Below are 54,416 nucleotides of genomic sequence, written 5' to 3'. Positions count from 1 at the left end.
TGTTTCTTAAGAAAATTCACAAGAAATCAACCAAAATCCAGCGAAATTCGCTGGATTTTGGTTGATTTTTTTGTGAATGATCTTAAAGAAAATATTAGAAGTTTTACTGATATATATGTAATCACTTTAGATATTTTTAGGATTTTTTGGAAGATTTTTACTCATTTTTTGAATATATTTACAAGAATTTTCTTGCCAAATTTGTTTTTTTATTTTTATTTTTTTTTAAATAAACTTTTAAGGGAAACTTTGAAGGAATTATTGGAATTTTCTTACTGAAGGTTTTGCAAATTTTCAGAAATTTGGGGAATTTTGTTGCAGAATTTTTAGATATTTTTCAGACAAGGAAACAATATTTTTTGCTGCCCGTAAATGAGGACAACAGGAGGGTTAATAACTACATCCCTTCAGAGCCAGAAACCATTTGCACCAGATTCTGTAAAGATAAACACATTTTCTGGCCTCTTTGGCACAAGCGAGCAGCCTAGAGTGACTCAGCTGCAGAGCAACAGTTATGTAACAGAGATTCAGGGACTTTTCAGTTGAACTGCAGGCTGTGTTTACACAAAGCAGAGAGGAGATGAGCATGGGAACAAGTTAGAGCGCCTGGACATTAAACAGCGCATACTTGAACAATAAGATACGGCAAGTTGTTTGAAGACACATTGGGAGCAGTGTAAAGATTCCTACTCTGTAGAGGTTTTACAAATGTGAATAGTTAAATATACGTAGTGTGTAGAGTCACGATATTCTCTCATTATCTGGAGCACTAGTGGGCAAATGTTGCACATGTTGATTCCAGTTTTTTTTTCTATTTTTGTAGAGTAAAAACAAGACATTTCTGAGTTTCTCTACTTCTTCGTGGTTGTTCTGTTTCCAGTGAGATGCAGGATTTTATGTTGCAGTGAAAAATGAGCCCACAGTGAGTAAAACTATAAATTCAACACATGAATATAAAAGTTAAGATTGTCCTTGGGTGCTCGTCTGTACAGTTTTATGCATTTATGATGCTCACAAGAGATCAAAGTGTTTTTTCATCTGGATAAATTCACACCATGCGACTTTGAATTAAAGGGGATTTTCATTTGATATGGCTCGAAAAAGCTTAACATAGAATAACAATTGTTATTTTATTATTTAAAGTGTTTGCATTGTACAGAATTTAAGAAATTGCAAATAAATAAAAGGAAGATGATGACAAATTCATAGGAAATGATGAAAAGGAGCATTTTAGGCTTTTCGATAATTAAAATCTTCATTTCTAATGTGAATAAAGCTGAACTCCTGACCTCTGCCTCTGCAGGATGGTTGAATGAAAGCCTGAAGGCTGGAGCTAAGTGTGTTTAAGTTGAATTTCTTTCCAAGAACTCAGACAATAAAAGGTTTGTATAGCTGAATATTGCCACTATACGTCTAAACTTCAAGCTTCCAGCAGCTGGTTCAGTGCAGGTTTCCCTGAAGGAGCAGCTTTTTGCAGTTCCTCTGTTTCTACTGACTGTTTGGACAGAGTCTGAACTACGACCTCAGGTTTATGAGACAAGCTGTTCAGCAACTGGAACAACCACAGCTGCTTGAACCCTCATGTCGTCCTGCGGGTCAAAACTCACCCGTTTTAAAGTTTGAAAATGTGGGGGAAAAAATTATTTTCACAGTGAAACTTCTGATGTCCACATTTTCAACATTTCTGGGAAATCTTTGAACATTTTTTGGTGGAAAAAAAGAAATGTTAAAAATGTTTCTTAAGAACATTCACAAAAAAGTCAGAAGTTTTACTGATATATATGTAATCACTTTAGATATTGTCAGGATTTTTTTTTGGAAGATTTTTACTCATTTTTTGAAAATTACAAGAATTTTCTTGCCAAATTTGGGGGATTTTAAGGGAAACTTTGAAGGAATTATTGGAATTTTCTTCCTGAAGGTTTTGCAAATTTTCTGAAATTTGGGGAATTTTTTTGCTGAATTTTTGGATTTTTTTCACACAAAGAAACAATATTTTTTGGTGCCCATAAATGAAGACAACAGGAGGGTTAAAATGGACCCATCACCCTCTGTTTTGATGAAAACGTATGTCCAGATAACTCCTGTTCTGATTTTTTCACCAGCTGAAGTCTTATTTTGGCATCGATCTCCTCAGTTACAGTCACACAAACAGATCTGTTTCTGCTCCGACTTACTTAACCCCATTCATTTCCTTAATATGATGTAAGAGGCCCCTAATCTATGCAAAAAAGCATCTGCCTCTCATCCCATGTGATGCTGACAGTGGACAAAGTGTGCGGGATTGCAGTTGGGGCAGAGTGTTCTCAGAGAGCGTTTCATTCTTTGTTGTTGTTGTGCGATAAGACCCAAACATAGCAACAGCTGGTCTGGAGTCAGGAGGGCTGCCCGGAGAAGTCTCCTCTGCTGTGACAGGATTATGTGATAGAAACATGCTGTGCTCATGCGTAGCCAAATATTAAATAACACTACTGTCCCGTGTTTGAGGGGCTGAGCTCGGCGCTGTTGTCATGCTGCCATGGCAACGGTAACCATGCGCTGGATAATGTTTACAGAATGTTTAGCATATCACAAAGCAGGCACATAGGGCGACTGCAGCAGATGAATCAAACGTTTGTGAGCGTGTGAGGCTGAGAACATTTTTAACTGGCACTTTTCAGTGTTGTTTTGTGTGTTTAACTTTGTGTATTTGATTAACAAACTGAAGCCAGTTGCTCAGGTTGTGCTGAAGAGCCAAATATGTGAGACAGGTCTGAGTGTGATGGAGAGAGTTTAATGCGCTGTATTGCGTGTTGTGTACATATGTTGCCGTATGCGCTGTAATTCACTCCAGATGTTGTTGTGCAGTAAATTCAGCAGAAGGAAACTCGTCACTTGGTAACAGCGTCACCTAAATGTACTGCAAACGGTTGGGATTTTAAAGTAGCAGCACCTGCCTGCATGCTTCATAATACTGCACAAACGCAGGCCATAAATCATATCTGAATGCTTCAAGGTTGTAAACAAGTTATGGGTAGTTTTAAGATAAACCTGCAAAGACAAGTGGAAAGAACTCAGCGGCTGGTGTCCAAAAGATGAGATCAAACGCACCTTAAATGGCTGAATTAAAGTAATTCAGGTTCTGTTCATTCTATTCACAAAACCAACCGCTTGTATAAACAAATGCATATAAGAAATATCAGTTCTTCTCTATTTCTACTCATGAAACATGTGTGATACCACTGATATGTGTAATATTGTTATTTCCACAACCAGAGGAACAACCTGAGCTCATATTTTTTTATTTTTCTAGTGATATCTTGTTTGCACTATTACCTTTGCTGCTGTAACAATGCAAATTTCCTCAGTGTGGGACAAATAAAAGCTTATCGTGCCATATTGAGTATCATATCGGAATGTTTTGAGTATCATATCATATCGAGTGCCATAGCTTATTGTACCAAGTATCCAAGTATCCAAGTATCCAAGTATTGTATCGTATCGTATCGTATCATATCAGAATTGTACCATATTGTATCATATCATATCCAGTACCATATTGTAACATATCATATCGTATCCAGTACCGTATTGTATCATATCGTATCGTATCGTATCATATCAGGTATAATATCCAGTATCGTATCGGTATCATATCATATCATATCAGAATTGTACCATATTGTATCATATCATATCGTATCCAGTACCGTATTGTATCATATCGTATCGTATCGTATCATATCATATCAGAATTGTACCATATTGTATCGTATCGTATCAGTATCGGTATTCCACAGGTGTATCTGTAGGTTCTCCTGCAGTAGTTCTACCTTTTGTCCTTTTTGTCTTTCACTTGTGGGTCCAGTAAAACATTATTGTTTCCTTATGATTGTCCATTAATGTGACTATATAAAGAAGGCTTCCTGTTCACTTCAATCCACACAAACCCTGCATGACAATGTCCAGACTGGATTTTTATCCCTTTTCTCAGTTAATTCAAACAGAAGAGCACATTTGCAGTTCAGACAGCTTCACCGACTCAGCCTCTTCTATATTATCTAAACCAGAGCTGCTGTCAGGACCCCTGTGATAATGACATTTCAGATCTGGCTTCCTGCTGTTCCCACAGAGATCAAACACTCTGAGCTGCACCTTTAGGGAGGGGCTTCATTAGCGATGATATGAGGCTGTGGCCAATTTACTACAGACTGCAGCTAAGGATCATAATAAAGCAGATTAAACAGAGTAAATGACTGCATTTAAAGCTAATGTCTGTTTCTAATTCAGACAGTTGAGAGTGTAGATCCCAGTTGAAGCATTTAATCAAACATTTTAGAGCTACTATAAACCAGCACATCGATAATACATGAATACACTCAGTATCTGCAGCAGAAATTTCCTCCTTCAACAGAAGAAAAAGCCATTTGCTGCCTTAAAAACCTCTTCAATGCACAAAACAGCTTCTTGAGTTTCATGTGGGAGTAAATGTAAATCTTGATTTGGTTTCATCTGGTCAGGGTTTGTTGATCATGTCCAAGCTGAGGAGATGAAATCATTTCCCAGATACTTTACATCATGACTTATGGCCACATGTGCCACTACTAAGTGATCCACTGGATTTCCTCTTCTTCAGAGCCACTTTAACTGGAAAAGCAGTTAATTTAAAATAAGGTTTAACTTCACACTGCGTCATAATGTTTTAAAGAAGAAATTCTGTTAAATTCGGTTTTATTTATAGTCTTTATTTAATGTCTGCTTGTAAATGTACATTTGTGAACTACACCATGGATCCAGTCTTCTCTGATTTATTGCTTTCTTTTTACAAAATGACAGTGATGCTGGAGGACTAGCAACAAGATAATCGACTTGTATTGGAGCAAAGTTAAGGTGGCTGCCCTGCGTTCTGTTGGTACATGGCATTAAAATAAATAATATATTCTGTTACTGCAGTAATACATAGACGTCTGCTGTAAAGGAATTTTTTTCCACATGCTGCAGAGTCCGTTGTAAATTCAAACATTATAAAAAATGGTCAGACAAGAAAGCGCTTTAAGGAAATTCAATTATACTTTTAAAAAAATCCAACTGAGTCTACAAATGAAGAACACAGAGCTGAAGCTGCCATTCTCAGCATCTACAGGAATAATAAAGTTGGTTCTGTAAATAAAGAACAGATCATTTTGTAAACGCAATCACATGACGTGTTTGAAAAATGATTAGAGATAATGTAAGGCAGATGTGTACAGCTGTAAATGGGGTTTAACTCCAGAATTCTCCTTTAATTAATGTTTGACAAACATCTGGATCAGTTTCCTCCACTGCCTGCACAGCTTTTTAATTTTTTAACAATGTTCGGCTCCCTTTGTTATCTGTGCATTGTGTCCATATATATATATATATATATATATATATATATATATATATATATATATGCTTCATATTGTGACTGAGCTGCTGGTAGTGTGAACATACAGCAGGCTATTGGGTGTCATTGTGTGTAATTACAGGGTCACTAGCTGTAATTAGGGATGCTGTTGTCACAGAGCTCGCTGTAATTGGCTGTGGATAGACAACCAGACTCCCATTTCTAACTGAACCCAAGGACCATTTTAGTAGCAGCCTGTCAGTGAAGCTGTTCTCTGCTTGGTTGTCTGTCCTTGTTGAAACGTTAGAGCGCCATTCTGTACAGAACATGATGAACACGTAGAGAAGAAAACCTGCCTGAGGATTGTCACTGCACTAACACGAGCACACGTTTCAGACAGACACCCCGAGGCGTCTCTTTTGGGAAATATGCTGCCTCTTGTGCAGTTTGCTGCATGTTTCAGGTCAGGAGACTTCAGGAAACTGCTGCTTCTCGGTGTCCTGTTTGAAGAGCTCCTTGTTTGAAATGTTAATTGGAGGTGCAACAGAGTGGAGATGAGAAGTCTGGAGGGAGTTCAGATGTTAGAAACTGTCTTCAAGCTTTATCATCCACAATAGGAAGTGAAAACACAAGAACACACACAGACAAGTATGGAACTCCTCTGCACAGAGATTCGAGAATTCACTCAGAACTACTGGCTAGATCTTTATGGGTGAGGCTGATTAAACATTTTAAAGTGTGAAGAAAATCTTATTTTTCCAAGTTGTAGCATAAAAACACCAAAACTAAAGTCTGTGAGACATGGAGCTCCATTGTTGCCTTAAAAACTATTAAAACCATCCAGTATATATATAACCATCTACTAATATAGTGTAATGACAGCCTTCTCTGTTTAAGTGCAGTCATGTAAAGTAATATTTGACAGCAAGCTCAAATATTTTAGAGACCAAAAACAGGAAGTCTGCATTTAAAAGAGAAACTATGTGATGGACAAATGGTCATTTTTGAGCCTGTAAAGAAAACTTGAAACACACATGGCTTATAAATATGCAGGAAATGTTCAATTTGAATTGTTTGGAGTAATTTAAGTGCTTATTGGACCTCTAGTGTTGAAGAAATGCTTTGATAATTTTAATTTAGGAACACAAAAGCTTTGATTTCACTTAGATTCAATATAATATATATTATAATAATTAGTAAAAAAAATATATATATATATTTTATAAATAAATATATTTTTGTTTGCAGTTCAGCCAGTTTTAGCTTTTGGTGAATCAACCATTGACCTTAAAGTTACTCTTAAAAATATTATAGTTGCAAAAGTTTATCCTTAAACTTATAACACTCTATAATATCATAGTGTCTTAACCTTATAATAATAACAGTCAAGTACATTTGTAACATTAATCTAATTTGTCTAAAGTGATTTGTCTTGGAGTAGCAACCAAGTGAAGCCATAAACACAAACATGTCTGCAAGCCGATGCACTGATTACACAGAAATATATTCAAATACGTATTAAGAAACGTTTAAGTGTGCACAAACCCATTATCTCTAGTAAACATTAAAAACATCCACGTCACATCACTGCAGAGGGCTTCACGTGTCCTAGTTACCTGGACACACACACGGAGTTCAAACAGTCAGGTGAGGATCGAGGATTTACAGAAGGCAGCGGGGGCATCGTCATCGCCACGGCAACCAGCAACACAATGATACAAGCAGGTATTATGTCATTAAATAAATCTGTCGTCCGCGGCCTCGGGGCTGTTTCTGCAACCACAGGAATTCTGGGGGTTTACTGAGTAAAAAACAAACTGGCACGGCTCTGAAGTTGAGAAGATCTCGACAAAGGGAGGATTTTACAACCAGGTTTATTGTTTGAGAATAAATGAACTTCATCGTCTGCTATCACAGTGTATACATGTCACAACACAAGAGTGTAAATGCTTCACATGCCCTTTGGGGAGGAGACGGCGGAGGTAGTCGAGTGGAGTTTGGAGCAGATCCTATGAAACAAACCTTCATAACTGAGTTTACATGAACTGCAATATTCCAACTAAAAACACCAAAACATGAATGAAACTTCACCTGTTCAGATATCTGGAGAAAACATGCATGAAGCACCCATCAAATATAGAATTTTATTTGCTTTCTCAATGAGAATTTCAGATTTGCCTTCATTTAAAGCCTCTAAAACCTAGTTTGAAGGACTTGTCAGGAACATTAAAGCTTCTAAGACATAATTTATGATTTGACATTCAGAGTAAGGAGACTGTGGGTATTGTCTAGTCAGATCTGACTGATGGCAGCCTGGCAACTTAAGCAAGCAACCCAACCATCATATTCAGAAGCCTATTGTGAAATGTCCGATTTATGCAACCACTTACTCCTGTCCTGCCCACTTCCATCCAACAGAGAAAACACAAACAAACAGAGATAAATGATGAAATAATGAAAACAGACTAGACAAGACTACCTCAGTAAACAGACTTTCAGACTATTCTATCGCATTATGAGGCGAAACAGCAGAAATTTAAAGGCAATTTGTGTCAAATGTTCCCAACAGGTTCTCAATAAAGAGCTTCTATATTTCTGTCATATTGTACCCGAGGCACAGCAGTGTTATAGTGAATGTTATACAGCTGATATAATAGTGTAAATGTGTAAATGTGTAGTATGTTGTCAAAATAATCAAACCAATCAACCATCTCTGGGTTTGTTGGAGACATTTAGGATAATCTGAGTGCACAAGTGAACAGAATCTGCCTCTGATACTTATATATTTATATATAGAAATGTTGCATATTACACTTTAAAGCGGGCTTAGGAGGCATTTAATTATAAACCAAACAACACTAAAACAACTATTAAAATGTTGACTATGGGTAAAAGCCTCTAGAAAACGACAAAACAACCTCCAAACAGCAACCTAAACTATGAAAATGGCAAGTTTAGCGAAGAATTTTGTTAAATAAGGCATCTCTGCTTGTTTTTTTCAATGAATTCGAAAATTCAAAGACAGTTTCCTGCGTGCAAACGTTCCCTAACATTTCATCGGTTGCCATTTTGCAGGGGCACCATCACTGCATCCTGGGCTAAGTAGCACCCAAGATGATTTGGATTGGCTTAAAAAACAGAAACAAGAGCGTATTTTTACCCTAAAGCAGAATGAAATGAGGTGCAGTCAGACCATCCTCCAGCACTGCAGAGATCTTTGTTCTGTCCTGATTAAAGGTCAAAGAATCGGCATCAGTACAATTCATTTTTAGGAAATGAATACGTGCACTAAGTGGCGCAGTAATGCATCCAACAGTATGGATGTTTTAAAGTCAATGAAAAATGTCAATCTCATGGTAGCACAAATGGAAACCAAATTATGATTCATCGTCTGGAAACCATGAACATCTGATTCTCAAAGTGACCGAGCAGCTAAGAAACCAGGTAATCAGCTTAGTAGAAATACTGTCTTCAGTAGGATAATTGCAGTTCATGTAAAACTTCTGAAGTGCTTCTCTGCATGCAGATTTTTGTTCCAATAAGTTGAATTTTAGTCGGTAGATTTCCAACTGGAACATGGATGTTTCCTCCTCAGCTAAGGATACAGAGCACTTTAGAACAGAAATCACCAACCTTACACAGATTTAACACAGTTTTTGGCAATATAATGATGATAACTGTCCAGAAAATAAAAAGGTGTCCTCACAAAATTAGCAACTAATATTCAATTCTTTCACGTAACCTGGACTAATTTCAGCAGAGAAAATCCACCACTTTAAAGTTATTTTAATAAAGATATTGTGTGATGGGAGTCGATCAGGCACAGAGAAGGATTCATCTTCAACTTTCTGTCAACGGCTACAGTTTGGCAAAATACAGCTGAGTCCATTTAGAAGAACTGTGGTGTCATCTGAACACGACTGAAGAGGTTACAACCCCCTTTTTCTTTACCAAACAAGAACACGATGTCCCTTAAAACGTGCGATACTGAAGAATGTACAGCAGAGCAACAAGAGCAGATTTACAGAGCAGGAAATCAGAGCATGACGTAAACCAATCAGAGGAATTTACAGCCATTAAGATCCATTATTTATCACGTTAATAGACATAACATCACTGCAGCACAGTTGGCATCATAGATACTAAATAGGGAACAATCACAACACGTCAAGCAGAACATACTAGTACACGTGTTTAGATCTACAGCTGGACTGTCTGCTAACAAAAAGATTCAGATTTATGAAGCCGTGATGAATGTAAACATTTGTCTTAAGATTGGCACAACATGTGATGCTGGTCTGGTGCTTTTCCAACACTGTGGGTCTCACTTTTAAAGAAACAGTTTAAGAAATATGCTGTTTCTGTTCTTCTGAGTGAAATGAGAGGTTGTAATGTAACTGAATTAGTTTAATCCAAACAAACACGTGAAAATGTAGATTTTTTTTGGGATACCATCACATTTAAGTTAGGTTTCTATACCAAAAAAATCACTATATATAGATGTTGTTGCCTTTCTCCCCTTGTTTCCAGTCTTTATGCTAAGCTAACTTGCTAATGATTGTATTATATGTAGAATGTAGCACCAATCGAATGCACTTTTTACCCAAAAAATGTCAAACTATTCCTTTAAAAGCAGGAAGGACAGCATGTGGTCACGGCAAAGAAATAACAGCAAAATAAACATTATTATTAATAACGGAGAATAGTTTTTTCCTAATAATCTGGTTACTTTAGCAATTCCAAATTTAAATGTCTTATTTTTCTACATTGTTTCATGCTTGTTTATACAAAATGCAAAAGGCAGAACACAAAAAAATACCCAATTCTAATTAAAAAAAAAAAAAAGCAAACAATTTAAAGATGGACTGTGTTGTAATTTCAAAAAAAATACAAAAAAAAATACAAAAACTATACATAAAAGCACCTTGAAGAGAGATTTAAAAGTGTAGTTTTCTTCACTACAGATTATTTGTACATAAAAAGGAAGGAAAGTCTACATTTGATTTAATTTTTCTGGATTTTTCTTCCTCTTTCCCCACAGTGTCGACACCATCTCCATGACATGTTGGACCCAAACATCAGTCCTCCTGTGTGCTTTTATTCTCGTCGTTAGAGCAAGATTCCTAAACAAAGTATAAAGTTGGAGCAGTTTGGTGTAAAAAACAGAATTATATGGAAGTAGACAAACCTGAACTGTGAGAAGAAATAAATCCAACAGCTTCCACTCTGTCCAGCAAAGTAGAGAGCAGTAAAAATAAACAATACAGTACCAATCCGTTCCCATCACCAACCAGGCACAAAACACGACTTATGGAGAACACAGTCAACCTGAAACGGTGATGGCGCACGTTTACGTGAACGACACGGCTACGTTTTCCTGCCAAAACCAGACACGATGTCCAACACAAATCTGACGAGTGAGCAGCTGGGACGCCTGAATGACGGAGAATCTTCTGGGCAACACGAAGCAATCTTTAAAATCTAGTCCCACGACATCAATCCTCGCCTCCGTTTTCACATTTTCTCGAGGACAAATGCCTTTATTTGTGCTAAGACTCTTAGTTTTAATGTAAAATTTACATATATTTTCTCTAAAATGTAAGTTGTGAATGCTGTATGGACAAAACCAACATCCTACATTTACAGTCAGTATATTCACCGTGATTTTTTCCCACCAAAAGGAACTGCTCAGGCTCAACTTATCGTCAAACAAAACAGAAAAATCTCTCTATCAGCATTAAGACTAAGGGTAAACAGAAACTTTAAACAGTGACCCTGAGTTGGCCATTCAGAGCATTGAAACCTTCAAGAAGCTGCACGTAGAAGTGAAACAAGCCAACAGACAACACACTATCTTCACTGTTTATCACATATTCACGTATTGTGCATGTTGTAAACTTCTACGTGCAGCAGCTTGAGTTTAAACCCACATTTGAAGAGGCCAGAGCAACTGTTCCAGGATCAGTCAGGCAGCTGGATTGTGTGTTTGTGAGTGTGTCTGAGTGTGAGATGTGGAGGAGGGAGTCTGATGCATCAACCAATTGGTCTGTTAAACCACAGCGATGCCTCCCGCTCCCCTTTTCCTTCTGTTTTCTGGTGCCCCAGGTGAGGCACGGCCCCGGGGCTTCACCTGTCGGCTCCTCGAGGATGATCTCAGGTGAGGTCGTCACGTCCTCAGCTTCAGGATGACCGTCGCCAGGATGAGGAAGAAAGTGTTCCAGCCCAGAGTGACGATGAAGCCTCGCCACACCATCATCTGAGACAGACCCCAGCCTGGGGGGAGATTCACACTTAGGATTCACATACAGACAACCAGAAATGGACAAAATCAAGCCCTCGAGGAGAAACGTGTTCAAAGCAGTGATAAATTTACATCTGACTGTAGTTTTATAATGTCTTAAGTTAGTCTTGCAAACCACAGAATCCATTATTAAAACAGAGAGACTGACTTTGACCCTCGTGTCGTCCTGCGGGTCAAAGTTGACACGTTTTAAAGTTTGAAAATGTGGGGAAAAAAATATTTCCAAAGTGAAACTTCGGATGTCCACATTTTCAACATTTTTGGAAAATCTTTGAACATTTTTTGGTGGAAAAAATAAATGTTAAAAATGTTTCTTAAGAACATTCACATAAAAATCAACCAAAATCCAGCAAGTTTTGCTGGATTTTGGGACACTTATTCGACAGACTGGAGTGATGTTCATGGAGTGCTGCAGGACATTTTTACCTTTTGGAATAAAAACAGTTTTTAGATGTTTACCACAGGAATGGAGAAAAAAAAGGATAAATATCTATAGATTGTTTTGTTGGTGGCAAGTAAGAAATCTATAACTAAGAAATGGTTATCGCAGGATATTAAGGATATAACACTGGATATTTACAAAATGGAAGTGATGACAGCGTTTAGAAATCAAAAACATGACTGGTTTGTAGCATGTTGAGGGCTTGAAAAGCTCCAGAACATCAACAGAGTGGACCTTGAGTTGAGTTTCTTTACTCTAGCTGCAGTTTTTTTTTCTCGTTGTGTTGAAGTTATATCGGATCCAAACGTGCAGCGGAACTTGAACGCAACATTTCCCAGTGAATCCAATTAACAAATGAGGCAGGATGAGGGATGAAGCTGCAGCTGCCAAGCTAGGAAAAAAAGCTCCAGTTAATCCCCCAAACTGAATCCTGACACTTCGGACTTCTCGTCTTCCATGCTGATGTTTTCTAACCGGAAATGACTGCCGTGACTTCCTGCGTATCGTGTAACACGGAGCGAGCTGTCGTCAGGCGTTATTGTTCGGAGGTGCTGAGGTCAAGACAAGTAGAAGAGACCGGGAGATGGAGTGAAACCGCTACACCTTTCATTCCAGGAGGATGAGTTACACAGGATCCACGGCTGATTAATGATTCAGCCATCGGGCCTCGTGGCGTACGACCATCTGAGCCGACTCTCGCACACGCCGCCTCCACGCCGGGTGATGTACAGGAGCTGGGGATGTTATGAAACTGTAAATGAGTGCTGTGCAACGTGCAGCTTACCTCTGTACATGATACAGCGAAGAGCTTCAGAGGCGTAGGTCTGAGGAAGAGCCAGGCTGAGGTAGCGGAGAGGATAGGGGATACACTCCACCGGCCAGATGATACCTGAAAGACAGGACGGACGGAGAGGACACGCTGTGACCTGCTGCTGAAACACACTTTGCTCCTGGATTCTGATAACAAGCAGCCGTTAGTCTCTCCTGCAGAAAGCAGCAACAATATAATAACACAATAGAAAGTTCAAAGTTTGCTCGCTGACCAGCTGAGAAAATAATCTCATGTTGCGGTTCATTTAGTAGCTGCTTTCAGTCACATCACATGGGATTCATCAGCACATGGAGTTAGCCCAGTTTCTATTGAATTACAGAGGTCAATTTCACTTTTGTCTGAGTGCTACAAGGTGTTGCAGCTTTAAGCTGAAAGGAAAAACATGCAATATGATTGAAAGCCCCAAAACAGAACGGCTACTAAATGCACCTCCAAGTTTTTAAGCCATAAGATTCATCTCACTGAGTCCGCCTGTTCTGTAGCACACAACATACCGAAACCAGCATAAAAATAAGTCGTTAGAGTGTTTAGAATTAGAAAAAATGAGCTGGAGTTCAGTTTGTTGAGATTATTTAATACCTGCAGCACAGGAGAGCAGCGGGATCCGTATGAGAACCTCCAAAGACTAAGAGCTTATAAGTTGCAGCAACTTATAATTCCACAATTCTACAATTTCGTTGGTGGTTCCAGCTGTTGAGGACTTTTTCCTCTGAGTTTATTAATCCTCATGTTGTCCTGCGGGTCAAAATTGACCCGTTTTAAAGTTTGAAAATGTGGGAAAGAAAATCTGCTTTCACAGTGAAACTTCTGATGTCCACATTTTCAACTTTTTTGGGAAATCTTTGAACATTTGCTGGTGGAAAAAAAAATGTTAAAAATGTTTCTTAAGAACATTCACAAAAAAAATCAACCAAAATCCAGTGAATTTCCCTGGATTTTGGTTGATTTTTTTGTGAATGTTCTTAAAGAAAACATTAGAAGTTTTACTGATATATATGGAATCACTTTAGATATTTTTAGGATTTTTTTGGAAGATTTTTACTCATTTTTTGGAAAATATTTACAAGAATTTTCTTGCCAAATTTGGTGGATTTTTAAAAATAAAAATTTTAAGGGAAGATTTTAAGGAATTATTGGAATTTTCTTCCTGAAGGTTTTGCAAATTTTCAGAAATTTGGGAAATTTTTTGGCAGAATTTTTGGATTTTTCTCAGACAAAGAAACAATATTTTTTGGTGCCTGTAAATGAGGACAACAGGAGGGTTAAACATCTACAGCTGGATCCATATGAGTGTCTCTAAAGAGGCAGTAGCTTCATCAGTTACTTAAAATTCTGAATTATTAGCAACATGGAGACGGGATTGATTAAAATCTAACATCACAGAGTCAGAGTTTAGCAGCTGATGTTGCGTAGCGACTGTCCTCCATCACAGCTGTCAGGATATCTATTACTCATATTTTATGTCTTTTAAAGTAGTAAGTAGATTATGATCACATATGGGGAGAATTTTCAGTGTTTAGGGAATCATAAATAAAGTGGGTTGTTAGTTATTTGGACAGGTTGATGAGCTGCTCTTTTGTTTATTACTGCATTAATGTGCATTGTTACATATCTCATGTCTGAAAAGGGATTAACTGTGCTGTAGTCAAGTCTAGTCTGTTATTACATGGCACGTTTAATACAAGAGCTGCACAGTGGCTTGGTGGTTAGCACTGTCACCTTGCAGCTAGATGATCTCCGGTTCATGCTGCAGCCTTCCTGGAATCTTTCTGCATGGAGTTTCCATGTTCTCCCAGTGCATGCATGGGTTTTCTCCAGGTTCTTCCCACCATGCTGAGGTTAACTGGTGATTCTAAATTGTCCGTAGGTGTGAATGTGAGTGTGATTGTTTGTCTCTATGTGTAGCCCTGTGATAGACTGTTACCTGTCCAGGTGTCTCCTGCCTTCACCCTCAGTCAGCTGGGATAGACTCCAGCCCCACTAATGAGGATTAAGGGGTGCATAGATGATGGATGGATAGATTTAATACAACAACAGTTGCACCAAAGGGCTTTAAACTAAAAAAAGATTAAGATGGACATTAAAAAAATTAACCTAACAAGTTTAAACTTTAGGTTTAAGACCCTGTAGTGGTATTTGTGATGTGATTTTACTGGAGTAGTTTACATATTAAGGACTAAAACCCTACAAAAAATCTGGAAAATACTACTTTACCTGGCATATAATAAGGCTGAGACCCTACAGTGTTATTAATTATGGAGAATAACTCTATCTATCTATCTATCTATCTATCTATAGTCAGTCTATCTATAGTCTATTCATCCATCTATCATCCATCCATCCAGTCAGTCTATCTATAGTCTATCTACAGTCAGTCTATCCATCCATCCATCCATCCATCCATCCATCCATGCTAGTAGTAATGAGTGTCTATTGCTTAGCGTTTCTAGTTTTCTGCTGATCATAACCAAAGACTCCCAGCTGCAGCTCATCCAGTTTCCTGATAATGTTTAGATGGAGCTTGTGTTGTATTTCCATATGACATCCATGCATACACTCGGGCTTTTCCAGTGTTTTGGGCCACAAACACTAAAAATGAACAAACACCAGGACTACCCACATGGCAGTGACTATGAGGACATGAACTTCTTCTCTTAGTTTAGCTCAAGTGTTACAGAAAGTCCTCGACCCACGAGTCCTCCTGAAGCCTCTAAACTTCTGATGTTCTAAACAAATATTCTTCTTCACTGCCTACACACCCAGTTCACAGCATCTAAGAGTCTTTAATCAGCTTTCTGCTTCACTAAAGCTCCAGTAATCGGACTCCTACTGCGCCTTTTAAGACAGTCAACACTCACGCACATCTTCCTTTTAAAGTCCAGGTGAATAAGTGTGTGCTCACCACTGAGGATGAGGTTGGGGTAGAAGATGCCCAGGGCGGCCTGGTTGGCGTTCTGCTCGTCGTCGATGGCGGACGAGATGACGAGGCCGAAAGAGATGCCGGTGACGCCCTGCAGCACGATCAGGATTATGACCAGAACCAAGGAGCCTTCGTTAGGCATCTGCAGGAAAATATAAAGAAAGAGCAGCAGTGAGAAAGGATGACAAGATGGACAGACTTTAAAGGGAGTAAAATTCAACAGTCATTATTTTTGCAGACACAAATATAAACGACCACAAATTCAGAACATAAAGTATTGCTCCCATCTGTTTAGATATATTATTTCCAATGGGTGAGAAAGTTGAATTTTGAATATAAAATAGCACAATCTGTACTTTTGCAACCTCATTTTTCAAATTTACATCAGTCTACGGTTTAATACATTCATCTTTTCTCATAAAATAATGTAAATCTGCATCCACCGAAGAGTAAATATGGTGTTTTATGAACATTAATATTACAAGACAGTGGTAAAGTCACAAGAGTGATCAATGGCCTGTTTACACGGAAACTAGAAACTACTTCAGATACCACCTGAATACACAGAAAAAGAAAGAAGCCAAAACTCGCCTGCATATTTCAAATTAATGCAGAAAGCGAATTCTCAGATGGAATTCTTAACAGGGAAGCACATTGATTTCGCACATTAAACTCTGTTTGCAGGTCTCTGAGATTGCGAAAGAAGAAAGTTATGACTCCAAAACTGTGAAGTGAAGTCGACATTGGTTGGTTTTAAAGACAACTTTAAAAATGCTAAGAAAATGAATGTGTGTAATTTGAAAAAAAAAAAAAAAACGAGTTTGAGACGGTTCCTCATCTCTGCTGGATGGCTATTAGCATAATACATCTAAATCTCTGACTCAGGGGTGGCAAACTCATTTTAGTTCAGGTTTCACATTCGGCCCTATTTGAGCTCCAGTGACCAGTAAAATCACAGCATAATAACAGATAAATAACCACAACTCCAAATGCTTAATTTGTTTTAGTGCAAAAAAGTACATTCTGAAAATGTTCACATTTAAGGAATCATCTTTTTACAAAACATCATGAACAATCTGAAATTCATGAAGAAAAATAAGTTCAATTTCAACAACATTCAGCCTCAGTTTATCATTTCCACATTACAACTTCCAGATCACAGAGTGTCTACAAAGGAACACAACATTTAGTCATCTGGAACTGAACCAGAGAGGATTTTACTTTATGATCAAAATGACAAAACACAGACAAAAAACAACAAAAACAAGACAAAATATTACAAAAACGAGACACAAAGCAATAAAAAAAATGGACAAACGACACAAACCAGACAAAAAACATTGAATAAAGTGAAACACAAAATGACAGAAATGAGACAAAGAACGCCAGCGAGACAAAAAGGAAACACGAAACGACAAAATGAGAAACAAATGACAAAAACATGAGACAAACCACAAATGTCAGACAAAAAAAAAGAGAAAAAACAAAAATGAGACAAAATATTACAAAAATGAGAAACAAAATGACAAAAGAACAATGAACAATCTAGTATTTTACTTTATGATCAAAACAACTTGTCATGGTCTAGAAATTATTTTAAATTTATAGTTTTACTAATTTACAATCTGCAGTTAATGTCTTCTCTGGAATTTTTACACTTTGAGGGCTGGATTGGACCCTCTGGAGGGCTGCTTTTGGCCCACGTACCTCATGTTGGACACCCCTGTTCTACATCAAACTGCTGGTGGTTAGAAGGTTTGACTACAAAGAATATATGAAGTGAATCTGTGAACCCTGCTCTGAAGCATACGGACATTGATGTGACTGACACCGAATGCTGTATTAAAGAAATGCAGCTCTTTGCAGCTGTTAGCATCTCATTATTCTGCTGTGTAGAACAGTCTGACTACACCTCATTATCTTTCTGCTACAGAGGAGGAAAAAAACTCCAGCTTGTTTGTATTTGTTTGAACTAAACACATTTGTCTTTTGGCACCGCTAAGCCCAGGATGCAGCAACGGTGCCCCAAACAGGAAAATCTGCACACAGTGAGACGAACAATGTCATTAAAATGTCTAAACCACCAATAAAGCCTAACTGATTCATGGCACAATCTAATATTTTTTGCAAAACTTGACATTCTCAGCATACATTTTGCTGCACTGTGGTTCCGGCCGTCGTTTCCAATAGCAACTTAATGCAAAATGATGAGTCAGACCAGCATCTAATAAGCTCAAAATATGTGAAATTGAATGTTTTAAGTACTACCAGTGTTTAGGAGTCAATAAAAAAAATCTTTTAAACACATATTCTGTTTAATAGTACAATCACATGCACCATTAAGGAGTTTAAAGATCATTTTTTGAGGTAATTCATGACTTTATTGGACAGAGAGGGTCAAGAGAGACAAGAAATGTGGAGAAAGAAGGTGGAAAATGGTCCAGTTAGTCAGAAACCAAACTGTGGATTCACCATTTAAGGCATTTATTCTTGTGTAACCTTAACCACTCGGCTACAGTGTTATCCCATTACAGGCTATTTAAAACTCTAATGATATTCTTTAGTCACAAAAAATAAGTATTGTGATAATGAGGAAAATAGTTGGAAATAGTTCATTTAATATTTACATAAGAAGCTCTGAGGCCTTAAATAGTGCTGCAGAAGGGAGCAAAGCTCTCCTTCATGTGTGATTAGATCTGAAAATATGATCGAAAGAGACCTGCAAACACCCAAAAACACCCCAAGAAATAGAAAGATTAAAAAAAACAGCAGAGCAAAAAAATCTGTTCAAAATCACATAAAAACAAAGAAACGCTGCAAGTCTCTGTTCAGAAGATTCAAGGTGAGAACTCCACTACAACGCCTGTGTGTGTGTGTGTGTGTGTGTGTGTGTGTGTGTGTGTGTGTGTGTGTGTGTGTGTGTGTGTGTGTGTGTGTGTGTGTGTGCTGCTGCTCGGTGTGTTAAGACACTATCCGTCGCCCCTGACGACGTGCAAAAATAGACGTGCACTGAGAGGCCACATGACCGCCCGGTTGCCACAGCAATCAAGGCCTGTTGTCGTGGCGATCCCGCAGTGATCCCTGGATACGGGCAACGCGGGAAGTGATTTATGGAGTGGTGGTCTCTTTGGACTTCAGCGCCTTAATTAACACGCACACACGCACACACACACACACACACACACACACACACACACACACACACACACACACACACACACACACACACACACACGCATGCACACACACACACACACGCATGCACACACACAGACACACACACAGACATAAAAGCGTGTGGCAGCATCGACTCTTCTCCCTGCTCTGATTCCCTTCTGATAATCGATAGAAAACGTGTTAAATCTGACCTCTGCACCACATTTCCTCTCCACCGCATCATATTTTACAGCAGAAAAATGAACGACACATTCTGATCCCGGACATTAAAGGTCAATAAAAGCTGTTTGGTGGCAGCAGTGGAGCGTTTTTAACATAATTACGGCTCCAATCCGCAGCAGGTGAAGTCAGACTTGTGATGATGTTGTAAAAATGCTAATGAGCGGGGCTAAAAAGCCTGCTGGCTTGGTCAAACATTAACCTTGAACATGTCAGAACTGCTGCCTGTCCAACTCTCCACAAACCAGACCATAATAATCAGCGAGATCAGAGGTGTCCAACATGAGGCCCACGGGCCAAAAGCGGTCCTCCAGAGGGTCCAATCTGGCCCTCAAAGTGTAAGAATTACAGAGAAGACATTAACTGCAGATGGTAAATTAGTAAAACTATAAACTTAAAATCATTTCTAGACCATGACAAGTTGTTTTGATCATAAAGCAAAATACTAGATTGTTGTGTCGTTTTGTGTCTCATTTTGTAATATTTTGTCTTGTTTTTGTGTTTTTTGTTTGACTTTTGTTGTTTCTTTCATTTTTTTTTGTCTTTTTGTGTTTCCTTTTTGTTTTGTTTGTTTCGTTTATCCATTTTTTTGTCATTTTGTAACTTTTTTGTCAAATTTTTTGTCTTTTGGTTTTGTTTCGTGTCATTTCTTTTTTGTGATTTTGTGTCTCATTTTTTTCAGTTTTTGTCATTTGTCTCATGTTTTTGTTGTTATGTTTCTCGTATTTGTCGTTTTGTTTCCTTTTTGTCTCACTTGTGTTTCTTGTCTTATTTTTGTTATTTTGTGTTTGCTGTATTATAGTTTTGTGTATCGTTTTTGTCATTTTGTTTCACACTTTTGTCATTTTTTGTCTCTGTCCATTTTTTGTCACTTTAACTTTTTTGGCCAATTTTTTGTTTTGTTTCATGTCGTTTGTGTCATTTTTTGTCGTTTTGTGTCTTGCTTTTGTCATTTTGTGTCTCATTTTTGTAATATTTTGTCTTGTTTTTGTTGTTTTTTGTCTGACTTTTGTGGTTTTTCTCGTGTTTTTGTCATTTTGTTTCTCATTTTTGTCGTTTTGGGTTTCCTTTTTGTCTCGCTTGTTTTTTGTCTTATTTTTGTAATTTTGTGTTTCGCTTCATTCATAGTTTTTTGGCCCATTCTGTTGTTTTGAGTCTCTTTTTTGTCTCGCTTGCATCGTTTGTTCATTTTTTGTCATTTTGCATCTCGTTTTTGTCATATTTTGTCTTGTTTTTTGTCTTTTGTCTGACTTTTGTCGTTTTGTTTCTCGTTTTTGTTGTGTTGTGTTTCCTTTTTGTCTCATCTGCGTCGTTCATCTCATTTTTTGTTTTGTTTCTCGCTTTTGTCATTCGTGTCTAATTTTTGTACTTTTTTGTCTTGTTTTTTGTCATTTGTCTTGTATTTTTATCGTTTTGTGTTTCCTTTTTGTCTCGCTTGTTTTTGTCTTATTTTTGTCATTCTGTGTTTCGCTTTATTCATAGTTTTTTGTTGTTATTGTCATTTTGTGTCTTTTTTTGTCTTGCTTGCATCGTTTGTTCATTTTTTTGTCATTTTGCGTCCGTTTGTGTCATATTTTGTCTTTTTTTTATTGTTTTTTGTCCTTTTTTTTGTTTGAGTTTTGTCGTTTTGATCATAAAGTAAAATCCTCTATGGTTCAGTTCCAGATGTGACTAAATGTTGTGTTCCTTTGTAGACACTCTGATCTGGACGTTGTTATGTGGAAATGATAAACTGAGGCTTGAATTAATTTTTGTTCAGAAATTTCAGGTTGTTTATGATGTTTTGGAAAAAGGTAATTCCTTAAGTGAGAACATTTTCAGAATGTACCTTTTTGCACTAAAACAAATGAAACATTTGGAGTTATTTCTCAGCTATTATGCTGTGATTTTACTGGATTTAGTGGACTGAATGAAGGTTAAACAGTCTGACTCTGTGGTCGGCTTCACAATGAGCAGCAAACAAACACCATCGATCAGACAAACAGCCACGGAGGTGAACGTCTGGAACACCTCGCAGAGCTTCTGTTTCTATCGGTCTGCCGGTGTTTCCCCGCCGTCACTCTCCTCCCTCATTTTTGCAGCGATCGATAAAGTTTCATTTAGCGCGAGGCGTGTGCGTTCAGTGTGTCTGTGTTGTTTGTCGGTGTGTGTGTGTAACCTTGAAGACGAGAAGGATGAAGAGCAGCAGCAGGATGATCTGAACGCTGATGACGAACAGCTGAGAGAAGAGGTGAGCCAGCATCGTCTCCAGAGAGCTCACACCTGGAGGAGACACACAAAGACAAAGATGTTCTGAAAACCTGTGCAAAACCCGATTTAGATCATGACTTCACTTTAGAGCTGCAGCTGTCAGTCAGTTTTGTCGATCAAGAATCAGCAATATTTTGTGATCTTTAAGTCATTTACCACAGAAATTGATAAATATTTGGTTGATTTTTTGGTGAATATTCTTAAAGAAAATATTAGAAGTTTTACTGATATATATGTAATCATTTTAGATATTTTTAGGATTTTTTTGGAAGATTTTTACTCATTTTTTTGAAAATATTTACAAGAATTTTCTTGCCAAATTTGGGGGATTTTTTATTTATTTAAATAAAACATTTAAGGGAAACTTTTAAGGAATTATTGGAATTTTCTTCCTGAAGGTTTTGCAAATTCTCAGAAATTTGGAGAATTTTTTTGCTGAATTTTGGGATTTTTTTCAGACAAGGAAACAATATTTTTTGGTACTCGTAAGTGAAGACAACAGGAGGGTTAAAGCTAAAAAAAATGTTACTATATGAAGAATAATAAAAGAAAAAGGTGCTCCGTGTTTCTGCTGTGATCCTGTTCCTCCCTCTACTGGTCACATCTCAAACTACATCTAAATGATACCTTGATTGGATTCTCGTTAATATTACAGATTTATCTTCAACTCAGGTAACACATATCTTAGAAAAGTCTAACTAAAGTAGATCCAAACAAACAGTTCAATAATTAGAATACATACTATCATAGACTTTTTCAGAAAAGAAGCTAAAACTCAAGTAGCACACAGAGAAAACGCTTCCTGCAGGTGTTTTTGAATCTAAAATTCTTTTGTTTTTATAACCTGGAAATCAAAGGAATGTGTGACACAAGTCATTATTTGTGGTTTGTGAATGCAGAAAGCAGCACTGATAACGAAGATCATCTAATTTGGAGGAAATTTAACAACAAAAATGTTGCACAAAGAAAATATAAATGAGTTTTTGTTGTCATTTTCTAAGATCTTCCTTTGGCTGCTTCACTAATATCAGAATTACTTTGATTTAAGCAGCTGTGAGTAGCTTCCAAATGTCTTTTTTTACATTAGCATGTGGGGAAAAAAACAGTTTTTTAATATTGAATGTTTAGATTTGTTCCTGTTTTCCACATTCTATGCAGTCTGAATGTGTTTATATACATAAAATCTGCATTAAATTAATGTTTAAAGTGGTGTTAATGGAACTGGGACACAGCTTTAGTTTCTGTGTTGGACAGATGTGAGTTATAATGTCTCACCTGCCACCCAACATCTGTCCAGAAGTCCTTCTTTCCTCTCCAGGACGAAGGAAAGCGCCGTCAGACCCACGGCCAGGTAGAAGGTGATGCTGAGGAAGAAAACAGCTTTTTACAGAAACCATTTATACATTTAGAATATATTCTGAAACATAAATCAGACGCAGAAAGTCAATAAAACAACCAAATACCAGATTAATCAATCAAGAATCAGGAATATTTGGTGATTTTTATGTTATTTATCGCAGAAATTGACAATTATTTGATATTATTTGATGGATTTTAGGTTCTTAAATGCTGATTTTTCTTCTTTTATATCAGAGGAATTCAAAAATCCTTCAGTTTTTAACTCTTCTTGGAGGTATTTAACACTATAATATTAAGACTTTCAATAACAAACAGATGTTTTTTTCTTTCATTTACTAATTCTACAGGATTTTAATCTATCTTTTTCTTGTTTCACACCACAATTTGCACTCCTGAACTCTATGCATGGATGGACAGTGTATGCAGACACACAAACACAAAGATACTATTGCATTTTAGCCATTTTCAATGAGAAAACACATGAAAAAACTGATTTAGATCCTTTATTTTACTGTAGAACTGCAGCTGTCGGTCAGTTTTGCCGATTAATCGATCAAGAATCAGGAATATTTGGTGATTTTTATGTTATTTACCGCAGAAATTAACAATTATTTGATATTATTTGATGGATTTTAGGTTCTTAAGTGAGAGATTTTAGGGATTCTTCTTCTTGTATGTCACAGACATTTGAAAATCTTTCAGATTTTGACTGATTTTAATTTATCTTTTTCATGTTACACAGCACACTTTGCACTCCTAGACTCTACATGGATGTAAATCAACTCATAATCATGACACAATTTTTAAAATATTGTTTCTTTCCACATTATTTCTTTGCATAAACTAATTAACTGCTCAGCTGGGACACTTTTATTCAAATTTTTTGTCAATTTCTTGGTCACTTCGAACACACAAATTGAGACACTTTTGGGTCACTGTGGACAATTTAAAGCTAATTGTAGACCATTTTTGGGTTATTTTGGACAAAGATATCTCACTGAAGTGATGTGTGAATCAAAGGAGCAGGTGAATTTTCAGGTAATCAGAAATAGAGGAACTCAAAGATGCTGTACTGCAGATGATAACATAAATGATATAATAATGATGATGATTATAAAATGATAATAGAAGCTAATTATTCCAGAGCGAGGGCGGGTGAAAACTGTCCAACACACAGTACTGACCTGAGAACAGCTCCAGGCGTCACAAATGTAGTGAAGTCGGTGTTCTGGCTGCCGTAAATTGGCTCCTCGAACTGAACAAGAAAATGTTTATATTCACTTAATTATATAGCGTGTAGCATCAGAAGTAACACAGCTGCTTATTCAGTATTTATGGGAGTTTTATTGCTCTATATTGTTTATTCCTATTAAAATATAGCTGCCAGGAATTATTATTGTATTATAAAATGTCAGAAAATGCAAAATGAAAAAGGTTGATCAGCATTTCCTGAAGCACTTATGTCTTGTTTTGTTTTGTAATCAAGAAAAAACATTTAAGGAGTTGAAAGCAGAAGAATTTTGACCATTTTTCTTAAAAAATGACTCCAACCAGTTATAAAAGTAGATTGAGAACTCTTCCTGACTCGTACCTTTATGGGCAGGGCGGTCAGGTACGACATACTGCTCCACTGATGATCCACAAACGCCTGCACACAAAAGGAACAGATAAAGCATTAATACCGCATGTCAGACAGTACATTTTTAGTTTTAGTCTTAATCAGGAGAGAGATGTGATCACAAACCAACATACTGAGTAATTAAAGGTTTGGTTGAACACACATGAAGAGCTTAAATAGTCTTAAATACTAGAGAAAAATACAACTGTAATTAGAACTGAAGGAGTCATAATTAATACAATTATTGAAGCACTTGTGTCAGTTTATATTCCAACGTTTTTAAGCAGTCAGATGTCTTTGAATCTTTTTTATACCTGAAACGCTTCGTGGAGTTTCTTCTGCAGCATTAAGGCAATCTGTCGATCTAAACAAACAATACATAAACGGGATAAAATAATAAATTCAGGTTGTTAGCGTCCCGTCAGATGAAATGTGTGTGATCTGATATGTTCATAACTGCTTCTCCTTCAGGATTTTGTATATTTCTCATTTGTTTTTTACATTTTAGGACATGTACTCCCTCTCTGGAAACACTGCTAGTTAAAGGTTTCCTGGAGAAACTTTATTACCTTATTTAATAGTTTCCTGGAGGATTATTTAGCTGTTGACCTTACACACATTTTACACCTGGATTTACACTTAGTTAGATTTATTTCATTTTAAAAACATACATTGAAAAGGGGTATATTCCAATATTTCAACATATATAAAGACGTTATTAATTCAATGCCAAAACACTACAAATAATTCCTTAGTACATTTTGAATTGTTAATGAGAGTTTTGAAAATATATGTTATTTAAATATATATATATATATATATATATATATATATATATATATATATATATATATATATTTATTATCATCATAATTTTAAATTATTAATATTTTTTAGCATTTTTAATAGTCTTCTTCTTCGTATTATTGTTAATATTTTCCATTTATATATTTATATATAAAGGCTGAAAGTATAATAATGCTTAATTATTATTTTTTTATATATATATATATATATATATATATATATATATATATATATATATATATATATATATATATATATATATATATATATATATATATAAATATATATTTTTTAGCATTTTTAAATAATAATAGTCTCCTTCTTCATATTCTTCATATTCTTCGTATTATTATTAGTATTTTCAATTTATATATTTACATATTTGAATAATACATATTTCCATAAATGTCAAAAAGGCTTAAAATATAATAATTCTTAATTTTATTTTTTTATATATATATATATATATATATATATATTTTTTTTTTTTTTTTTTTTTAAATAAATTTTTTAAATAATTTTTTAAATAACAAATTTAAAATATGTTGAGGATTATTTTAGGTTGTAGTTCTTTGGCGTTAAATTACAAAACCTTTTTGAACAATATTAATGTTGTTACCCACAAAATGCAAGTTTTAGAGACTGGTTTAGTAAATAAAGGCAAATTGAAACCTTGTCTGAAATTCAACATTATTGCCTAAATTAAAAAATGAATCAAAAAATAAAAAATAAAAATGTAAAAATTATCTTAATTTTGTTTAGGAACATCTACAATATTACTATTTATTTTTCTTATGTTTGTGACTAAGAAAAATAATTAATGGTAAGTTTAAATCCAAAATGGAATCCTAAATCCCACCTCAAAGCTCTTCAATCAGCGCAATGTATATTCTATATTCTATTTTTTAGTTAATTTCTCACTATTATTTTCAAAATAAGACTCACAGGAAGCGTGAAAAATCCCAAACAATGTGATATCTGGCAGAAACCACATAAAATTCTGGCTTTTTTTTTTAAGCATTACTCCTGTTTAAAACTTCTATTTCTATAATGTGTAATGCATTGTAAAAGCATTTATTCAACAATAACTGGTATAAAACGGTTTGGATCTTACTGGTGAAGTCCAGCCAGACGTGAACTGATCCTCCGTCGACCACGTCTCTGGAAACCTGCCGATAGAGCAACCTGCAAAGTCACAAGAAAATTAATATTTTGACTGAAAATATGATTTTTTTTTTAAGACAGCAGATATTCAAGATTTGATTCTACAGTGTGAACTAAACAGCACAGTTTTTTTTTTGAAAGACCTACACCCTAAACTTCATTAAAAACTCTCTTTCTTTGAATCATTTCATGAGTAAATGACCTTGAAAATTCGGCAGTCAAGTTAATTAATAAGCAGAGGTCAGTATGTGACTGCAGGCTGGTTTCACTGATTAAAACTCTGAGGGTCAGACGAGTTCATTACTCCTCAAAGCAAAGCAAAGCCCACAGACTGGTTGAGCCACTAAGGCTGTTAAAATGTGTATTACAGAGAGTTTATCATCTGTAACTTTATTTGAGAGGTATACTTTTTACTACACATGCATTTTATTATCATTATTATTATTCTTAATTGATTATTATTTGTATTAATTCATTTTAATTTATCTATTATTATTTATAGCATTTTTCAACTATTATTAGTATTTTTGATTAATTTTAAAATTATTATTATTTTATAATTTTTAAATTATGGTTATTATTATTTTTATTATTTTAAAATCATTTTTAAAATATTATTTTTTAAAATATTGTTTTAATTATTATTATTAGTAGTAGTAGTCGTATTACTGTTTTATTTTTTGGCATTTTAAAATTATTATTATTAATATTATTATCATCATTTTTAATTCTGTTTTAAATCATTTTTATTTTTTTAATCATTTTCAAATATTATTATTATTACTATATTTATTATTATTAGATTTAAATATTATTATTGTTATAATTAGCATTTTAAAATTCTAATTATTATTATTATCATAATTTTTAATTATATTTTAAATTAGTTTTCAATTATTAATATTTTTTATCATTTTCAAATGTTATTATTATTATTATTATTATTATTATTATTATTATTATTATTATTATTATTATTATTATTATTATTATTATTTTGAAAACCAATTTGTATTTTTGCAACAGTCATTACTGGTTGTCCTGGTGTTGTGTTTATTGGAAATCTATTTCATTTCTCAGATTCATCATCATGCTTTACTGGGTATTATCATTATCATTGTTATTATTATTATTATCCTATAACTTATAGTAATTGTGTCTCTGTGTGCCTCAATGCCAACATATTTTACTGTTTATCTGTATTCAGTTATCATCTGTCATCTCTAATACACCTTTGAGCTGCATTAACCTGTTTGACAGCTTCAGCACAAATTAATAATAAATATATGCACAGGTTGGTCGGCTGCTTTTATCTTTTCAGGATCTCAGTATCTAACTAAAGTCTGTCTTTTATTCACTTTTCTTAGCAGCTTTACCTCTGATCTCCTTCACATCTGGCAGGTGTTTGTCGAGGACAGTGTTAAATTTGAAGCCATTTAGATGATCCATGTGGTTGTTTTTGGTGTCCTCTTCTGGTTAAAATCACTTTTCTGGGTATGTGAGTTCAATAGAGTTCTATTTTTCAACTTGTTACACCTACTTCTATTTTAATATTCTGCTTTTTTACAGATATAACATTAAATGTAGTGTGTCATGCTAGAGTTACTCATCCTGTCTTTCCCACACAATGACGAACAGACAACAAAAAGAGTCAGAACATAATTGGTTATTTTGACATGTGGGTGAAGACGCCTTTTGTTTGGCTAACGTCAGGCCTGTCACATGAGGGTCACATGACTCAGAGAGAGCCAACGTCTGATTGGTGGAGATGCCACCTGCTCAGGTGTGTTCGGGACAGGAAGGACCAGACGGTCCATCCTTGAATCCCAAACAAACGCTGTGATTCACGCCCTTTAGCCTCCAGAACTGACTCATTCTCACATGACGGCGGCTCTAAAGGGTGAGACGGAGAAACTGAGGCTGCAAATAACAAAAAAAAATGGAGATACAAACTAGTTTTCCATCTGCATTTCAAGAGATTCAAAATTTTCTCATTATTTTCCTTCAGTGCAGCAGAAACAAGCAAAATCCTTTAATCATGAGCATCATTTTTAATTCTCTCCACTGAAAATAATAGTATTTTTTTACCCTGCTAACGTGTTTATTTGCTGGCAGACGGTTTCAAAAACACAGATTCGCGCTGCAAAAACTCTAAATCTCACCAAGTCTATTTGTCCTATTTTTAATCAAAACATCTCATCCCACTTGATTTAAGATAAATTCACTTCACAAGAGACATTTCAGCAGATGGAGGGACTTGTTTTAAGACAATGCATCTTAAATATCTTGTTAAGTCAAACAATCTTGAAATTATTTTGTTTTAAGTTGTATTTTACAAGAAAACTCAAAATAAGTTTAATACATCTCAAATTAGGAGGTTACATGAAAGCACAAATCTATTTATGGGTGAAAATCTACTATTTTTTTTAGCATATCTGGCTTATTTTAAGACACCTCAGCTTGATAATCCTGGTAAAATAGAGCTTAAAATAAGTTTTCCCAGCTAATTTTAAGATCCCAATATTCTAAATATCATATCTTATTTCAAGGAATCTTACCAAGCCATTTTTCACTTGTTCTATTGGCAGATTTTTTCACTTATTTCAAGGTAAAAGTTTCTTGAAATAAGCTTTTTTCCTTGTTTTGAGAGGGGCATTTTTTCCAGTACGAGGTTTCAGATGTAACAAACCTAAAGGAAATGACCTCGTAAACCTGCAGGATGTGACTTTCTGCATCATTATTCCATGTATTGTAATGAATTATTCCAGTATTAAACCTTCCCACTGTGTCGCATACCGTGTTTGAGTTCAGCTGCAGGTAAGCTGGTGTGCTCGAGCTGCAGAAATTCATGCATATTAGAGGAAGCAACAGCGTAAAGTTACATCTGGGCTATTTAAAGACAAGAAGGGTTTATCTCTACAGGAAAAAGGCTTGTAAATAAACTAACTTTAGATGAGTTTTATGGGTTAAACCAACAACCAGTGAAGGGCTTTAATGCCGGTAGAAAAAACAACAATAACAATAATATTCCTTCTGTGAAATAGTTCTAAGCAGCGTAATGTTGCTATCAGCAGACGCAACGACTGGGACAGAATTTAGAAAATGATTCCGCTAAATTTGGATGAGGGGTCGAAAATTGGTTTTGCTGATCATTCTAGCTTATATTTATTTAAATAAAACTTAAATAAAGTAAGGCATCTGATTAAGTTTTGGGTTGGAGTTTCGTGTAATTCTAAATTCTGATTTCAAGAGTTTCATTTTTACTTCTCATGATTTCAGTTCCCAGTATCGGTTCAGAGTCTCCTGCCCTGAAAAACACAAATTAGTCGACCTGATTTGGATCCTGAGTTTAATTAAGAAAGATTTTAGGCCTCAAGATGCTTCATCCAATCCTGATTAGCAGCAAATTTATTTAAAAGAAACATCTGACATGATGTGAGTTACAGTTTATAGCGAGCTAGATAACCGTGCAGGGAACGTACGCTGCATCCCTGAGCTCGTATCTGATGGTGTTAATCAGGCATAAATAAACCACACTGTGTTGATTGAAGTGGCTGCAGCCAAAAAAAAAGAAACAACAAAAAAAATTCCTCTTTTCTGGATTTTTTACGCTATTAGTCAGCAAAATTTTAATTGTAGGAGTATAGTGGACAAATACTGTGTAGATTTTTATAAATTAAAGGAAGCCAGTGCTCATGATCTTGCCTAATTGTGTCACAAGAGTCACAAGATAAAAGGTTGAATCGAGTCACGAATACATCACCAAATATATGTCCAAAATGTGATCATTTTCTCTGCTGATATTTACTTTAATCTGTCCTCACATTTCTTTTGCAAAAAGTTAGTGAATTTAGCACAATCCAAGGTGGAGTACAACCGGAGAATGGAAACAAAGCTGTCTTATAGCGCCGCGTGACGACGTATTCATCCACTCTGCTCACCAACTAGTTCCACGTAACCAGTTCCGACATAACAACAAACTGCTGCAGGTCGAGGACGTCATAACCGAGGACCTGCTCTACTAGTATTTGTTCCCGTCGACACACTGAACTCTTCTGGATCATTTTTCGTAAAGCATCATGAGACAAACACTGAACTAAACGTACACCATGTCACATCATCGGTGTTGATTCTCACCGTTTGGTCAAGTAGCTGGTGAAGTTCTTGCCAAAGCCGATGACGCCCCAATATTCTCCATTATAGATCCCTTCAAAAGCGTCCTTATGGGACAAGGGAACCTATGGATGAAAAAAGCAGGTGCAATTTAAACATTATATTTTAACTTTTAGCTATCAGAGCATGCTGACTGTTCGTATTCTGCTCCAGCAACATAGAAGCAGATGGAGGTTAGGGTTAGATAGTAGATCACATTTAACCACCAAAGAGCCACTCATCAGTCTTAAATCCATTCTGCTGCATGACAATGAGCCCAAACAAACTGGCAGAGTCATAAAAAAACACTATCTTTAGCAACGAGGAGTCCTGCAACAGACGGTCCAACAGCTACAGCCCTGATTTCAACATCCTGCAGTTCATTGAGTGTGAGTTTAATCTACAAATAAAAACTACTAATGACAGTTTTTTTTTTAAAGCATCTTTACTTTTAAAGTGTTCTCACAATACAGTGTGTTGAAGGTTTACAGTTCTGTGTCATGCAGATAAAACAACCTTCCGCTTTCACAGATTTCCTTGAAAAAGGAACTCGTAGGGCGCCCAGATACTTTCTAGTCAACAAAAAAGGTCACAAGAAAAGAAAAAGGAACTCGTATTGTTTGTTCTGCTGTGAGCAGAAGTGAAACTCATTTGCTCGGTGTGTGTTTCAATTTAACACCTGAGAGAAAAAGCTGTTATCTCTCGACTCAACCGAAGCATTTCACACCAGAATTACCTCGGAGCTGTGAGATGCATCCTGTTTCAGTCGGACAATAAAGTAACGGTGATGCAAGAATGAATCTGCAGCAGAATAATCTCATCTATCCAGTTCCTCTTTGGCTGCAACACATACAATAAATCAGTCCTTCCAGGAATTCACGATGCTGCGACCACAACAACTAACGCAAATTCAAACAATCTCTGTGAATTCTGCGTGACTTTGCAATTCTGTCCAATCACCGCAATTTTTCTACAATTTTGTCCCGCCTCCCGTGAGTTCCACCAATCATAGCAGTCCAAACATAATGCACATACGTCACTGAATTCACTTCCTTGTTTGTGGTTTGAAGATGCAGACATGTCCCATTCTAATGTCTCTCATTTACCAACAACAATTACTGATAAAGATGGTGAAAAACAATTCCCTGATGTTCTTCACCAAAGCGGAGCTAAACTGTTTTACACCCATGAAATATTGTGGTGGAAAACAAACGAAAACAATCGACTGACAAACACTTTTGTACCAAAACATATTAGGAGAACGACTGAAAGGAGCGGAAACAGACCAGACAGATCACCGTGATGGAAGCTGTTGATCCAGACCTCTACCATACCAGTAATAGACCAGTAATAGACCAGTACCAGACCTCTACCAGACCCCTACCAGACCACTAACAGACCAGTACCAGACCCCTACCAGACCACTACCAGACCAGTACCAGACCTCTGCCAGACCTCTACTAGAACAGTACCAGACCTCTACCAGACCACTACCAGACCAGTACCAGACCACTACCAGATCTCTACCAAACCACTACCAGACCAGTACCAGACCTCTACCAGACCAGTACCAGACCTCTGCCAGACCTCTACTAGACCAGTACCAGACCACTACCAGACCACTACCAGACCTCTACCAGACCAGATAAATCACCATGATGGAAGCTGTTGATCCAGATCTGTTGGATCTCTGAAAGAATGAAGGGAAGTTAGGTTCATTAATGATGCGACGAGCCGTGTGCGTGTGAACACGTGTGTACCAGGATGTGAAATTAACTCTTTAAGCCACTGACAGATATGTCCAAATATGATTCATTCAATAGTAAATGATCATTTAGTGCCTTAAATCTACCAACCACTTCATGTTAAACCAGTATCTGGCTGCTGCTAGTTTCCTACCGTGGAATGGCAGCTGGTGGAAATGGATTGGAGCGGTAAAGAATTAGTTTAGGAAGAAATATTGTCAATTAAAATGTTGAAACATGTTCTAAAAGCTGAAAAAATGCAACTTTTTAGCAACTGTCACCGTCTCCTGCAATTTCCCACAAATACATTTAAAAACATTGCAACTTATGCTGCAAATTCAGCCATTCTAGGCCACAAAAATCTGGAAAAAAGCCTGTGAAACCCTGGAGGGACTGCTAAATACAAGAAGAGAGTGTGATAAATGTGTATGAACAGAACTGAACAGGTACCTGGTGAACGCTGGAGTTGTCCAGGAAGGAGAGCAGTGATTGGCTGAACGAGGAGGGGGAGGTCTCGTTGTTCACCACGGCCACATGGATCCCCTTCGGATCTCCTCCGACACACAAACAGATCAGAGAGATCTGGATGACGGGTAGCAGGAACTGGAAACACAACGAGCTAAAAACACACACGAGGCAGTCAGAAACGTGCAGCTTAAAGATGCAGAGAGATCACTAATTCTACTGTTCAGTACAACTCACAACGGCATCCTCTTCATCCGCACCAGCGTTTTAATCATCAGGGCAGCGATGTTTCTCCACTTCGGCAGCAGATGTCTGGCTCGAACCTTCCAGTCGGCTGAACACACAAACACAAAGTGAAACTGAATTATTCCACATTTACACAGTTCCTCAATCATTCAGCTGGAAGAAACCCGGAGAACCCCGTTTCCAAATAAAGAAAAGCTTAAGAAAAACAACCTGCTGCATCCAACAGAAACAAACTAAAGAGGAGGTGAAAGTCGGATTGGAAAATTTTCCAAATTGTGGGATGCATTTCCGAGTCCCTAGTCGGATACAGACACCTTTAACAAAGACAAATGTCCAAAACAGCCAAAACCAACGACTGTGATGAGCTGCTGTCATCGTTATTGAGAAGACAGGTACAGTCGGGTAAAGCAGTTTTTTTTGTAGGGTTTAAATCATTCATAAAGTACTGTTCAAAAGTTTGAGGTCACTTAGAAATGTCTTTATTTTGGAAAGAAAATCTTTTTTTTCCATGAAGATAACATTAAATGAATGATAAATCTAGTGTAGTCATTGTTAATGTGGTAAATGACTATTGTAGCTGGAAACGGCTGATTTTTAATGGAATATCTCCATAGGGGTACAGAGGAACATTTCCAGCAACCATCACTCCTGTGTTCTAATGCTACATTGTGTTAGCTAATGGTGTTGAAAGGCTCATTGATGATTAGAAAACCCTTGTGCAGTTATGTTAGCACATGGATAAAAGTGAGAGTTGTCATGGAAAACATAGAATTGTCTGGGTGACCCTGAACCTTTGAATGGTAGTGTATATTTTTAGTGTTTTTTTTATTATATTTTACTATATTTTTACTGCACTTCTACTATATTTTTACTGTATTTTTAATATATTTTTACTGTATTTTAATATATTTTTAATGTATTTTTATATATTTTTACTGTATTTTTGTTGTATTTTTACTGTATTTTTATTATACTTTTACTGTACTTTAAACTATTTTTACTGTATTATTCTAATATATTTACTGTATTTTTCCAATATATTTACTGTATTTTAAACTATTTTACTGTATTTTTACGATATTTTTACTGTACTTTTATTGTATTTTTACGAGATTCTTTTAATGTATTTTTACAATATTTTTACTATATTTTAAACTATTTTTACTGTATTTTTCCTATATTTTTACTGTGTTTTACAAGATTAGTACTGTATTTTTACTATATTTTTTACTGTACTTTTACTAGATTTTTGTTGTAATTTTACTATATTTTTACTAGATACTATATTCTTTTTATTTTTACTGGGAAGCACTTTGGGGCAATGTCTGCTGTTTTTAAATATGCAATCTAAAGAAGAAATGTGATGATGCATTTTAAAAAAAAAAAGGTTTTCAGGACCCATCTTGGTCACTTTTGTACCATCATTTATTTCTAAGAAACCTTAATAAAGTCAGAAGAATCTGAACCAGCGATCTTATTACATACTGCATCTTGAATGTCTTCTATTGATTAATACAACATAATAATGGTTTTAGCTTATAGTGTTTGGTGCTGCAGAGCTAAATTTAATGCACAGCTGACTGTAATGCGGGTTAATACCTGTATATTTGGGAATTTCATCTTTAGCTGCCAGTCCGACTGCTAGGATCGGTTGACTCTCATCTCGGCTGGACTCGAATGATTGGCTGTTTTCTAACGGTCCACCCTGTGGACTGGATCCTCGTTTGGAGCTGATCTGGTCCGACGTCTGGCACAGCTGCAGGAAGGCTCGTTCCAGGGTCTGAAACAGGAGAGAATGGGGGTTAAAATGGCTAATTCTATCAATAAACAGCATTTTTTAGCTTTAGTTTGGGTTGTTTTTGGTAACAACAATCTGCAGCTGCAGTCTGAAAAACTGCATTGCTGTCGCCGTTATGTTTCACTAATATTGCATTGATTGCAAAATGAAACAAACAGCTTTAAAGTACAGTTTGTGTCACATTAGCAGCCGATCCTCTAGGTGCCAACACACTCACTGTAGCGCTGTGCTGCTTCATCACGGCCTCTGGAGGACCTTCAGCCAGCAAACAACCGTTTCTCATGAGACCCACCTAGAGAACAGAGAAAAGGTATTCATGAGAGACGTTTTTGTCTCTTGAAAGCAAAGATTTTTGGCATTAGTTTATACAGAGGACAGCCTCCATCCTTCTCCTGAGGTCAAGAGATAGAAAATCAAGTCACCTGCACAGAAATCAACTTCTTCCCTCAAAAACAACAAAAAACAGACAAAAGGCGACGCTTGCTCTCAAGTTTGAGACACAAAAAAGCAGATTTACGGGAAATGTAGTCAACATTTACTGTACATCATTTATACTATTTGCCAAAAAACACCTTGCAACCAGCAAATGTCATAAATCTTCCAAACTATGCAACATTTCTTGCACTACATCTTTAAGTCCTCATCAAAAATCTTTAAAAAAAAATCTAATCAAATCATGTCACCCACATATAAACAGCACACAAGGCAACCACACCTCTCAAGTTCGAGACGAAAAGGCAGATTTATGGTCCATCTAGTCAATATTTACTGTACAACATCTATATTTCTTCTTAAAATACACAATGAAAACAAAAAACAAAATCTTCCAAACTATGCAGCATTTCTTGAACTACATCTTTAAGTCCTCATAGAAAAATCTAATCATGTCGCCTACATATGAATCAATTTCTTTCATCAAAAACAACAAAAAGACAGTCGAAAGGCGACCCCAGCTCTCACATCTGAGACATTAAAAAGCAGATTTACTTACTCATTTTTTCCCAAAACACAAAATGAAACCAAAAAAATGCCATCAATCTTCCAAACTCTGCAGCTTTTCTTGCATTACATCTTTAAGTCATCATAAAAAACAAATCACAAAATAAAATCATGTCATCTGCACGTAAATCAACCTCTTCCCTCAAAAACAATAAAACATTTTTTAGAAAACACACACAAAGTGACTCCAGCTCTCAGGTTTGAGACACAAAAACCTGACTTACTGTTCATCTAGCCAACATCTGCTGTACAATTTTCACATTTATTCACATATTGCAACCAAAATATTTGTATAAATCTTCCAAAAGACATTTCTGCATGTTATCTACAAGGCCTCAGAACTAAAAATGTGTCAAACGTCTCAAGAAAAGAATTCTTTGCTCAAATTTAGTTAAGTTTTCTAGCTAGACAGCAGAAAATTGTAAATTTAATTCTGTTTTAACACTCTCTGGAACGGTTTTAGTAGATGATCTTTTTAAAGATAACCAGCAAACAGGTTTTGGAGTTCAGAGGGTCTAAAAAAAAAATCACTGTTTCAACACAAGATAAATAAACTAAATGTACAAATGTAATCCAGTTGTAAAACTTAAAAAGATTATTTTATGAACTGATAATTCCAGCAGCACATTACAGGTAAGTTATTAATATTTTTGGACAAGTTCTACGCCCACAAATCACAATAGAAAGGATAGAAAATGCAGAAAAGTCAATGTTTTTCAGCTAAATAACAAACTAACAGACCATATCTTTCAATTACCAAATATCTTTAATACTAATTTTAAAATATGCCTTGATAAAGGGAATTTCTGTAATGGTTAAAACTGTGATTATTGATTGAGGAACAATTAAAAGTTGGAGGATTGTTATGAATGAAAGTTAATATACATTCCTTTGCAAAAGAACAGAACAAATGATGTTTATTTTCTGTTGATGCCGTTTTCATTCTTTACTTTATCCTATTTCTATATAATGAGTTAATGTCAACTGAACGGTTCTTATTCATTCCAGAATATGTTAAAAATGGTTGCATTTCTTACTGGAAATCCAGAGCTCATTACTTTTTGGAGCAAACACATCTATTCTAAGCAATATTTGATATTTTATTAAAGAAATGAGTATGTTTTATAGGAACATAGATGTTTTTACTATTTTTGTTAACTTCAGTTTGATACATCGAGATTCCAGCTACAAAAAACAGCAGACAGGTTTTTCAAATTGTGCCTCCTTCTTGTCCTCAGTGTGTGAAAGACCTCAGTAGGTCAAATATGGAATATACAAAAGCTGCGGTTGCTATGTGATCAGAGTCTAGCCGTCGTACTAGCCGGCGTCAGACTGAAGGAAGTACAGCATGTGGACCCAGAAGCTCATTCCTCAGCAGTGCAGCGATGCATTGTTGCTGCTTCACACGACATACTTCTGTCAAACATGATTCCTTCCCCCACAAACCTTCAGCTAACCCTGAGCTGAGACGTCACCCATGTTCTCCCGTGTTCTCACTATTCTCTCAGGGTTTGTTTGCCTTCAGGGTGGAGCTCAGACGATGCAAACTTCAGATTTCATTCTCGAGCTGCAAAGGTCGAGCTTTGCAGCTTGAGCGGCCATTTAGTTTATCTCAAGGTGATCGAGATGATGAAATTCTGTAATCAGAGCCAATAAACGGCCGTCACCATTGGAAGATTTAATCTTTATCTTATCTGTGTCATTTAACTCTTCTGTCATACTGCGGGTCAAATTGACCCATTTTAAAGTTTGAAAATTTGGAAAAACTACACATTTTCACCATCTTTGGGAAATTTTTGAACATTTTTCGGTGGAAAAAAAGAAATGTTGAAAAAAAATGTTTCTTTAACAACATTCGGAAAAAAATCTACCAAAATCCAGTTCTTAAAGAAAATATTAGAAATTTTACTGATGTATATGTAATCACTTGAGATATTTTTAGGATTTTTTTGGAAGATTTTTATTCATTTTTTGAAAATATTTACAATTTTTATTTTTTTAATTTTTATTTCTTGCCAAATTTTGGGATTTTTTTTTAAAATAAAACTTTTAAGGGAAACTTTCAAGGAATTTTTGGAATTTTCTTCCTGACGATTTTTCCAAATTTTTTTAAAATTTGGGGAATTTTTTGCTAAATTTTTGGATTTTTTTTTCAGACGAGGGAACAATATTTTTTAGCGCCCGTAAATGAGGACAACAGGAGGGTTAAACAAACACAAAGTAGACTCAGAAGGACACGGCTGGCACTTTTTTTTTTCCAGTACTGAGGCCCATTATTCTTAAATCTCAAACATTGCTGATTCAGTAAGTTCTTTTAAATCGCTTCTTTTATAGACCTGCTTTTATGTGAGGTTTACTTTTAGCTTTAATTTGTTTTATTCTGTATTGTGTCCTGTCTATTTTAGATGTTCTCTCTGGTTTTATTTGACTTTTAGTTGCCTGGTTCCTCGATGTGATATGGTCTCTCTAATTCTTTTAATTTTAACCCTCAATCTTGCTCTTTAATTTTCAAACTGTCTAGTTCCCTGGTTTGAATTGTGTGCTAATCTAGCTAATTATTCATTTACTTTATTATCATTTTAACTATTTATTTTAACTGACTGCTCTCTTATAGCTTATTTGATTGTCTGTGTTGCATGTTTTAACTGTCAAAGTACCTCATTGTGAACATTCTTCTTTAGGTTGCTATAGAAATAAAATTATTATTATTGAATTTCAGAAAAGGCAGTCAGTGGTTTCCTCCATCTACTGCAGCTTTTAACAGGTCTGTTTTTATTGGGGACTATTTTCAGCGGCAGATTAAAACACGTTTGGCAGCCCATTGCAGCAACATGCCACCCAAAATGTAAAATAAAGACACAAGAGAGCTTCTATGCAAACTCCATCCCTCTTCCACTCACTAATTCTGAGCTTTTGTCCGTCCTGTCAGAGCTGATAAAGAATAAAGTTCATCCAACATGCTAACATATCAATAGACTCGTTGTTTATCTAGTCTAGTGTGAATGTGCTGCTTTGTTCTGTATCACTGAAAGTTGTGCTTAATTGCTGTGTTTGCGTACATGCACGTGTACGTGTGTGCACGTTTGCATTATCTCACCACATTGGCTTGCCTGGCTTCCTCTATGTAGTGTGTGGTGATGATAACAGACACTTTCCCCGTCTTCACAATCTCCACCAGATGCTGCCAGATCCTAGAAAGAAGCCAAAGAAATTACATAACAGCTGACCTGCTCACAAGAAAAAAAAAAAAAAAAAAAAAAAAAAGAAATCACAGCTTGCAGCCTGGCCAACAACTGTTTCTCTGCCAGCCGTCTGATCTGGAGAGGCTTTGTGATTACACAATGACACCGGAGCAACACCCTGCAGGGTGCTGCTCGCCTTTAATAAGGTTTCTGAATCACTTTTCTACAACATATGCACTGATGTTCGAGCTGCCTATTTGTGCAAAATATTTCCCAGTTGTGAAGTTCTCAACATGGAGAACATCCGATGCATTCAGAAGATGCAGCAGTGTTAATCCTTTGCTGTGAGTCAAGGGAATGTACGTCTTTATTAAAGAACCCATAGAGGCTAAAGCTGTTAAACAGCAGCAGGACATATTTCATTTAAAATCAAGGTGTGCAAAATAATGTTAGTTATTTGTTGAGCACAACGCACTTCTTAAATATCCTGGGACACCTTTGTTTACATTTAGGGAGGAGCAGGAGATGCTAAAAGATTCTGTCCACTGAGGTTGATGAATTATTGTATATTTATAGAAACTACTGTACGAATTTTGTAAGTAAAGCATTAAAGGGAACCAGTTTCTTTTTGCTAGAGAGCAGGATTTGACTCAAACGCTGCAGAGTTTGTTGTATTATTTCCCAGGGATATTGATTTTGATTGATTTTGTTTAAACGCAGATCACTCTGGTATCTCCTGTTAGTTTATTATGTTTTTTTTATTGGACTATGTTTGAAACGACTGACACAAAACATCTAAATGACTCCGACTGAGGGTTCGTCCAGGATGAGCAGCTCTGGATTCTGCAGCAGAGCAGCTCCCAGTAATTCATCCAGGATAACACCTTTTTAACTCTTAACATTTTTATTTCTGATATAGTTTAGATAAAAGTTGATGGTTTTATTTGTTCAAATAAAACTAAAGCGTCTGGAACGATTCAGTGACTTCAGTGATGTTACACTTTTTAAACCATCTTTCAGTGAGATAATCAGTAGTGAGATGTGATTGGTCGGTTTAGTTTCTGATTCGACCCTAAAGTGCCTGAAAAAACCTGGTGCTTCGTTTCAGAAGGTAAAAACGACATCTAAATGACATACTTGGCCCTGAGAACAGGGTCGACTCCGACCGTGGGTTCGTCCAGGATGAGCAGCTCTGGATTCTGCAGCAGAGCGGCTCCCAGAGACACCCTCCTCCGCTGACCTCCGCTGGAAAACAAAAAACAAGGCAGAAAATTAAAAACAGCTAAAGGGTGAATCTTACTGTGTGGTAACCGGTAATCCGCCTCGCCTGAACGCATGCCGCTCACTCCAGAGGGAGGAGGAAGCAAAACCTGCAAGACAAACCTGCCTGATGAGGCAAACACACACCTGAGGCGGCATTTTAACCCATTCACATGAAAAAAATCCCTTTAATGCATCCAGAGTGAGCAGATTTAGCCTAGATTGTAATAAAGAGAGAGATAAAAAGCAGGATATGAAGCAGAAGCAGATTAGGAGCACACATGCCACATGGTGTGTTTATTCATACCAGGAATATCTTGCAGATTAAGCGTAGTGGATTGTTTCAGCGGCCTGAGTCACGTCAGCCTGAACAAGAGGAGGCGATGGAACTAAAGGCTTCATGTTTGCTGTTTTCTGCTGTTTCCAGATCAGTAACATGACAGTTCTGTTGCACCACAATGGACATAAATACTACATGAGCTGCTAATGAACGCCGGTTTGAAGGGCCTCCCGGGGAACAGAAAGGGCTTTGTCATGAACCAGGGATGTGAATCCGGAGCTGCAACAGGAGATGGTGATTCGTCCTCCTCTGATAACTACGGAGTAAAAAAGGGCCATAAAGTAATCAGCTACTTTTACTGATCTGTCAGGGCCTCAGAGATTTGGAAAAACATGTCTGGAAGGAGAATATGAAGGAGAAAGTGGTGTTTTTGAAGCAAAATTTTCTGATTCAACTGAAATATTAAGTAAACTGTTTAATATTTATCTTTATTTAGTTGTTTTCTTCATAATTTTCTGGTTTCGTCTTGATCTGTGTAATATGTGAGTGGCTTCTCAAGCTGCCAGAATCTGGGCAGACTGGAAGTCGGTTGCAGACTGATCAGCCAGGCTCTGCAGATACAATCACGAGTTCACTGGGACAAAAAACAAAAAACAAAACCCCTGAGCTGCCAGCCAGGTGACAGGTTGAAGCTCAGACTTTTGATTGGGAGAGTGATGCAAACAGGGGAAGCCTGGATGTACAGCAACAGAAACTCTTGCTTGCTTACATTAAAATTCTTTGTTGCACACATTAAAATATTGTGTGCATAAGATTAAAAACAGCCTTCCTCTTTAACAGATAAAAGAGGAAGTTTTCTCCAGTCTATAAACTGCAGAGCATGTAATAATATATCCTCCTGAGAACCGAGGGAAAAAAGTATCTTTCAGTCTAACTTTTTTGTGATTTCATGCCTTTTTGGAGCTAAAACAACAACGCACAATTTAGAATTTAAATTTTACAAAAATATTTATACAACAGAGCAATTTTATCATAAAAAAACAAAACGGCGACACTTCGAAATCAAAATAGGCTGACGTCAATCCATTTTCTAAGGAAACTTTGAGAAACTACATTAAATAACAATAGTGTAAAAAAAATTAAGAGGTTGAATGAAACATAGCTATAAGCAACTATTTATTTATCACATTAATTACTTTATATTCAATGTGTTTATCACCCCACAAAGAAATGTGTTTTGGGGAGGATATCTGAATGTAAACAAAGAATTAGCAAGCTAGTTAGCTATTAGCTAACCCCATTAAATCAAATCAGAGGTGACTTTCATAAAGGGGAGATTATTTTTCCTGACAAAAAGTTTACCTCAACTCTGACCCCAATTTATAATTCCAGACATATTCATCTACAAGAAAATATATGACTGCCTTCGGTAAAACAGTGATATCTTAAGAATTTTTGACTTAACTTTTCTCTTTTCCTAGCAGGCGAGTTTTGCTGCAGTCTCCATTTTGTCTCAGCATGAAAACAAAGTTCTCATTTTACTACCCAATCACTTCAGATATCATTGGAAAGGTCAGGATGTCCTCCATTAAGCACGTCAGGATGCAGTGGTAGCTCAAATGAGTCAAAAGATATAGATCAAAAACAAATGCCCAGTACAGAGGACATAAATGAAGGATGATGTTCTCTTAGAATAAACTTTATAGGCATCTGTGGATATTTACCTCAATAGCAACACAAAAAAATACAAACCAGGGTTTCCAGTTTGGCCACTTTTTACTTGATTTTGAAAGTAAAAATAGTTTAACTCTTTAACTGTGGTTTCTTATTTGCATAATTAAAGGAGGTTTACGTCATCTTGTCCTCCTAAATGGAAATTTTAAGTGCATGTGAAACACTAATGCAAACATTAACTGATCAGTGAAAAATTTCCACAAAGGCGCTGCTACAATAAAACCATCTGTTTGACTTTTGTCTGTCTCCTTATCAGAAACTCATGTTATTTTATGGGCACTGGATTTACAAGCTAGATATAATGTTTGTCTGTTTTCTGAGCATAAATTCAGATAAAACATGGGTCAAAGTCTGCTGACATTTAGCTGTAAACACGCCATTATCTCGCCTCAAAAACCAGCTGTCTCAAAGGATATTATGCATTTGGCCTTCGCCCATCACGCGCTCAATCTAACATCCATGAATCACAAAAACGCTGCAAAGAACTGCTCAAAAAACTGTTAAATTACAGTAACTTGCAGCCATCAATGCATTCAGTCCTGCTTACAGTATTAAATCCTCATAAAGAGAACCTTTTTGTGGAGGATCAGCTCTGAATCATGGCATTTTAAACTTATTCAGATCACAATAAATCTGTTTTGTTTTTTTTGTTTTTTTTTACCTGAGATTTCGGACCAGGCTGTGCTTCTGAGGTAGGTCCAGGAAGTCGATGAGGAAGTTCATGCGAGCCTGGGTTTCCTTCGACGTCAGGCCGTGAATCCGGCCGAAGAAAGTCAGAGTGTCGCTGATGGTGAACTCATTGTACAGTGCCAGTTCCTGTCAGATACAAAGGTGTTTCAAAAAGTTCTATGAGTGAGCAGTTTATTCTTTAGAGATGTTTCAGAACCTCATGTTTGATGGTCTCATTTACTGAAACAATTCCACACATGACCCTTTAATAGGAGCTGGATTTTACATAAGATACTTGTTGATAATTGAAAGAAGCATCAAATGATTCCACACTTCTGATCTTTAGGAAAATCCAACATCACTCTTCTAAGTGGCTGAAAATTCTCCATACTTGAGCAAACAAGACCCCTTATTGGTTTTATGGATACCTTACATTGAGGAATATCAACATATGTTCCTTTATTAGCCAAAGAAAAGAGGCAAACCATCTCAAGCACCAATCTGCCATCCAGGACACTATTCTCAAGTAATTAGGCTCCTACTTAGCAGACAAGTTCTTTTTTTGTCAAAATTGGGAATTGAACTTTGTCTAATCACTTCCCCAATCACTTGTGGAGCTCCGCAGGGCTCCATCTTAGGCCCCATTTTAATTTCTATGTTTATTCTCTCTTTAGGCTCCATCTTCATGTTCCTTTCCATTGTTATGCTAATGCAAATCAAATATACCTGATTGAACCTCCTCTAGGATGACAAATAAACAGACAGTGTTTGGTTTCCCCAACATTACAATAAACAAAACCGGCCGCTTAAAGCCACTGACAGGAATCTTGGTGTCATCTTTGACTGAAATTTGACTCAGATTAACTCTGTCGTGCTACTTTCACCTCAGTAACTCTGCCAGACTGAAATCCATCCTCTGTTTAAATGGCATGAAGATCATAACCACTGCGCTCATCTTCTCGTGGCCGGATTACTGTAACTCTCCGTCTTATTAGGTATTGTTCTCTGTCAGTTTTTCTGTACCGTCTGCAGCTGCTGCAAGAATCCTGTCACCAAAAACATCACATCTGTACTAACATCCCTGCAGCTACTACCTGTTAAATAAGGAATGGATTCTGAGGTTCTTTTATTTGTTTACAAAGTCATGCATGTAGATGTCAGAATTTTCTGCAGGAATCTTAGATCTCAAGATGCTTTCAGTGGGTTGTAGCTGCCCTTAAGTGGTCCTAAAATTGTGATATTTTGTATTTATGTAATTTTAGAAACTGATCTTAAATGCTGTTATCCTGTTTGTCTTGTTTTTTTTTAGTATTTCATCTTATAATTTACAAGTTTTATTCCATTTTCCATTTTGTTTTTATGCACACGTTGTCTTTCATATAAAATGTAGATGTTGGTCAGCTCAAGTTGTTGTAATTTGTGCTGAATAATTAAACTTGATATGATTTGAATATAATAAAATTGCAAACTTGGTAAAAACAACAAAAAACTATTCATTTAAAGCAGAAACCATCTAATTATACAATGAAATGTATAAAAAAATAAATATAGAACTAAATAAAAGTTGGAGCAAATCCACGTACTTTTTAAATTACAGTCATACATGCTTTTCGGTTGGTTCATTTAAAGTCATAATCGTAGAATATTTCTATGAAAATAAAATAACAATGTTAAATTACTGTCTGATAGTGTGCAATAAAAACTATCTTGTGGTGTAAATACATCAAATAATGCTGCTCCGTTGTAAAAACAACATTTTCCAGCTTAGTTCAGAACAAATAAACTACAAAAGAGACTAATTTAGCAGATTTGTGAAGTCAGTTTCTGTTTTATTTGGCTCATTCCTACAGATCTGTCTTCTAAGCACTTCTGCAGAAACCTTTGACTTTGCATTTTTCTCCATCACTGGAAAGATTAAAGTCCTGATTTCTTGAGAAAATATTCAGTTTTGCAGGATTAAAGGCTTAAATAATGGCACATGCACACTTTTCTGTAGCAGCAAATGAATAGGATATAGTATATTTTTCTACAGTAGCTGCTTTGTTTGACAATGAGGTTCTCTGAACTGCAGCAGGACACATCTGAGGTGTCACATTCCTTCCTCTCTGGGTCAGATCGCTTCCTGCAGGACGAATGTGATGCTCGGGGTCACTAACGGGAGGAAACATGCCAATGGTGCGATCAGCCCCATCAGATATCAACCTGACAGCGACGAGGTGCTCAGGTGCAGCTCGACAAAGACTGAATTACAGAAGACCCAGAGGACGGCACTCGATGTGCCATTTGTGGTGGAAAACAGCAACTGAACAACAACAACGCTGGAGTGAAAAAGTCTGGGAATTCACAGATTTGAAACAAAAGGAGGCGAAGATCTCTATGTCAGCTTGAAGTGAAATTAAGATCAGTTCAGTGACCACAGTGGAGAATTAGGCCATCCAGAAGTCTATTTTATGTCACATTATAATCCTTTTTCCAAATCTGTTAAGGATCTTTTTGCACCAAAGCAAACAACAACCACCTTCAAATGTGAATTTAACATGGTTTACCTGTGGCATGTATCCGACCTTCCTCCCCGGGACGTCGTGACCAGGAAACGCAGGCGGCTTCCCCAACACGGTGATCTGACCCCGCGAGATCTTCAGGGTTCCCACGATGCATTTCAGGAGTGTGGTTTTCCCACATCCACTGGGCCCCAACAGGCCATAACTGCAAAAACACAAAAACAATTCACTTACAAACCGGTTTCATGTCACATTGAAGCATCAGCTGTGCAGCGATGGTGCACGTTTCCCAGCAGATAACTAAACTATCGCAGCTCTTATCTGGTAGTGAGTGAGTAAACTGACAGGAAACTAGTCGACCACGGTGGAGAACGTGTAAAATGAGAGACTATAAGATAATCAGATGAGATGCAGTGAAGCTCAACGATGACTGCAGCCACTGGAACAGACTTACAAACCTGGAAATATGCAGCTCACCTGCATAAACTACTGTCAAGCTGATGCAAGATCATGCTGTGATACAACCACGAAAATCTTCAGATAACTAAACATAGCGTTTAGCAGCAGATATTTGCTGAATAGATTTATATATGAATGTGTGTTTGTTTGCTTCTGCTGAGTCTAAGTTGCTAAAAACGTTAACTACAGGTTGAACTGTGCAACTACAGCCAGGAGGTAATTAGCATAGCTTAGCATAAAGACTGGAAGGAGGCTAAAAAAAAATCATTTAAAGCTCCTGTTGTCTTCATTTACGTGCACCAAAAAATATTGTTTCCTTGTCTGAAAAAAAATCCAAAAATTCAGCAAAAAATTCCTCAAATTTCTGAAAATTTGCAAAACCTTCAGGAAGAAAATTCCAATAATTCCTTAAAATCTTCCCTTAAAAGTTTTATTTTTTTAAAAATCCCTCAAATTTAGCAAGAAAATTCTTGTAAATATTTTCAAAAAATGAGTAAAAATCTTCAAAAAAAAATCTTAAAAATATCTAAAGTGATTCCATATATATGAGTAAAACGTGTAATATTTTCTTTAAGAACATTCAATCCAGCAAAATTCACTGGATTTTGGTTGATCTTTTTGTAAATTTTCTTAAGAAACATTTTTAACATTTCTTTTTTCCCACCAAAAAATGTTCAAAGATTTCCCAAAAATGTTGAAAATGTGGACATCAGAAGTTTCACTGTAAATTTTTTTTCCCCCCACATTTTCAAACTTTAAAACGGGTCAATTTTGACCCGCAGGATGACACCAGTTTTAAAATTCCAACTATGAAGCTACATACATAAGTTTCTTGACACCCAAAATATTCCCCAGAGTTGTTCAAAAAGAAGCAGTTCCAGTACATAACTCCCTAAAACCTCAGCAGATAATGAGCTGTAGAAACTACTACTTGGGGGTATTTTTTTAACTTTTAAAAAGAGCCAAACCAGCCACGTCCATTTGTGTCCAGTCTTTAATCTAAACTGATCAGACTGGTTCTGATTGTGGAGAAAGAGAGATCTAATCCTGATCTCCACCCTGAGGCATCCACGCTAAACCTTCACAGACTTATTTAACATCAAAGCTGTAGTGTGAGTGTCCACGAGGGTTTTTAAAAAATGGTTTTAAAAAAAGGGGAAATGGAATTTACTGGTGTTAAATAAAAATGTAAAAATTTGGACGGAAGTTTCATTTGCAGTTTGACTAGCTGCTTAGTTCATCTCTTCCTGTTTGTGTTCAGACATTTTCAATGACTACAGAAGCCATGAACATCTGTAAATCCTGTGTTTTACTGAAACTACAAAGAGCACCAGCAGATAAACTTCCTAAAGGATTTCTTTCTGATGCTGTCTGGTTTGTAAGAGGCAGGAAAACCTCGTTTATACGGGCCTCAAAGTGTCTCAGAAAACTCATACAAAGGGCACAAAAAGGCATCGAAAAGTCAACATGAACTTGGTGATTTGAGTGCAGGATTGGTCCATTGTTGATATTTTGCTGAATTTTCAGACTAGTTTACTGGATCTAAACGTAGTAACAGAAATATGTCCACCTATTCCTTTAAACATTCCTCTGACAGTGGTGATAAGTTCTATTAAATCCCAACAGACTCACTGATCTCACTATCCTTCATGTTGTGTCAAGACTTTTATTTCTGATAGATTTCTTTCCCGACACGATGCAGCTTTAAAACTTTTCCTCTTTGAATCTGAACTCCTGTTTCTTTTCATTATTTGGAGCTTAGAAATTCCCTCCAAATCAGGACATAAATATACTTCGATCAACTAAAACACCAAGGACACGTCCAGTGTTTGTGTCTGTTAGAGCTAAAGAGCTTCTCAGTACTAATATTTCTGTTTTACAGTGTGATCTTTCTTTGGATTTCTTATTACCTAAGATTTCCAATTTTCCAGATCGCTATTGCACTGTAAAAAAATGATTATAAATTTTACGGTGAAAAACTGTCAAACAATGACGGCAAAAATCTGTAAACACTAAAACAGTTTGATGCCATTTATTTAACCCTGAATCACTGTAAATAAGGTTCATCAGGAGAAAACTATTTTTTTCCCACTTTTTTTTTAAACAGTAAAATATGGAATTAAGAACATTGCTTTTAATCAAGACATTTCTTTACCGTAAATGTAGAAAATGTTTAACTGTAATTTTACGGCAGTGTTCTGGCGACCACAGCTGAAGGAATTTCACCGTAAAAATGACTTTTTTTTTTACAGGCTGCAATTTTTAAAAAATCGTTGACGTGAACCACTTTTGTCCACATTTCAAACATCTACCGGCCTGAAATCACGCCCAGGTCTGGTCAGTGTTGCTCCACTCACATGTGTCCCTGCGGCACGGCCAGGTTCAGGTTGCTGAGGACCTTCAGTTTGCCGTACGACCGGCACACATCTCGGCACTGGATGGCGTAATCCTCCTGTCCAGCAGGCAGAGGCGCCTCCAAGTCAGCCGTCATGTTCGCCTCCCTCAGCTGGAAGAGAGAAAACGCTTCGTTAAACTCCAACAACAGTCCTGATGGCTGTTCATCTGCTGACACTAGTACTGATTATGTTCAGACAACAACTTATGAGAGGATGCACTTGTCCAACACTGTCTTCATAAATAGTGTTTTATCCCTTCACTGTGGGATAATCGACTGTTCAGGAGGAGGTTGGATGTTTAAGATCCATTTTTGGCAAGGCTTAAAAACAAAAGAAAGTAAATATTCTGCAACTGAACATGAAATATTGGACTGAGAGATGCTTCATTGTAGAAGGAAGATTTAATAGGAGATGAAATGATGATGTCAGCTTGACAACAGTGTCATTTATTTGAACCTAAATGCATCCTGTAGCTACAAAAATACAATAAAACACTTAAGTTATGACCAGCGGTGGAATAAAACCATGTTCAGTTACTCAAATACTGCACTTCAGTGTAATTTTGATGCACTTTCCTCAAGTATTTCTACCCTTTTACTACTTTCTCCTGCTTCTTCACTACATTTTAGAGGTAGATTTTGTACTTTACTCCACTAAATTCCTTTTAAAGTTGAAGTTATTTTGCAGATTTAAGGTATTAATACATAAATCAGATAATAGATTGTATTATATTATTATGGATTAGGAATCACAGTAGTATATTGTAGTAATGAATGGTTTAAGTTACTGTATTATTAATTACAATCCAATATTATAATTTGTTCTGAAATGAGCCACTGTATAATGAGTACTTTAACTTATGATGCTTAAAGTATATTTAAATGGCAATACTTCATATTTACTTTTACTTAAGGACCTAAATACTTCTCCCACGTCTGGTTGCCGTGTTATGTACAATGTTTATTATTTGATGACTTTAATGTGATGATTCACGATGTGGCTTTATTGCCCTGAACAAAGAGCTTCACTAAACTGAGCTTAAACAACATTTTTAAAAATTTGCTGTGCTCATTTCTGCCACTGAAGTAGTTTAGTTGTAAAGACGCCCATTAGGGAAATCTAAAACAGGACAAACATCGACAGTCTTCCTCTTTCTGTCTCACTTCCTTTCTTGAACAGTACCACAGACATTAGAGATGCATTTACCTCGGCCTTCTGTAAAAAACACTCTCCAAACATGCACTTAACCAGCAGCAAGCATGTTTATCTGTGCTGCTAAAGCAGCTTCAATAATAATCCATTCCTGAAGTTATCTGCTCTCCCTGTTTGCTTTCTGTCTGCTCTCCCCCTCTAAGCATATTTACTGGACCACAGTTTCCACCACCTTTTATATTTAAAAATCTAGACTCTAAATCAGAAGTGTTCACAGAGGTGAGGAATTCAGGAGGAGGGAATCTACATTCCTCACATATTTTTATAAAAGGAAATGGTGTACATATCTGACTATTAAATACACAAAGCCTGAATAAACCAGCCTCAGTGAAGAATGTGCCTTTTGTTGCTATAATCTGTTGCTGTGATGCTCCAGAAAAACAGACTTTAACTACTTTTTATCATTCAACACTCGAGACATTCAATGAATTTAACAATTTCAGATTCATGTAAGTCAGCAACCTGATTTTTCCAGCTTTTATCACACCTGGATGTTCCTATTGTTTCAATAAAAAGGACATTTCAGGCATCCAGTGTTTCTGATTTACAGACAAAAAAAGTTTTAAAAAGCTTTAACCTTCCTGTCGTCCTGTGGGTCAAAATTGACCCGTTTTAAAGTTTGAAAATGTGAGAAAAAAAAAATATTTTCACAGTGAAACTTCTAATGACCACATTTTCAACATTTTTGGGAAATCTTTGAACATTTTTGGTGGAACAAAAGAAATGTTAAAAATGTTTCTTAAGAACATTCACAAAAAAATCTACCAAAATCCAGCGAATTTCACTGGATTTTGGTAGATTTTTTTTTTATGTGAATGTTCTTCAAGAAAATATTAGAAGTTTTACTGATATATATGGAATCACTTTAGACATTTTCAGGATTTTTTTGGAAGATTTTTACTCATTTTTTGAAAATATTTTCTTGCCAAATTTGGGGGATTTTTTTTTTTAAATAAAACTTTTAAGGGAAACTTTTAAGGAATTATTTGAATTTTCTTCCCGAAGGTTTTGCAAATTTTCAGAAATTTGTGGAATTTTTTTGCTGATTTTTTAGATTTTTTTTCAGACAAGGAAACAATATTTTTTGGTGCTCGTAAATGAGGACAACAGGAGAGTTAATGTATCTGTGCCGATCCTACAAACAGTTCATTTCACATTTAGTGATCAGAATTCTCCTGAGATTGTTTTCAAGCAGCGTCTGACTAGTAGATGGTACAATAACCACATCTGACTCTCTTCATTGTTAATTAATCCGTCTATTATTCTCTCAATCGAGTTGCTCGTTCTATTAAATGGTGAAAAGTGTAGATCAATGTTTGAATAAGGTTGAGATATTATCCTAAAACGTCTTGCTTGGTCCAACACCCAAATATAGTCAATTTACTGTTCCAGAGGAGTAAAGAAATCAGAAAATATTCACATTTAAGAAGCTGGAATCAGAATTTTTACAGTTTTTTTTAAAAATTAAACTAATAATCAAAATAGTGACTAACTGATTGAGTTTATTGTTGCAGCTCTGGTTCCGACTGCTTTATTCCTCATCAGGCGTGGCAGTCCTTTCAACCATTCTTCTTATTAAGCCCGTCACCAAACCACCAAAAGAGGCAACCACATCAGTCCTTTTTTTTTCTCCTTTCTCTCTCAAGAATGCAAGCGTGAGGAGAAAATAGTTTCCCCTTTAACCTGAAACTCCCAGAAGAATCTGAAAAACAATCACAAACATCTCTCTCACTCTGATGTTCCTGGTGGTTTTCTTTGAATCCTGAAGTATGTGGGTCGTACAGCAACCCTCCATAATCTCTAATAACGGCTTTCTTTCACGGGTTTCCAACTAACTCCCTCCTTTAATCCACAAACTCTAATTTTTCCAAGCGAGGGGATTAGCGAGAGATTGTGTAATCTGGTGCGTTCGGCCACCCTCACCTTTGGCACTGTAGCCCACATCTGCAGACATCTACCGCCGCTGGAATACTTCAGATCACAAACCGATTCTAAATCCACTCAGTATTCAATCAGCAACATCTGAGATAACGCTGGAACAGAGATAGAGGAGGACAGGCCGACACGTTTCACACTGATGGCAGATAGAGCTGCAGGAACTCACCCGGAGATGAAGACAAAAGGCAGAAGTGCGAAAGATGAGGAGCACCTGGTGACTGAAGACAACTAAAGAGCATGTGAATATCAGCTGACACCAACATCTCAGCTGCATTAATGCAAAGTGGAAGAACAGGTTGGAGGGGGCAGGTGCAGCAGGCATGCTTTTCCCTCAAGAAAACACACCCTTCACATGCACAAATATCTCCAAATATAGGGATTTTTTTTAATGCAATTTTGCACAAAAACTAGATTTTTCTCATTTAAGACTCAAAATGTATACATAACCCAGCTGATTAATCACCTGCAACTCTGGAAACTTGTGATTTTGACTTGATTATTTCATCAAAATACAGATATTTTTGCGTTTCCAACCATCTGATTGGATGGTTATCAGAGAAACCAGAACACTGAGCCTCTGAATGTTCATCTGGTGGACACTCTCCTCTGCCAGCCTGCCCGACAAAGCCTCTTTCCATTCATACTCTGCTCTGCTGATCAGGAAGAATTCCTACCTTCCCTGTCAAGTTGTTGCCAACTTGCGTCACCGCCATGTGAAAAGAAAATGAGCTCGACGTGCGCGCAGGAAATCTCTCCGGATTCAGCCGCAAAAAACAGAAAGTGTTCACGAGTGGCCGATGTTCGGGGCTATTTATAAGCCGAGCCGCTGCAGGCTGCATGCACCGGCCGACCAGCTGCTGCACTTTCACTTCTCTCTTCCATATCAGCGAGTCACACGGCATGATGAGCGGCGCAGCAGCGGAGCGGTGCGCGGCGCGGCGCTCCCTCTCTTCCTTCCGGACGATAACGCGCATCCCCCGTAACTCTAAAGCTAAAACTATCACCAAACATCCAATAATGTGCCATAAAACATAAACCAGAACGCGTTCAGCCTGCAGCACCGGCTTGCATCCTCTAGAGTTTCCCTCCATCTCGCCGCAGCGGTGCGTCAGGGCCTGCTGTCCAGCCTCCATCCCGTCCCCGCAGATAAAACGTCCCTCAAAGCGCCAAAAAGCGTCTTACCCGCTCGTCCATCTCGGTGCAGTCTGCAGGTCCGGTGCTCCCATCGCTCCGGCCCGGTGCAGCCTCCGCGGCCATGGCGGCAGGAGGAGGGCTGGTCCTCTGCAGGGGGAGAGAGACGGAGGGGGAGAGGGAGAGGGACGGATGCGCTGCGGGACTTCTCAGGATGAACTCAGGCAAAATGTTGGCTCTGATTTTCAAACTGAACAACAGATTTTCTGGCCCGGAAAATGCAGCATTTTAGCTTTGTGGCCTATAAATTACTGCCTGCACCTTCTGCTGCCGCTCAAATGGAACTAATCTGCTGCAGTTTGATGCATCTTTAATGAAACCAAATAATGATAAAATTTCACATAATGTCTTCTAATTTTTGTTGCATTCCTGAGCTACTTTACCTGCTGTACATTTTCTAAGCTGCTGTTTCCAGTGGACCCAGCCTGTCTGCAGTGACTGATACTCAGCGGTCATCTCATTTCCCACAGAGCCTTTAGGATCGTGGATTGTGTTTCCAGGGGTCCTGCTCTGTTTCCTTTTCTAATCCACTGATGGAGACGCAGGTTCATTATGTGAAAACCAAGACATCCTTTCTTCCCACGCATGTTTGATCTTCCTTCTCCCTGCAAAATTCGGCAAGAAAAGGTTTAAGAAGAAATTATGTGTAAATATTTTTTTAAGTATTGTTGAAGTGTTGGTGTCGTTCCCTAAGCGACCACAAGATGGTAGTACAAACCAAAAAAAACTCAGATGAACGAAGGCCTAAGTGGTGTTTAGCTAGTAATGTACAATATTAGAAAGAAAACAAGTCATTCAGAATCATTGTTAATTCAGTTTTGGCATTTTTGGAACGAATTTAACACACATATACATACACATGTATATATATATATATATATATATATATATATATATATATATATATACATACACACGTATATATATATATATAATCAAAGTAACATAAATGAATTATAAATATAAAGCAAAATGAAAGATTGCATAAGTAAGTTCAACTTCACATTATGATGCTGCCAACATGCTTCATACTATGATGCTGCCACCGCCGTGCTTCACGTCATGATGCTGCTACCACCGTGGACGACATGTTTGCGATGATGTGGAGTATTTTAGTGTAACCGTGCAGTGACACTGTCACTGGCTGGTTCAAACCCCTCGACTCTGCCTTGCGTTTTGTTTAATAAAGAAGTCGGAAGGCCAATATCGTCTTCTTTGTGCCGTTTAATTCTGGTAACACAAGGAAACCTCTGGTCAGCGGCTCAGTCGTCTCGTGCACAGCACACTCGTGCACGCCTCTCAGGAACTGACAGTATTTACACAATTATACAATACATTACACAATACAACAAGTTAATGAAACAGAATATGTACCTGGTGACATCAGGTAACCTCTGGTCAGTGGCTCAGTCGTCTCGTGCACAGCACACCAAAGAAAGGAGCACGTTCGTTAAGCTAATGCTAGCTACATGGCTAGCTCACGGAGTGCCTCCAACTCCCTCATTACATGTCCAAACCATAAAAACATTAAATATATGTCACCACACTCTAATCATCATCTGGATAGATCACAGTGTACATATACTCATGAAATAAACAAAGGAACAACACGAAAGAAACAATTTATGATCCCATGCTGTGCTCTCTGACCCACTTCGTGCACGCCTCTCAGTAAATGACAGTTTGCCACCAACACCAGCTGCACACCACAGCTCCAGAGAGGGCGCTATTGAGCCAATAACAATAAACGCAA

The 54,416-nt window shown here is 36.8% G+C and overlaps 1 protein-coding gene across 4 annotated transcripts; it reads right to left on the bottom strand.

The window, feature by feature from the left end:
• Positions 1 to 7,204: 7,204 nt before the first annotated feature.
• Positions 7,205 to 52,984, bottom strand: abch1 (ATP-binding cassette, sub-family H, member 1). Of its 4 annotated transcripts, none has more exons than XM_055018755.1 (20): positions 52,655 to 52,984; positions 48,284 to 48,432; positions 45,513 to 45,672; positions 42,959 to 43,113; positions 40,161 to 40,268; positions 38,939 to 39,032; positions 35,060 to 35,134; positions 34,644 to 34,824; positions 33,036 to 33,132; positions 32,784 to 32,952; positions 30,574 to 30,674; positions 26,387 to 26,457; positions 24,780 to 24,829; positions 24,439 to 24,495; positions 24,032 to 24,102; positions 22,764 to 22,852; positions 21,397 to 21,500; positions 15,825 to 15,984; positions 12,875 to 12,979; positions 7,205 to 11,620 (listed from the first exon to the last, which is right to left on the bottom strand). In XM_055018755.1, exons 1-20 carry the CDS (start codon positions 52,727 to 52,729, stop codon positions 11,514 to 11,516), a joined length of 2,178 nt encoding a protein of 725 aa, XP_054874730.1. In that variant the 5' UTR covers positions 52,730 to 52,984; the 3' UTR covers positions 7,205 to 11,513. The 4 variants fall into 4 exon arrangements, with proteins under 4 accessions (XP_054874730.1, XP_054874728.1, XP_054874729.1 ...); XM_055018753.1 differs by lacking the exon at positions 52,655 to 52,984 and adding an exon at positions 52,147 to 52,622; XM_055018754.1 differs by lacking the exon at positions 52,655 to 52,984 and adding an exon at positions 51,639 to 51,809.
• Between the last annotated feature and the right edge of the window lie 1,432 nt (positions 52,985 to 54,416).

The sequence above is a fragment of the Amphiprion ocellaris genome, chromosome 16 (genome assembly GCF_022539595.1).
Source record: "Amphiprion ocellaris isolate individual 3 ecotype Okinawa chromosome 16, ASM2253959v1, whole genome shotgun sequence".
Classification (NCBI taxonomy): domain Eukaryota; kingdom Metazoa; phylum Chordata; class Actinopteri; family Pomacentridae; genus Amphiprion; species Amphiprion ocellaris.
The sequence above is the reverse complement of the archived record's forward strand: the minus strand, read 5'-3'. Positions and strand labels throughout refer to the sequence as shown.

Coding starts and splice junctions, on each gene's coding strand:
- abch1 (XM_055018753.1), bottom strand. CDS start 52,605: ATGGAGGCTGGACAGCAGGCCCTGACGCACCGCTGCGGCGAGATGGAG. Junction 32,953..33,035: donor CGGATGAAGAGGATGCCGTT/GTGAGTTGTACT, acceptor GTGTGTTTTTAG/CTCGTTGTGTTTCCAGTTCC. Junction 21,501..22,763: donor GGACAGATGTTGGGTGGCAG/GTGAGACATTAT, acceptor TGTCTCCTCCAG/GTGTGAGCTCTCTGGAGACG.